Genomic DNA, 70,524 nt, shown 5'->3' with positions numbered 1-70,524 from the left:
AATGTTTAAATTGACCTGGAAAGCCCTTCCCTTTTGCCTTCTCCTCCAATCCAAGTCTGCTCCCTTGAACATTAATCAATAGAAGGAGCATTTGCCCAGTTTTCTCTCCTCCCCATCTCTTTTTATCATCATCATTATCCTCCTCCTCCTCCTCAGCTTTGGTTTGGAAAACTTTCCCAGGCTGGAGGGATCGACTCTCCAAGAAAATGCATCAAGAGTGTCTGTGCTTTGAGTTTCTCTGGAGGGGGCTGAACGTGTCTTTCAGAGAGAGACACCCAGGTGGGGCAGCCAGGTTTTATGCAAAGAATCCAGTCAAACAATGACGCAGAGTGCAGGAAAGATGTGTGAGCATCCAGAAGTGCTAAACCAGGGTGTGGCTTAGCAGACCTGCTTGTTCTCTACCTCCGCAGGCTTTTATTATCTCAGCCGCATCGATGTCCGTCTGAGAGCTGACGCGCTCTGTCTCCTGGAGAAGGCTCAGAACAGCAGGGACCAGGGTTTCATTCTCAAGTTAGCAGCACTTGGAATGTCTGCCTGAAGAACACTTTGGAGCTTAGATGGAAAAAGGCAGGGTGTGACTACTCACCCAGCAGGGAGGGGACCCACCAGGCATGGAATCTAATGGGCAGAGGGTGTCCTTGGGCTCTTGCTGCTGAGGGTGGTGCCAATCCCCAGCCCATGCCAGTCCAGATCCGCTTGGATCACCAAACACACACAGCTGCATGCAAGCGTGGATCAGAAACATCTGTACACAAAACGAGAAATCCACCCAGGAGATGCACAGACATAAGGCTGGAGGGGGCTCAGAGGACTGAGCTGGTCTGGAAAGCAGAGGTAGCCGGGAAGTGCACTCCATTCAGGCCAGTGCAACAAGGGGAAAGGGCAGAGCTAGCCCCACAATAGGGGGCTACCTGAGCTACAGAACAGTTGCCCCCAGCTACTCTTCTAGGGGAAGGCTACTTCCTGTGGTCCCAGAGACCTCAAGAGAGGAAGGAACAAGCAGGGGCCGGCAGCACTGGAGACCAAAGGACATCGCAGCCAGTGACATTGCAGACTGTTAACCAGCTTCCCTGTCACGGTTCTTGCGGTAAAATCTTGCCTTTCTGCCCAGGGCAACCACATACTCCAGGAAGCATCGCCCCCATAGCAGGTCAGGAAGATGCTCACAGCCCAGGTTGTGCAGCAGCCATAGCAACGGTGGCTGGCGCCACTAACATTCATTGGGCACTTTTTGTGTGTCTGGCGTGGTGCTAAGTGTTTTAATGCTTTCTCTCTTCTAATCTATACCTAATGAAGTAGTATAGATGAAGACACAGAAGTTCAGTGGTCTCCTTGGTGGCACAGGGGTTAAAGTCTCAGCACTGTGAAGCTACCACCAGTTGCTGCAGCAAGAGTTTGTTTCCCAGCCAGGGAGTGACCCACATGGCACGGCAGACCTCTCCTCTCTCACTCGTTGCTACCCTCAGCAGTGTATTTCAGTAGATCCGCTTGTTCTGCTCCCCGCTCTGTCTCTGGTGACTCCTCTCGTGCCCTGCCCAGCCCCCTTGCGCACACATACCTCCAGCCTACATCCCAGCTCTTGTATGCATAAATAAATCTTTTTTAAAAAGAAATGGGGTATCCCCGGTGGTGCAAAGGGTTAAAGCTCAGCACTGTGAAGCTATCCACAGCCACTGCAGCACACGTTCAATCTCCAGCCAGGGAGCTGACCCACATGGTGCAGCAGACTTCTTCTGTCTCGCCCACTGCTCCCCTCAGCAGTGTGTTTCAATAGATCTATCTGTTCTGCTCCCTACTCTGTCTCTGGTGAGTCACCCACTGCACTGCTGTCCTGTATCCCATTTCTTGTATGCACAAATACATATATCTTTAAAAAAAACCAAGTTCAGAGAGGTTAAGTAACTTGTGCCAGGACACACAGCAAAGAGAACCTAGAAGACCGTAAGCACACATTTCATGCTAACGTAATTGTCTCAGAGTCACTGTGTTTGTTCAGCATTTAATCGTTTGTTCAGCCTTGTTAATCAAGGCCTTCACGAGTCTCCTCCAAACCTTGGAAAACCCACACAGCCTTGAACACTCACGTCTGCCCAGGTGCAGAGGGCACGGTGCTGGTGCGTGAGGTGAATATGTCTCCAGCTCACTCACATTCACTGGGGTTCACTGGGGGATCCAAGTCTTCAAAATCAGATCAAATCTGATCGCTCTACTTCCCTGCTTGAAAATCTTCTAGGCGCCTAACAGAATCAAAGCCAACTCCTTAGCCGGGACCAGAGCTAAGGGAAACTGCCCCCAAATCCCTTGCTGCCTCTTCCCGCCACCCTGTTACTTTCTGACCACATTCAATTCCTCTTTACTCCTCAAACACAGTGTGAACTTTCAGGCGCTCCACCTCACAGCCCCCTTTTTTTCTGCCTGGAAAGAACGTTGTCCCCCTCTTATTCTTTGAGCAAACGTCTATGCATTTTTCAAAACCCAAATCAGTTTTTATGATTCCTGTGAAACTGGTCTCCAGCGCCAGGACTCCCTATTTCCATGGCAATCAGTGTAAATCACAGAGCTCCAGTTACGTGTCCATACAACTCCCCCACTCGGGCCTCCTTGGAGTTCAAGGCCAGAGCCTACCCTGCTGCCCCCACAGTCACCTAGCAGGGCCTAAATAAATGCCAGTCAAATGAACAGATCTGACTGTAAATTCTCATACCATAATTTTATTGGCAGTAAAATAGCATGTGGGGATATATGTGTATTATTACACCTGCCCTTGTTCCAGCAATACTTTGAAGTAGACATGGATGTGATCACCTTCCTTACTCACAACAGATATAGAATGGAGCTTGGGTGCAGCCTGCAGATCTATATACCTATATCATATGGTAGAGAGAATCAAGGCCTTAGGCAGCACTGAGTTCAAGTCTAACTCTGCCTCAGCCTCAGTTTCCCCATCTGTAAAATGGGAGACAACAATAATTGCTTGTGTGGCAGATATTGTGGGCTGTTGTTCCATTGTTCCTGTTTTCTTCCTTGGTGTCCTGATTTTTTTTTTTTTTTCAGGAGTTCATCCCCTTTTCCCAGGTAGGGGAGAGGGGAATCCTGAGTAGTCAGAAGCGATCTTGATGACCCATTTCCTTTGCTAGTGATTCATTTTGGGATCGATCTGTGATCCACTTCTGGTCAGTGAGATGCAAGCCTGGATCGTTTGGGGGAATGTATGGAGATGTTTTAGGAAACATTTTCTTGCTCTCATAGCATGAAAGAAACAACTTTCCTGCAGCAGGGATGTTATGTCTGGTGTGATGGCTGGGGCCACAGCAGCCATCTTGCTGCTCAGAGAGCCAAGTCAGTTCATTAAAGATGACAGAACAGAAAGCTGGTGGCCCAGCCGAGTAGCTGGGCTACGTGGGCCCAGAGTCACCCACCCTTAGACCTTTTCCAGGCCAATTCCTTTGGCTCAGTGGAGCACCCCCAATCAACCCTGTAGAATGGAGGATGCTGTTACTTGAAGCCAAGAGTTGGTCACAGCTCTACTTCACAAGGTTGTGGCGATGACTCAACAAAGTTTAGAACACACGTAACACAGTGCCATGTGATTAACCAAGATTCCTGGAGACTTTCCTACTGAGACCTTAGAGGTGAATACAGGACTGACCGTAATGAAGGCCCCCTAAAAGCCTCACAGCTGGTGAAGGGTAGAGCCATCGGAGGTGGGTCAGTAGATGACTAGGAAGGTGATGGCGACGATGACATGGACATGATGACCGTGAGCAGCTGGTGGAACTCCCCGAGGCGCCCCCATGGTTCTCCCTTGCCCCTCTCTCCCCCAGGTCAGACCCAAGCATGGGAGAACACAGGCTTTTCTAATTGTGGGTGGCCACACTCGCACAGTCGGGTGGTCCCTGGCCACCTGGGGCGCAGAAGCCCGGATACAGGATAAGGGCCAGAGTGTACTTTGCAGTCCAGGAGGAGCCGAGGTTTGAAAGCAGAACTGACTTTCCCACACAATGCAGGACAGGGCTTGCCGCTGACCAAAACAGGCAGGCTTCTTGCTCCGCTTGAGATGCCCAGAGGCTTCCGCTGCCCAGGAAGGCCTGCCTGGGGGATCTGCATCCCACCTGACTTTGGCCGCTCACGGGTCAAGGATTGTGTTTTCTGCCAGCCGCAGGGTCCCAGAGCCTAGTTCCAGGAGAGCTGCCACGACAGCCTCTGCCAGACACGCGTCCTCCCTGCAGGGGCAGCCTGGAGGGGGCAGGGAAGGGGCAGGGCTTGTGCTCACTTCAGGGGCAAGCAGGAGGGCCCAGAGGCATGAAGGAGCTGAAGCTGCCGGCTCAGGGCAGCCTCAGTCTTTTTTGTCCCATCCCTCATATTCTCCTTTCCGTCTCCCCTCCCTTTGCCTCAGAACCTTGTCAGTGTTTACTAGTGGCCACTGATTTTTAAAAAATACTTCTTATTGGGGCCCTGCCTGGTGGTGCAACAGGTTAAAGCACAGCACTGTGAAGCTATCTGCAGCAGCTTCAGCACAAGTTCGATCCCCAGCCAGGAAGCTGACCCACATGGCGCAGCAGACCTCTCCTGACCCGCCAGTTACTCCCCTCAGCAGTGTATTTCAGTAGGTTCACCTGTTCGGCTGCCCACTCTCTCTCTGGTGAATCATCCCACCCCCCCATACCTCTAGCCTGTACCCCAGTTCTTGTATGCATAAATAAAAAATAAATAAATCTTAAATTTTTTCACATTTTTGAATTCTCTGCTATGTAAATATCTAGTGTTTTTATCATTCTGACTTTTAGGCACTTTATAAAAAGGCCTCTTTCACCTGAAAAGCTTGTTCTAGGTTCAGCCTGGACTTGCTTCCCAGCCCTGACAATCTGTTTTACCCACCAGAGAAATATTGTCTCATTTCTGCTAGTGACAGGGGTGAGATATACAAAGCACAAGACTGGAGTGTCTCCCTGCCTGCGATACCAGAATTTCTCTTAGTCTCAGAACCTTCCCCAGCCCCCACAAAAGCCCAAGTATTTAAGAGAAAAAAGTGAGGCCCCTCTAGTTGACCTGGGGTAGGGTCCTGTCCATTCCAACCAGGCTGACTCCATGGGCAGAATATGCGAAGCCTTGAGCTAGACCAGAGGGGAAACTGAGGCCCAGGAGATGTGAAATAAGCTCTCGAGACACTGCAAGTCAGTGACCCAGCCAGGTTCAAAGTCAGGTGTCTGAGCACGTTGGCACAGTGCCCTGTCTCTATCCTTCTGCCGGCCCTTCCTTGCTTATTCAAAGATCAGCTGGGGAGATAAAGTAAGTCAATAGAGTGCAAGTGCTATAAGGAGTTTTCCCACAGCCTCTGGGCGGGAAAGCCTCCAAGGAAGAGGGGCAGGGGGCTGCCTGTAGGACAGGCTAAGTGGAGGGGACATGAGGCAGGCGGAGCAGGCTGGAGGCAGTTCCCTGGAAAACACGATCCACTAAAGCCTGAAGAAAGACTGACAGCTCAGCCTCTGGGGCTCCAGCCCTGCCTCTGCGGTCACCAACAAAGTGACCTAGGACCGCTGGCCATCTGGCCCAGGGCTTGTTTTTTGCAGATCAGGTGGCGGAGCAGGTGAGCTCGCTGGTCCTCTCCCCTCCCCAGCTGACTCTCTGCGCCCCACCACATCACCAAGGTCACCACCCAGGAGACTCCCCCGTGTGTGCCAGGTATCTGGGATTCACACCAGGAGGAAGTGCCTCTGGGCACCCTGTGAGAACAGCATGGCACTGGTAGGCCCACCCAGAGTCTTGGGCAAAGGGACAAACCGCCAGGAGCAAGGAACCCCTGGGGGAGAACTGGGACAGGACCCCTCCGTTTTTAAGAAGTGTTCTTTCCACCAGTCAGCCCTCTCTGGAGGCCCAGGCCTTTGCTAACACCTACCTCCCCCCATACACACACTTACACACCTGAAAGTGGAAAGAGGCGGTCTTAAGAAGGGGTGATAAGTCACTTAACAACCCCAAACCTCAGTATTTTCATTTTTAGAATAAGACAAATGTTGGGCCTCCCTCATGGCACAGGGGTTGAAGTCTCAGCACCAACAAACGATCACCAGCCACTGTGGCTTGAGTTGGATCCCCAGCCAGAGAGGTGACCCACATGGCGCAGCAGACGTCTCCTGCCTCACCCACTGCTCCCCTCAGCAGTGTATTTCAGTCACCCCAACTGTTCTGCTCCCCATTCTATCTCTGGTGAATCCTCTCACCCCAGCACCTCTGGCTTGCACCCCAGCTCTTGTATGTATACATAAATAAAAGTAAATCTTAAAAATAAAAATGAGACCAATGCAGTCCTACTACAGGACAGCAGCCCAGGCCTCCTGCCGCTAAGGCTGCCCCCCCCCCACCCCCCAGAGGGCACCTCCACACCACAGACTGCCACTTAGCCACAGGGAGAGGAAATGCTGCACTGCAACAAAATGGGCGGAGTTTAAGGGGGCTGTGTGTAATAAAGCAAGTCAGAATAGAAAGCTGCACGGGAGATCTGGTCCAGCAATTACTTATAAGAACTAGCAGACGTTAATAAATACAGTGAGTTTCTGAGGTTAGGAGGAAGTGGGAAAGGGTCAGGAGGATATAAGTGAAGGTCGTGGGGAAAAAGGGGTGCATCATGTCCCACTGGATGGCTTTAGCTTTCGCTACTGACCTAAAACACCAGCACTGCATGTGTGGTAAATGTCACTCTTTCAATGACAATAAAGGCAGGGAGTTGCTGCTGTGGAGGACAGCTATTCTGCCTGATAATTCCTCCAAAGGCAGTTGGGGTGGGGAGCGGGGTGGGGGGCAACGCTTTCATTGGAGAGCTTTGTAAGTTCTGTAGAGGAGTCTGTCACTCGGGTACAGAGCAAAATTTATGAACATCGCGAAATAAATCGGAAAACCTTTCCTAAAATAAATAGAATGATGTAGAACAGTGCCTTAGAATTCTCATTTGTAAAATGGATTATTCCAGTACCTCAGAGGATGACAGGAGCTGGCGCTTGTCACGTGACTGTCACAGTGCCTGTGTAGACACCACCCAGGTAGTGTCAGTTCCCCACATTGTCAGAGGCTTGAGGGGCAGGACTGGAGGGGGGTTGTGTGGAGCGGGGCGACCACGCACTCTGGAGGCTTGGACAGGAACAGTGCACCCATCTAGGTGAGTAGGAGACCTTCTCCATCACAGCGGGGCAGACCTCTGTGCAGGTCACTTGGGGGTTGGGGTCAAGTCCAGTAGGAATAGTGTGTCCACCCCCTGCTGGCTGGGAGCAAAGGTGCAGGGCTGTGGACTCGGGGTAGGGGACTGCGGACGGCCACCTGTGAGCCAGACCTGCTTTACCCAGTAGACAGACCCCTACTCACCGGATGTCACCCACTTGGCAACACTCCAGGCTGGGCAGGATGCAAAATAAATGACAGATAACGTCAGATTTTGGATCCAGCTAATTATGGAGTCAACCAGGCATGGTTTCTAGCTCAGAGACTATCCCAGAAACTGCTGGAAATGGCAGTTCCTTGCATCTTGTATGTAGTGTGTGAAGAGTGCTCGGACAGGGCATAAATGTTGTCTGGGCTTTACTTTCCTCCTCTGTAAAGGGGAGTTTTTGCTACCCTCTCCTCCCCAGACTGGAGGGAAAAGATGCTGGGTGTAGTTCTCCAGGGAACTATTTGAGGGAAGGTGAAAATCATCACCAAGAGTCCTGTCTTCTCAAGGAAGACCTCATCCCTTTGAGCTTGGGCTAGCCCTTGAGGAAGTGGGGGTGTGAGGATGGTGCTCACAAGAAGAGCTCCTCTCAGCATGTACCCCCCACCCCAAGCCTCAGGCCACATCTGGGTATTCCTCCCTGAAATAATGGGACTGCTGAGCCTCACATGTCAGCCTGGATCTCTGCTCTATCCCAGACCCCTGGGCAAATCCGATATTGCTTGGCATGGCCTCAGGGGCTGAGGAAGAGAGGAAAGTGTACTCTCAATGAACTTTTATTAACACCCACCATCGTTACCATAATTTACAAATTTCTATTCCCAGTGGCCTTTACTGCACACATGTTCATGCATATAGATACAGATACAGAGGGTTGGAAACCAATTGATGGTGGAGGAATGTTCTAATACCTGGATCAAGATATAACTTAGGTTAGGTTCATTTTGAGGACACCTTAGGATGTCTGTAGTATCATCTCACACTGAATGTGTGTGCTCTGACATCCAGTCATGCAAAGAAGTGGCCAGACAGTACAGGGAAAATTGCAGTTAAACAACAGAAAACCCAGACATAAGCCCTTGCCCACACTGGGGCTTACATCTGAGGGTGTTTGGGCTGGGAGGTAGGGGGCTGTTGTGTATGTGTACAGTGGTGGCACAGGACAGAAAATAAGTAAGTAAGCAGGGAGAATCAACATGATACTTGAGGGTAATATATGCTGTGGAGAAAACCAAAGCAGAAGAGGGGTTCAAGGACCCAAGGACGGGGAAAATTTTGAACAGTCTTCAGGGAAGATCTCAATAAAAAGGTGACATTTAAGTAAAGATCTGGAAATAAAAAATTAGCACCTATCTCATAAGCAGGACATAACAAAAGCTCTATTTAGAGAAATGTGTTGGGGAAGAGGTTCATCAGGTTAGGCTTCCTGGAGAAGGAGCCTGGCTACTTCCTCTCTTTTCAGGAGAAGAAACAAAAGCTCAAAGACAATAAACAACTTGCCTGAGGTCACACAGCTAGAAACCAACAGAGGAGGGCCTGTTTCCACGCTTAGCCAGGTTGCTGCCTGACAGGCCATACCCGAGAGAGGAGAATGACAGCGGATCATGTGTTCCTGGGACGGCTCGATCTGAGGTCCGAACAGCCTTCCCTTGGTCAGGGTGGAGCACAGGTGTGGGAACCTTGGCACACCTTCCTAATCATCATAGTCATAGTGTGCCAGTTCCTGCACATTGTCTTGCGTCACCCTCATTTTACAGATCAGTAGGCTGAGGCCTGACATGGCTACTGGTCTCACTTGTGAGTGTCAGCTGTTGCTGTAAGACAATCAACTTGAAAAATGAGTGGCTTAAAACAATGTATTGTTGCTCATGATTTTGTGAGTCAAGAATTTGGGCAAGGCTCAGCTGGATGGTTCTTCTGCTTCCTGTGGTGTTAACTGGGGTCACTCAGTTGCATTCAGCTGGTGACTGGATGGGGAGGGCAGGGCCAAGGAGGCTTCATTCACAGCCCTCCTTCTGACTCTCTATGTGGCCAGCCCGGTGACTTCAGGGTAGCTGGATTTCTTAGCAGGCAGCTCACTTCAGGAGAAGTCACCAGTTTCCTTAGGGCAAGGCTGGAGCGGACAGTGTCACTTCCTACCAGTCAAAGCAAGTCACAGTTCAGAGGCAGGACCTGAGGAAACAGGTTTCTCCTCTTGTTCAGACTGGGATTGGAGACGCTTATGGCCACAGGGAGACTGTCACATGCCTCCTCACTGGCACCTTTTTTTTTATGACCTCAACCCAATTCCAGGAAGCTTCCATTTCCAGGGGTTTGCTAAACATCGCTGGGCCCCAACTCGAGGCATACCTGTGGCCTCACTGGCCCTCCTGCCCACTGATGGCTTCTTCATGCTCCATGCCTGGCTTGACAGGGTTTCACAAACAAGGGTTTATCTGATCTAGTTTCCTCAAGGGCAGGCACCATTTCCCCTACTTCCTGGGACCTTATCATCTGAGTCATTCCGGGCATGTCTTGTTCTCAAGACTGTGAAAGGACCTAGCATATGAGTTCCAGGTACTCAACTGCCTGAACAAGACTGGACCTGATTCCTCTTTAGATACCCAGTCCCAGCACCCGGCCCTGCCCCAGAAGGAGAGCTCCATAAACAGGACCTTCTGGCACCAACGTTTAAGAGACTCTTCTTCAGGATCAACATCCTCATCATGACCTGAGAATGTGTTCAGGAACGCAGACCTCCCACCGCCATCGCCAGAGCCAGAACTTGTGTTTGAACAAACGCTGGAGAGATGCATGTGCACACCGAAGTTCGAGAAAATGGAGGGAGAGGTCCACAAAGTGGAGAGACTAGGAAGAGGCAGGAAAGGGTGGCCAGAGGAGCCCACCTGGAATGACAAGGAGGGGTTCCCTGGAATGATAAGGCGGGGTTCCCTGGGATGATAAGGTGGGGTTCCCTGGAATGATAAGGCGGAGTTCCCTGGGATGATAAGGTGGGGTTCCCTGGAATGATAAGGTGGGGTTCCCAGGACCTTGACTGGTAGTTAGAATCACCATAATGCTTAGATCAACTGCATCTAGGTCTCTAGGACTGGGCTCAGGTCGCAGAATTTTCTAAATTTTCCTGGGGTGATTTCCATGTGCAGCCAGGACATGAACCACTGGGTTAGGCATATGTTCTTTTTTTTTTTTTTAATTTAAAGATTTATTTATTTGTGCATACAGAACTGGAGTACAGGCCAGAGGTGCAGGGGCGGTGAGAGGCTTCATCAGAGACAGAGTGGGGAGCAGAACAAGCAGATTGACGAAGTACACTGCTGAGGGGAGCAGCGGGCGGGTCAGGAGAGGTCTGCCACGCCATGTGGTCACCTCCGGGGCAGGCGGAATTGAACTCATGCAGAAGTGGCTTTAGCTTCTTAATGCTGTGCTTTAACCCACTGCGCCACCATGGAGGGCCGGCAGTGATATTTATAAATACTACAAATAAGAAATAAGTAAAAGTAGGAAACAAAAAGAAAATGCCCAGACTTGTACCGCCTGCAGCCAGCGGGAGGCTCCCCTGGCCTCCCTCCCTCCAGAGGCTGCTACCGTGGCAGGGGTCGGCTGCTGGCAGGGTGGGGCCTGTCATCTGGCCTCGGACAGAATTATTGCCTCAAATTACATGGCTGATTATCAATTACTTTTGTCCGCGTGAGAGCATGTGTGCGTGTGTGCATAAGTGTCTTTGCAAATCATTAAGGGTCGTAATTCTGGATTATCATTGATTAACGAGAGGGAGGCCTGGTACCTCCAGCAGCCGAGATGGCAGCCCCGCAATTATGTCCCAGCTGATCAGTAATTGGCGCATCACAAGATGATTTCTCTCTCTCCTGCCCGCCTCCTCCCAGTCTCTCCTGCCGGCTCCACAATTAGTGCTGTTGCTCATTCCCTTCCAGCCGGGGGTTAGGGCAGAGGCCTGCTTTCTGGCAAGTGGATGCAGAGGGACCTGCTTTGAAGACACCGCCCACATGGGGTGGGGGGTGGTGGTGTGGGGTGGTAGCAGTGGTGACACCACGTGGGGGCACGGAGCTGGCATGGGCACTGGCTTGCTGAGAACAGGTGTGCCTGCTCCAGCCTTGTCATCATTCTTACCAGCAAGCCCAGGTGCCATTCTCCAATCTCCTTGCTGCCCTCCGCTGCCCTCCCTATTGCATGGTTAGGGAAACTGAGATCCAGAAAGGAAAGTGGCAAATTGAACAAAAAACCCAAAACCAAGAATTCAGAAGAGCATGGCATCCTCTGGTCTGCCACCGCCACATACACACAGCCAGAGACGGAACAGAGATCTAGAGGAGCCCATCCCCCATCACTTCAGACCTTGGGAAGCGGCAGGGAAACACTGGCTGCCTCAGTTTCCCTGAGCAATGTGAGCTTTCCAGAGCTGTTCCAGAGACGCCAGTAGAGAAGCCAGCCTTCCCTGGCTTGGAGGATGCAAGCGTCACCCACCTGGATGAAGGCCACCCATCCTCACTGTCCACCCCACTTTCACGGGGAGCCCCTAATCTCTACCACGCTGGAAAGAGGCGCTTTGTAACACCGTGCCTTATTTTCCTGAAGGTCCCCTTGCTTCAGCCCCTTGTAATGCCCCATTTCCCCACGAGATAGCTGCGGTCCTCAGTCTCCTTTCTTGCGCCACCCCTGTCCTCCACCCCAGGCAGCCCCTCAGTGCACAGTCCCGTCTCCCTCCACTCCAGTGCCCAATCCGGTCCGCTGCCTCCACCTGGAACCCCTTGCCTCTCCTTCCCACTCCTTTTCATCTGGAATTCACTGGTGGGGAGGCAGTGATCCCAGGCAAGGGGTTCTGCCCTCACTGGGAAGCAGCAGGGTCTTGCAGGGCTTTCCAAGGGTTAGCGAGAGTGGGGAGGCAGGGCTGTTCCAGAAACCTGCCTCCTACAAGACTCTTCCCCAGGCTGCAAGGCCACCAGGCAGCTTGTTTCTGAGCCTCGCAGCTGTCTTGGCCATTTTCATTTTTAACTACTTAGGGTGGTCAGCAGGTCATGGCAAGCGGGAGATGCCATGCTAATGACTCCGGCTCCACGTGGCGACCATTCAGGAAAAAGCTGCAATGTTCTCTCTGCCACATTAATCAGAGAAACACATCAAGAGCTGTTGCGTGGAGACAGCTTTCCTCCCGTACCTGCTCTGCATACTAATCAGCACCCCTCCAGGGTGAGTCAGCTCCATGCCAGGCTGCCGCGAGGGAGGGCCAGAAATGCCAGATCTACCCCACAGGCCAGCAACCAAGGCGGTGGGAGCTGTGCCCCCGCCTCCCAAACACGCTGCTGGCAGCCATCCTGGAGTCCTGGCAGGTAGGGATGGCTAATTCTGGGAAAGCCCATCACAGACAAAGCCTAGGCTACTTCCTCGGCTCGAGGTCTCACCCTCGTGTACCAGAGGAAGCACACCAGAGTCTTATGAAAGCAAGAGGAGCCTTCTTCAGGCCTTTTAATAGCAGCAACACATAGCATACGAGTCTTCACACACCCCCAAGCACTGGGTGCTACTCCCAACGTGGCGATGTACCAGGTGATACACAGAGAGGTGAAATAACCGATCCAAGGTCACACAGTGAGGAACAACAGGCTGGTTTGGAACCTCAGCGGAACAACTACTCAGAACCTACTCAGAACAACTCCCAAGCTACCTCTAGCTCTGTCAGAACGCAGAGTCACCTGAGTCCATGGTAACCATGGCATCTCTGGGCATCTTTGGCAGGTATTCATTGTTCACTCATTCATTCATCCAACAAACAGCAACTATTTGTTGAGCACCTATTGTGTCCAAGCACTATGGAGACACCAGGGAGACAACGGGAAAACACACAGGCAAAGGCGAGAGCCTGGCATCAACCTAATGTTTTCACTCATCTATAGCAATTATATAGCAACTGTATGATGTGATAGACACCAGGAAGGAAATGCACACCGGGTTCCATGAATGCAAATGGGTGCGGGTAGGAGCCTCACCTTTACTGGGAGGTCAAGGAAGGCTTCCTGAGGACATGGATGGGGGAATAGTCAAGACTGTGGTTCTCAAAGTGTGAGCCCTGGGCCAGCAGCATACATATCACCAGGGACTTACTAGAAATGCACATTCTTATGTCTCACCCAAGGACTGCTGAATTGGGAGCTCTGTGGGCGAGGCTTGAGAAACAATTGTGTGAACAAGGAGGTTCCTGATGGTCCTTTGAGAATTAGAGGCATATGCAAAGGTCCAGAGGTGGCCAGAGACAGGCACTCTGGGGTCACTGGAGCCTTGCGGTGGAGGGACACAGCGGCCCAAAATCAGCTAGATGAGGATGGGTTACATTAGACTTGTGGCATCCCAAGCTATGAAGCATCGCCTCTCCCTCCATCACCAGGAAGCCAGCCTGGGGGTGCCCAGTGACCCTCAGGGAGTAGTTTCCAGACTGGCCAAGGGGAAAGGAAGAGAGAAGTTGCATCACGTGGCTTCTGGAGCCCTGGTTACCTTGCCAGCGTGTTTACTTCCAGGAAGCTCTGGTGATCCCAGGAGCTGCCTTGCTGGGAAAGAGCCTTCATCCTCGCGCAGGAAAGGAACCCCAGAGAGAAGCACTTTCTCATCTTCGAGAAGCATTTGCTCATGCAATGATCCTTCAATAAAAATAAATAAGTGTTAAAAAAGCATTTGGGGGGCCTCCTTGGTGGTACGGGGGTTAAGTCTACTGCTATCAAGCTACTGGCAGCCACTGCAACTTGAGTCCAATCTCTTGCCAGGGAGCTGACCCACATGGCGCAGCAGACCTCTCCTATCTCACCTGCTGCTCCCCTCAGCAGTGTATTTCAGATCTGCCTGTTCTGCTCCCCACTCTGTCTCTGGTGAATCCACTCATCTCCACACCTTTGGCCTACACCCATGTTCTTGTATGCATTAAAAAAAAAAAACAAAACAAAACATTTGGATCCTGCAAGCAAGCGAGACTGCATCTGCTGAGCAGAGGGTCACTGGAGCAGTTTCTACTTTCCTCAGGAAGCAGCCGTGGAACACACATGTCAGCAGCTAGGACCCCCACCCCTTCTCCCAGTAGAGAGCCGCTGGGTATTGAGTGTGAGCAGCTGATGCCATGTTCATTGCAAGAAAGGACTGAATGAAGTTCCTTGGCTAAGTCTGGCTGAGCCAGATGTGGTTGTTCCTGCTTGCTGGACATATCAGCCCAAATAACCAAATAGCACCCCTAGCCAAATGGCATTTATGGGGGGCCTGCTATGTGCCAGACACTGCTCGAGGCCCCCTTATATAAGTTAGATCTTGGGGTAAGCGTCTAGGTTGGTAGAACCCCTGCATGGCCTCAGGGGTGGCCTCATCTTCAGGTCTCATTTGCCAACTCATCCACAGCCTAGTGGGGAAGACGGATTAAAATAAATGCTCCAGAAAAGGAGCAATGAGGGTCCTGTGTGTTTGTTTGTTTTATTAGTATTTCTTTAAGGTCCTTAGCACAGAGAGAGAAAACAGTCTACTAGAGATGCTGCCTTGGCTTTGCCCACAGTCACTGCTGGATGTCACTGTAGGAACTGGTGGTGTCTGCACCCATTCGGTGCCCCAGGCCCTTTGCATCTCCCTCACGCATGGCTAGCCTGCTCAGTCGCTGCCACATCCACCCAGGGCTTTTTCACAAGATGCTCAGGGAACCCCACATCTGCCTATAGAAGAGACACCCCCCGCCTCTCCTCCTGGCTTGAAGTCATGTGAGATTGACCATGAGGACTGGCAGCCATGATCTTTTGGGAAAGACAGGGAGCAAAAAGTAGAGCCTTTCGGAAGCCCTGTCCCTGCTATTTCCCTTCTTGGTCTGCACCACCTCCTCAGCTGGCACATGAACTTGTTCTTCCCTTACCCGGCTCTGAGAAAAGCACCATATGGCAGCTTCATCAGGCCCACGGGCTATTTTCCATCCAGCCCACTCTGATTTCCTCCCAGCCGTGGGGCTGCAGAACCATCTCTCCCTCGTGAGGCAGGTGCCAGAGGGACGAGAGACACACTAACAGCGAAGACACACAGGGCGCCGCCCGCTGGTGGCTGCGTCCTGGCCGTGAGTCCGCGTGATGCTGGCAACTGCACAGAAGCTCGTCTCCCATGACCCCCATTTCACAGATGAAGAAACGGAGATGCAGAGATGTTCTGACAGTGTTGAGGACGGGGCTGCTGTGGTGGCGGGGCTGGGTTTGAGCCCCGTTACCGTCAGGCCTCGCTGGTTCCATACCAAGGAAAACTCAGTCATGGCTAAAAGATGCCAGCAAGAAGGGGTGAGAGTTTAGAGGAAGAAGGGATCCCGCCTGTTGGCCAGTACGGGGGGATCCAGGCATAAAGCTCCTAAGTCACTGGCCAGCCCCATTTCCAATAAGTAAGTGAAGCAGGCACTAGCCAGGAATGCACAGGAGACCCGGAACAGCTGCCTTGAAGAGCAGTCAAGGAGCAACCAGGGCCCCTGGGAGCCCCAGAGGCTGGTTTCCCTTTGGGGAGCTCATCCAGTTTGCACCCTACCACCATCTCCCCCATCACAATTATCTCTGCTCTCCAGGAGCAAGGCCCCTGCACGCCCTCCCTGAAGCCTGCCAGCAATGAGGCTGCATGGGGCGCTGTGGGGGTGTGGCGGGCAGGAGCAGGCCTCTGAGCAGGGCACCCCGGGCACGGATCTCCGCTCCTGGTCGGCTTCGTGGCCGTGTGACTGAGCCTCCCACCCCGGGCTGTCAGCCCCATGCAGCGTGGCTCAGTTCAGAGGTGTGAATGAGCTAAGTGTCAAGAACCCAGGTAGGCTCCTGGCACAGAATAGGTGTGTGAGCGATGCGTCCTGCCCTCATTTCCTTCTGGAACAAGGAGGCAGAGGCTCTCAGGACTCTTGGGGCTGGGCCCGCAGCAGGCCCGGCACACACGCTGGTCTCCAGGACAGAAGGGCCCTTGCTTAGAGCAGAGCACTGCCCCTGCCTCAGGAGGAGGTAGGCAGTGCCAAGGAGAGTTAGGGGCCCTACACTGGCACCGGGGCAAGTCCTGCCCTTACCCTCATAGGACATAGTTGCTCTGATTTGGAGGCGCGAGTCGGGGCTGTGGCCTAGTCCCGATGGCCTAAGAGCCCCCCTCCAGTACCCCAGAAGGGTCTGATGTTTCTTGCCCCTTTCCTCCAACAACCTAGGATGAAGTATCAGTGGGCAAGAAGTGTGTGTGGGGTTGCTAAGAAGCTCTACCCTCTGCCCCAATACACAGCATGCCCAGTGGGGGGTACACAACCCCCAGAGGCGGCCCTGTGGGGTCTACCACAGCACAGGACTGCAGGACTCAGAAGTTCAGGGAGGACGCTTGGCTGTTCGGGGCCCCTCCCAAGCGGCTAGGCCGTGGATGTGAGTCCAGGTCATCGCCAGCTCTCCACCTGGGGCACGTCCCTCTAGACAAGAACCTAAGGGCCTCAGTCCAGTGCATGGCGAGAAATGGGAATTTCCGGGAGGCTGTGGTGGCAGAGGCGTTAGGTAAGCAGTTTGCCTTTCTTTCCTTGTTCTAAAACACTAGCTATTAAAAAAACCTAAATTTTTAATAGTTCCATTAACAAAAATTATCACTGCTTTGCCCAGCAGTACACTGTGTTAGCCAGTTGCTGTTTTTGTCCCAGGTGTTTTCTGGGCGTTTACACACACACACACACACACACACACACACACACACACACACACACACGATGTCGGGATCTTGGGTTTTCTTTGCTTTTACATGGGATCATGCTGATCGGAATTTTCCAAGAAGTTCCCCCCTTCACCACATACGTACATCCTGGCACCGTCCACACACACAGCATCCATGTTCTGCAAAACATCCCACGTGGGGCTATAACACGGACGGTGCAACCACTCCCCTTCCACGCACGGCCTCTCTGGGGGTCCCTGTGGACCCCACCTTTCTGGGGAGCACAAATCAAAGCTTTAAGGTTAAGGGGCGTGGCGCTCTGCACAGAACCCGGAGATGAGATGCCTTCACCGGCAGAATGTGGCAGCCCGCCCCTCACCCCCAGCCAGGCCCTGCACCCCAGGGACAGAGAAAGAACAGTGTCAGTGCAAGTGGGTCCAGGCCTTGTGCACAGGTGTGAGCAGCTGTGAGGTGCTGACTCCCCAGGCGGGCAGCAGAGCCGGCTCCTACATGGACAGGCAGGCCACGGTCAGGAGGGCATGTCAGACGTCCCCTTGCATTCATCTGTCACGTGGCTGCTGCCTGGGCCCCGCTTCCAGGAAATCAATTGCAAAGACTGGCGATTGTCAGCAGCTAGCGCACTGGAGGCTGGCCAGGCAGCGGATTAAATTGTAGGAGAAAATTGTACTGGGCTCAAGAGCGCTCGTAATGGAAACCCCTGGGTGACCTTCCTGGAGAAGTTAAAAGAACACAGGCAGACACATTCTCAATCTCCATCACCCACCAACAGTCACTGGCACAGCCTTGTGCCCTTGGAGACGCTACCCCCGTTAGCAGCACCACAGAAAGCGGCCTGGCCCAGAGCCCAGGCTGCCTGTAGGGGCACCAGCTTCCCTGGAGGGTGGGCCCCGCTGGCCTTCGGTGCTTTTATGCTCAAGGCCACAGTGTCCCTCCCCCACACCCTGCTTCCCCAGGGACGCCTTCTGCTAGCCAGGCAGTGACCCACCTCTTACTGTCCACCTGCTCCCTAGACCCAGCCCCTCCGGCTAAGGTGGCCCCTCCCGCCTGTGCCCTCACCGGCCTGCCGCCTGCCTCTGCTCTCCTTGCAGACCCTTGCCCAGCACGCTAGGTGGAGGGGCCTCCTCCAGGGCAGCTAGGGGAAAGGAGGCCCCACGTGGAACAATCCAGTAGGTTCTTAAACCACAAGGGTGAAGGACGTTTCCTTCCCTGGTTTTAGAGCAGAGACGCTGATCAGCCCTCCCCCGCTGACAGTCCTCGGTCTAGGCCTCAGCAACCCACACCAGGAGCACTGGCTTTGAACTTGGGGAAACACACATTCATTTTCCATGCAAAGCTGTCTCCAGGCCATTTCCTAAAAATGATGGGAATAACTCTCGCTCCCATGGGCCAGACGGTGTGCCAAGAGCTTTCCGTCTGTCACCTGACTTAATTTTCACAAACTCTACGAGGTTGGAGCCTCCTTGCTTTATAGGTCAGAAAAAGGAAGCTCAGAGAGGTTAAGTGACTGCATCCAGGTCACCCTGCTGGAAGGTGCTAGAGCCCAGGATGAAAGCCAGAGCCCCATCAGACATCAGCACTTGGGAGCTTGAGCACTCACTTCCTCTTCTGGGCTGTTCCAACGACTAGGTGGTCCATTTTGGGGGGCTGGCCCCAGAACAGGTGGCGTTGCCCCGTCTGCTCTCTGGAGCTGCGTGGGTTCCTGGCACAGGAGAGATGCTCACATCTGCTCCACCCTTCCAGACTCTAGCAGACACGGCTCCCTGAGGGCCAGCAAGACCTGAAAGCTATCTTGTTTGCTGGGGGACTCTGATTAAAGCAGTCACTCACCCCGCTGTCTGCTGGGGTGGGTGCTGGGGACAGTCAGGCAGGCCTGGCCAGCTCAGCCTGAGGCCAGCAGGATCCTGCCACAGCATCCTCCTGGACCCAGGTGGGGGCTGCCAGGCCAGGGCTGCTGGGATAGCAGGCGGCTCCCCCTATTCCGGAGGTGCTTGCTGCCCTCCTGTGGGGGGCATGACTACTGCAGCTCACCCACCCCAAGGAGGGGTGTCTGGGGTAGGGAAGGGAAGAGAAAGCAAGGAAGCTGCAAGGGGAGAGAAGCCAGAGGTGAGTGAGTACGCTGAGGCGGGAGTCCAGCATCAAGACAGCGACAATAGTGCCCCTGTTAAGGCAGCTGCCACATCACCCTTCTTACCACTCCACAGATCCTCTCCTCTGACCCTTACACTCACATCGACGTGCTCAGTACCTCTTATTAGTGTAACAGATGACAGGGCTCGCTATTTGTTCAAATGTCCCAAGGGCTGGGTGACCCAGCCAGGGTGGTATTTGACCCCAGGGCCCTAGCCAGCCCCACTGCCCCAGCTGCAGCTCCCTGCCACTCAGCATGGGCCAGCGCCCTCTGTACCCTGTGGCTCTGCCCAAGTAGTCAAGGTCATCTCAGGTCTTTATTCCAGCACAGCCCAGTGCTGACTGGTCTCAAGCCTTGCAGCTGCCCCAAGTTGGATGCTTGTGCTGAGATCATTTTTTTAATAGATGTATTTATTTATGCAGACAAGAACTGGGGTACAGGCCAGACATGTGGGGTGGTGAGAGGATCATCACAAAGTGGGGAGCAGAATGGATGGATCTACTGAAATCTACTGCTGAGGGAGCTGTGGGCGAGACAGGAGAGGTCTGCTGTGCCACGTGGGTCAGCTCCTGGCTGGGATGGAACTCCTGCTGCAGGGGCTGCGGACATAGTGCTGTGCGTTAACTTAAACCCTTGCACCACCAGGGAGGGCCCTGTGCTCTGATCATTTTTGCTGAGGAGAGCGAGCCTGGGTGCCTGTGAAATTCCCAACACGCAGACCTCACCATGGAGCCAACAGCATCACGGGAGTGAAGCATGTTATCTGTTGGCCTGCAAAGATGTCCCCGAATATTGTTCTATTATAAAGAAGAAGAAAAAAAATGCAGGTTTAAAGCTGTGTTCAGTAAGAGAGCATTTTATTAATGAACAAAAGTATTCTCTTTGTAAGCACTGAACAAGGATATTTGCCAAGATGTGAACAGATGATTTTTGTTGTCTTCTTTTGGCTTATCTGTGTTTTCTCTATTTTTTCAATGAACATCGATCACTCACGTGATTTTTAAAAAGCAATAAAAATAAACCCAGCCAGACTGCTTCTGCCTGTCCTCTCCCAACCCCCAGGAACCGTCCAAAAAAAACAAACAAAAACCCCCTGCAGCTTCACATTCATCCTCCTCCCCCAAGGCTGTTTACCACCTCAGTAGGAGTGGGGTCCTGCCTGGGGGTGGGGGGGAAGCTCCCCTGAGTGAGGGAGGCAGGAAGGCTGCACCCTAAGCCCTGTGCCTCTCTTCAGTGACCAATGACTGCCCGGGTCATTGGAGCACAGGCAAGGGCCGCCTCTCCCAGATGCCCTCCCAGGGGCGGGAATGTCTGCTTTCTAGGGCACTGTCTTGTATGGCTGTGCCAACTTCCTGCCTCAGCCCCCTAGTGCGGCAGAGGGGGCCCCAGGCAGAAGGCTCTACTAAGTGGAGATTATGTCAAAAGGAGTGTGAAGGGCAAGAAATCACCAAAGCTCCTCCTCATCATAAAAGAAAGCCATGCCTTAGGACAGGCAGTGCCGGCCCCTTCCAGAAAGCTCTGAGAAACCTGAGATGGGAATGAGCTTCCTGGGCACCTCCTACATCCACACTTGAACTCTCCAGACACATGCTTGGCCTTCAGGACACCCCTGCCTTTGTTCAGGTGAGGCAGCAGAGGTGGAGACACCTTAGCTTCTTGCATGCCAGGGCTTCCTCCCCAGTCGGGCATCACAACAGGTGAACATAGCAGTAGATAGAGAGATCAGCGGCGGGCAGTCTCCTTCCCACACAAGACACGTCTCAGCCTCCCCAGGGGCCACAACACCTCCTGCTCAGGAGCAGGAGCCAGAACCAAGCCTTCCCCTGAGGCCTGGCTCTCCCAGCACCTTCTCGTGTGTTGGTGAAGGTTGCAAACTCCATGGTTCCTGCCCTAGAAGCAGCCGTGCTCAGAAAGGCAGCCCAGAGACCCCAGAGCACCTCCAGGACAGGGCTTCAAGGAGGCAGCCGGGGCCTCTGGTGTCACCTAGAGCTCCCTTCCACAAACCACAGTCCCTGAGGTGACTGTCCTCTTTGTCCCCACTAAGTCTCTGACACACACCTGCACCTGGCTCACCTAGACTGAGCCACCCCGATGACCAGGGCCCCTCCCCCATCACACAGCGTAGTGATGTAGTGATCAAAGGCTGCAGCTGAAAACAACGCTCAGCCCCCGTGCAACGTCTCCTCTCCAAATGGGAGTCTGTCTAGTCATGAGTTCTTTGCCAAGTATCATCTTGGTTTGGTTGCAAGTAATTAAAGCTGATTGATAGCGACATCTCGTGGAAACAATGAGTAACTGCACCCTCTGGATGGCGGCTACAGGATGATACTTAATTTGCCTCTTGCAAGGGAAGGAATTTATTGCAATTAATCACACTCATAACCTTGCACAGGAACTGTCTTAAGAGTTGGAAAAGAAACCCTCCAAGAACCAGAAAACTCCCTTCCCTTCAACCTCCACTCCACGCAGCCACACTGCCCCAGAGTCTACCCAGATCACCCCATGCCCAGTGGAATCCCTGGAGGCACTAGGAAATCCCCATTCTGGGGCGCAGACTTTCCTCCCAGACTGAACACCCATGTCACCCTCTGTGGCTATGAGAGGCAGGTGGACATGACGCTTTTAGGGCTAGATCCCCAGCTCTGGGGGCCAGGTGTGGTACCTGTGAGCCGGTTCTTAAATCTTACTCTCCTGAAGTGGGGCCAACCTCATCCACAAGGTGTGCAAATTGAGCTTGGGAGGGCCAGCCCTGTAATTGCTAGGTGGCAGGTTCTGACCCAACCTCTTTAGAAAACAGCACACTAAGAAGCCTCAGTCCTGGGATGGAGGTGAAGGCCAAGTCTTCCACCCTGAGGCTTGTGCTCGTTTCAGAGGGAACTGCTGATGTGTTTTGGTCCAGAGGAAAAGGGGATGCCACAGCCAGGGTGCAGAGCCAAAACAAGATCCTGGGACTTGAGGCCCACATCTTCCCACAGAAACTCTTTTAAAAAAATATATTTTTGGGCCCTCCCTGGTGGCACAGCGGGTTGAAGCACAGCACTAGGAGCTAAAGCCACTTCAGCATGAGTTTCATCCCTGCCTGCCTCGGAGATGATCCATATGGTGCGGCAGACCTCTCCTGACCCACCTGCTGCTTCCTTTAGCAGGGTACTTCATCAGTCGGCCTATTCTGCATCTCACTCTGCGTCTGGTGAATACTCTCACCGCCCTGCACCTCTGGCTTGTACCCCAGGTCTGTATACATAAATAATCTTAAAAAATACATATGTATTTGCATATAGGAACTGGGGTACAGGGCAGAGGTGGTGAGAGTAGTCACCAGAGACAGAGTGGGGAGCAGAACAGGCAGATCTACTGAGATACACTGCTGAGGAGAGCAGCGGGTGGGACAGGAGAGGTCTGCTGTGCCTTGTGGGTCAGCTCCCTGGCTGGGGATCGAACTCATGCTACAGTGACTGGTGACAGCCTCATAGTGCTGTCCTTTAACCTCTTCCACCACCAGGGAGGGCCACCACAGATACTCTTGTGCAAAGAACAATGTCCCAGCAGGATAGGAGTCTGGGGCCTCTGCAGAGACCCTGGTCCCTGAACCAGCCTCTGCAGCGCAGGAAGCACAACTCCAAGGCCAGCAGAGGCGTACTGGAGCCTAGTTCCTGCTCTCCCTCCCACTGTTGACACAGGCCCTTGAACGTGGTCCTCTTCCTGTTGCTGCAGGGTGACGTCACCAAGGCTTCTCTTGGGGTCTCAAAGTGCCCTCCTCCTCCTGCCTCAGCAAATGAGCAGTCCCCCTTGATCTTATCTGTCTACTAAGAGGTGCAGCCACATCCATCGTCCCAGCCGCTAAGAGCACCTGGCACGCGGAAGGTGCTTGCTGCAGCGAGTCAGAGGCAGAGCTTACTGTAAGTGTTCTTAGTGCCCATTGCTGGAAACATCTCCAGAGCGATCAGCTGTGGGGCCCGACTATTACAAATGATGTATGAGGACGATGAAGTGTTTCAGGTTTTACTGAGGCTTTGGTATGAGAGGTACCAGTACTGGTTATCCGTGGCTGCACTGCAGAATTACTGCAATACCTAGAAGCTTAGCATAATAGCAAACACTATTCACTGTCCACAGTAAACTGGCTCGACTCCAGGATGAGGTATGGCTAGCTCGAGGTTTCTTAGAAGGTGGCAGGTGGAGCAGTCAGGTGCTGACCAGGGTGGTCATCATCTGAAGGCTTGCCTGGAGCCATGGGTGTCTACTCACAAGGGGGCCAGTTGGCAGCTGCTAGGAGGTTCAGTCCCGGGCCATGGGATCTCCCCGTAGGTCTTCCTCAGTTGCCCCAGGACCTGGCAGCCTGCTTCCCCATAAGTGACTCAGCGAGAACAGGAGGGTCACCATGTCTCAGTGACTTTGCTCTTTTAGGGCTGCCCCATATGGGGTGATTTAAAGCAGTGGCTATTCCTCTCTCACAGCTCTGGAAGCCAGAAGTTTGACATCAAGGTATCAGAGGCATCACACTCATGCTGAGGGCTCAGGGGATTCTGCCTCCTCCTGCCTCTGCTGCCCCACACTCCTTGGCTGGGGCAGCATCACAAACTCTGCACACTTCCCTGGCTGTCTCCCCCGTGGCTGGCTGTTCCCTCTCTCCTTATATGGACACAGTCACTGGGCTTCAGGATCGCTCTAATCCAGCACTGCTCTTGACTACATCTGCAGAGAAGCTGCTCCCAGAGGGCCCCACATTCACAGGTAAGGGAGGGGGAGGTGGGAGAGGAGGGGAAGGGAGAAAGGGGAGAAAAGGGGAAGGGAAGAAGGGGGAAGGGAAGGGAGAAGGGGGAATGGAGAAAGGGGGAGGAGAAGGGAAGGGGGAAGGGAGAAAGGGGGAGGAGAAGGGAAGGGGGAAGGGAGAAAGGGGGAGGGGAAGGGAAAGGAGAGGGGAGGGGAAGTGAAAGGGGGAAGGGAGAAAGGGGGAGGGGAAGGGAAGTGGAAGGGGGGGAGGAGAAGGAGCAGGGGGGAGGGGAAGGTGTCAGGGGGAGGGGAGGGGACGGGGAGGTGGTGGGTCAGGACTTCAGCAAGGGGCTATATTCAGAGCAGCTATATGGGAGGCACTACACAATCCAGTCAATGTGGTGATTGTAGGGAGGGCAGATGAGCGGCAGCCATCTTGGAGTCTGGCTACCACAGCACAGCAGCGCAGGAGACACACTCCAAGAAGCACTAAGTACAAAGGAAACAGTGGTGAACCAGCTTCAGGGCATTTGGGCCCCTCAGCATAAAGGATCAGAATGTGAAAAGTGGGAGGCTGAGGAAGAGAAATCAGAGAGTAAAGCGCTGCTGTGATTTGCACCCCCAGTGGGGTCAGGAACTCTATCACCTTCATCTTAAGCCTTGGAATGGGAGCATTCAGGAGAAGGTATGGATGGCCAAGGAGAGGGCTGCACTGGATTGGGGAAGGGGTTCCCGAAGCCCCCCCCCCCTCATGTTAAGACCTGTAGGCCTCCCACAGGGACCCGAGCTGAGGAAGCTGGCGCTGATAACTGGGCTAAAAGTCACTACCTCGACTGGAGATGAGAACTTCAGGGGACAACCTCAGAGATGCAGCCTTTGAAGACCTCAGGAACCTCCCCAGGAAACAGTGTTTACCATCTGGCCCAGGAGCTGACAGCAGAGGACAAGAAGACTAGCCCCGCCCCCACATCTTCCCTGCCAGCTCTGACCTCCCACTTAGTCTGCAAGCCACCAGCAAATGGGGAGGGGTGAGAACACAGACAGAAGCATAACACACCTCAGTCCCTGTGTTAAGGAGAAGGATGTCCTAAAGGAACTCTGCAGAGTTTTGTGACCTTTTTGTGTGTGTCTGCAGTACGACTGAATTTTAAGCACACGGAGACAGGCAGCCCAGTTCACACTGGGGTGCCCTGTAACCCTTTGGAAGCCTGCAGCCCCTTAACTAGGGCGGAGGAGGAAGCCTCTGAAGGAACACAAAAATGCCATTTCATACCTCTGCCAGGATGCTTTAAATCTCTAGATGGATGGCGGTGTCTGCAGTACAAAAGCACTACACCTGAGCCTGAATAGAAGCAGCTGGTAGCTGGCCCAGGGGAGGGAAAGGCCTCCCTTGCTGAGTGATTCACGGGAGATGGAGGCAGGCAAGATGGACCACATCCCACACTCGGGCAACCCAGAGCAACCAGTTCTCTCAAAGGAGGCTGAGGTATTCCCCACCTACTACAACACCTCCCCCCCCCCCCCCAGGACAGAGCCTGCACCCACAGGCAGCTTCCTGAAGAATATTCCTTCTCAGCTTCTGTTCAGAACTGAAGAATGTTTACTATATATTTTTTCCTTCCTAGCTGTCTGGAAATGACACCAAGAACAACAAAAAGAAAGAAAAAGGACTCCTTGTCCCCATGCAAACATCCACACCCTCTGAACTCTTCACCCAAGAGTCCTGACTTCACCCTGGGGGTGAGGGAAGGTACCTGAGGGGCGCAGACAAGGCCTGGGGGTGAGGGAAGTTACCTGAGGGGCACAGGCCAGGCCTGGAGGTGAGGGAAGGTACCTGAGGGGCACAGGCCAGGCCTGGGGGTGAGAGAAGGTACCTGAGAGGAGCAGGCCTGTCCTGGGGGTGAGGGAAGGTACCTCAGGGCACAGGCCAGGCCTGGGGGTGAGGGAAGGTACCTGAGGGGTGCAGGCTAGGCCAGAACAAAAGCTGTTTCTTCCATCTCCAAAACGAGGGGCACGGAAAAGGAGGTGAATGTTGCTTAAAAACTTGAAATTCCCCAGAGATGTTAGAGCCATTATCTGATCAGTCCCTGATACGTCTTATTTATGATTACTGGGACAAAATGACTCCCTCTAGCTGGCCCCTGTCCTTGTCCTCACAGTGTTTGGGATTAGCTCTGTCCCTTTTTAGGAGTCAGACTTGAAGAGCTGCCCAGGAGAGGCGGCACCAGGACCCGGATGGAGCTGGAGCCTGTGGGTCTGACACCTGCCCCCTCCCCAAAGCTCTTAGCCTGGACCAGCAGAGCCGAGGCTTAGACTGGAGTGCCAGTGGGTATGTGAGTGTGGGAAGCAGAGGCAGTCCACAGTCAGAGCTTCTAGAAAAAACTGTCTTCTCTAGCATAGAGGCTCCAGGGAGTAGAGCCCTCAGTAATAAGAATTTTTAGTGCTCAGGATGACAGTGGTATTCCAAGCCTGAAAAAGCCTAGCTTTTCAGTCTGTCAGAGAACAGGGCTCCCAATACCCTTTAAAGAATGCTAGGCCCTAAATAAATTCCCTGTCACCACCCATGTCTCTCTCCTAGACCTTGGTGCCAAGAAGCCATCACAACCCCCACATGCAGTGACAGCACTCGGGTCACTTTCCCCAAGCGCTTAGTCATGAATGAGTTGCTGTTCCTGTGCCTGAATGATAAACTCAGGTCTTCTCAGTGGAAACGCAGCCCTATCAGGGAGCCTCATGTTTATGCTGGGGAGCAACTCCAGAGCATCTGAGTTCACCTGGGCTCACCTTGTCAACATCAGCACCAAAACACTGGGGCCGGATAATCCTTGCAGTGGGGGCTGCTCTGTGTATTGTAGGATGTGAGGTCCACTCCTGGCCTCCCTCCACAAGACACCAGTGGCACCAGCTCCTCTTCCATCATGACCATCAAACCCCTCCTGACATTTCCAAATGTCCCTGGCAAGCAAAGTCATTCCTGGTGCAGAGGGGTGCCACTCAGTGACTCAAAGGACATCCAGGGCCAGGGCTGGGCACACATCTCTTCACTCCCATAAGAGGCCAAGATGGCTTTGTGTCTGTTAGTGTTCTCTTGCTATACTGCCAGAAAATTCAATTCTGAATAACTTCAGAGGGGTGGGGGAATGAATACCATCTTGCGTAGAAAACCTAAGATTAGCACAGTGCTGGCTCAGGCCTAGCTGGACTATCACCAGGAATTGGTTTTATCAGTATTTCTTGCTTCTGCACTACTTCATATTGTCCTGTTATATAAACAAGATGGCCAGAGCACCAATCCTGTATCTTCCCAGTTTTAGAACTATGGAAGAAAATGTGTGACAGTATTTTGCTTTCTGCAGTTTCAGCCAAAGGCTCCTTGCACTTCCTTCGCGCTGATTTGGTATGGGTCTGTTAATAAGCAAGGTGTCAGAGCCTGGAAAGGGGATGGCCTACTTAGCAAGGCTGCAGTCACATGTCCACCTTTGGACCTGGGAGAGGAGACAGCTCTGTGAGCAGACATGAAGGATTGGAAAAATGGGGGTTCCCAAGAGAAAATCAGTCACAGCTACAGACACAGGTGAAAGTATTCTGAATGATGAAAGGGTGCTGCCACCATCTTTAAACCCAAAAGGGCTTATTGTGAAGTCAATCAGGGTGAGAAGGTGAGCGGCCATAGTGGAAAGATGACTGTCCTGAGTGCAGTGCGAAGCCTGTGCCATGACTGTCCAAATCAGCCTCCAGTTGACAAACATAAGCTCTCGGAGCTGTCTCTAGGGTAAACTCCCAACTGACATGGTTCATTCAAATGGGTTTTTGACATGGAGACAATCAAGAGTTTTACCAAGACTCTTCCTCCCCTTCTTCCACAGGAACAAATTTTTGGTTAGGTCTATGGCTGCCTAGCAGGGGATAGCATTTTCCATCATCCCTTGCAGCTAGCTATGACTATGTGACTTAATTTGTACTTTATAAACAGAAAAGATGACCAGACTTAGGCCTTCGGATCGTGGCATAACACTGACTCATGCACACTCATTTCCCTTCCACTGAACTAGAACATGCACTTGCTTAATCCAAATATTTGACCATCTAAGTGAACATGACACTGTACAGGGTTACAGGGAAATTGTGAAGAATCTGGATCCCTGAATGACATTGTGGAATAGAGCCTTTTGCCAGAAGATCTGTCTTCTAAGCTCTTAAAATACAGCATTTCTTCTAAGGCGAGAATATTTTCACTCTAAAATATCTGAAAACCATGACACTGTGGACCAGGTGGGACTCACAAGGAGCTACCTTTAAGCCAGGTCCCAGGAAAAATATTTTTGTAGGACTGCTATCCAAGTAATTTAAAATTAACCAGGTACAAAATCCATAGGTCCTTCTGCAGGATAGTGATAGATCAATGAAAATTTAGAATGATGCTTATATTTTTGTTTACTGACTAATAAAAGCACCTGACGACTCTTCTTCCTGGTCAAGCACCATCTGTTAAGATTCAGAAACCATCTTGTATAATTTCATGTCACCCACCATGAGAAAACAATAGCAACACATAGTTATGTTGGCTAAGTACTGGACACATAAAATACTATCCTCTTAAAAAATACTGTGCCGGGCTCTCCCTGGTGGCACAGTGGGTTAAAGCACAGCACTAAGAAGTTTAAGCCACTACTGCATGAGTTTGATCCCCACCTGCCCTGGAGGAGATCCACATGGCGTGGCAGACTTCTCCTGACCCGCCCGCTGCTCCCCTCAGCAGTGTACTTCATCAATCTGCCTGTTCTGCTCCCCACTCTGTCCCTGGTGAATCCTCTCACCCTCCGCATCTGAGGCCTGTACCCCATTTCTGTATGCATAAGTAATCTTTAAAAAATAAAATACTGTGCCAGAGTTCTTTTTTCAGTCTTTCATGACTTTGTTGCCTAATATTGATTTATGTTTATTAAGGTTCCATTTCTGTTCTAGAAGTTGCATATTATGTAGAAGTGATGTTGGGATTCATTTGATAGAGATTCTATGTGTTTCCAGTCCCCAACACCCTCGCTGACTAAAGGTAATGTTGAAAGGAGGATTTTGAAACAAGTAACAGAATACTTGGCTTTTTGAACTTGCATAAACTGAGACCATAAAACCCTATTTATATAGTTCCTTAAAGAAGATATAAAATGTGTTGTTGACTTGTTCTCCAGACTATAGGCCAGTCCCAGAGCTGAAGAATTCCATTTTTAGGCCTTGTTCCAGTGTGGGTGTTTACCAACCTTTGGCCAAGTCCTGAGGGGGTGGGAGTACAGGCTGAGACTGTACAGCTGTGGAAGCCCCCGGCAGCCATGCTTTCTCCACACTCTCCTGGGGGCTCTGGGCATGGGAGGCCCGTAGGTCTACATCAGACAGAGGACTAGAGCCCAGATGTGGGGTACCTCGTGGGAGTGGTCCTGACTGCCAGGATGGGAGTCCAGCCTGAGAGGATAGTATTAGGAAGGAAGAAGACAGAAGAGTTTTGGAGGGGTGCAGAGGAACACGGGAGCTAAGCCAGGTGGGGTACCTTGTGGGGTGACAGGAACCTGTCTGCCTGATCCAAGACCTTCATCTTGGGGGCTGCCTCAAGACCACAAACCAGGGGGCAGCGAAGGAGCTAGAGTGGGTAAGCAACAAGCTACCAGTGTGTAGGGACAAGATTCTATAGAAACAGCCAAAGGGACAAGGCTTTGAGTGGGAAATGGAAGATAATGGGACAGGATTTTGTGTCAGCAGAGTCTGTCAAAATCTGAGCAAGGCAAACCTTAAAAAAAAAAGTCAATCTACATACAAATGTAATTTCAATAATCACCCAATATAAGGAGCTCATTTAGGGTTATGGATTTGGTCAGTTTTGGGAGATGGGTGAAAGATTCCAGGATTAAGAGAAGGCTTTGCTGCAGGGAGTTGGGTCTTTGGTGGAGGCCAGTCACACCAAGAAACCTTTTCAGTCCACATCACCACCATTTAGTGACACAGTCCGGGCTTTCCAAGGTGGTGACACAATATAGCGTTGCCTTTTTTTTTCTTTTTAAAGATTTATGTATTTATACAGAACTGGGGTACAAGCGAGAGGTGCAGGAGCAGTGAGAGGCTTCATCAGACAGAGTCAGGAACAGAACAGGCAGATCGACGAAGTACATTGCTGAGGGGAGCAATGAGTAGGTCAGGCGAGGTCTGCTGCGCCATGTGGGTCACCTCTGGGACCAGGGATGGAACTCACACTGAAGCAGCTGTGGTCAACTTGCAGTGCTGCGTCCCAACCTTTTGCACCACCAGGGAACGCCGCACTGCATTTTTTACCATAAATCTTTGTGGCAATGGTAAATGGGTCCCCGGTGGGGGTAGGGGGCCTGCTTTGCCTGTTTTGGGTGATGTTTGTCACTTCTGGAAAGATCAAAACAGTACCAGCTTCAAGACTTGATGCATGTCTATGATGTGAGAAAAACCCCAGAGATTAGAGCAAAACACTCTTTCAGACATGCTGCACCACCAGCGTGCTTACACGAAGGCTAAGGTTGGTGGCTACTGTTGATTCTGAGACGAAAAGTAGCTTGGAGGAGTCAGGCTCTGTGGAGGAGGGTCTGGCGCTCAGGATCACACACGCATTCATGGCCCTTCAGTCTGGTTGAACAGCTGGCCTCGCCAGCCCCGAGTGTCCCCTGCTGGGCCTTATGACAAGGCAACAGAACAGGGTGGGTTCTGTCAGTTCCAGACTTGACATTTATTCCAGAAACACATGACGTGTGGGCAGAGAGCCACCGCCGGGAAAGACCCTGGCTGAGAGAAGGGCGCGTGGCTGAGACTGAGCTGGCGGTGACTTCTTACAGCCTGCGTCAGGGAACAACAGTTCACAAAGCACTTTCCCCTACATTATCTCATCGTGTTCTCACGACCTGAAAGAGGGCAGATGTGATCATGGCTCCATATCAGGGATGAGAAATAGCAGCCTGGAGAGGAAAGGGATTCTCCTGGGGCAGTTGGGCTTGTTACTGACAGCGTGGATTTGACTGAGACCTTCAATGCCGCCCTCAGGGCTCTGTCTGCCATGCAGTTTAGTCTACTTTTAGGGCAATTCCATTTCAATTTTGGTCTTTTCCATTGTCTGGTTGTAAATAGTTGGTTTTGTGTTGGTCGGTCTTGTGGGAGCGGGGCAGGGAGGGGATGATATTTCTTAACAGTGTGCAGAAAAATACTCTTATACAGCAAGAAGCTGGCTTTGAGAAAGCGACGTTAACAGCCTAAAGTTCTGGACTGCAATCGTTGCTCATTTCTCTTAAAATGTCATTGTCACAGGTTGCTTATGATTTGGGAAGCACTTACACATCGTATTCCTGTAACAGGAGGCATTTGTAAGAACCCTCGATCCTGGCTATGGGCTGGAGTTTACAGAACACCACCACTCTCCCCCTTCTTCCTCTACCTCCTCATGTTAGTATTTATCCGCATCAAGTGGCATACTTTCCTTATTTCTTACTGAAGTAGAAGGGTTTGGGTTTTGTTTTGTTTTGTGGGAATTGTTTTGTTTGGGTTCAGAAGCCCTTGGGGAGGAAGAATGTAATGGAAGGAACTGGTGAGTTGTCATGCCCCATGCTGGTCTCAGAGACTCACCTCCAGCCCTAGGGAGGGAAAAGCTAGGGCGATAAACAGAAGGGCAGTCATGACGTCAGCCTTCGAGCAACTGTAGATCCGGCAGTTGGAATTCTGCCTGGTAGGGTGCAGCCCACCCAGGGAAAGCTCCTTTGGCCCCACCAGTCCCCTTCACTTTGGCAAACTGCCGCCTTCCAGGCCCGGGGAAAGAAGGAACGGTTTTGGCTAGGCCCCCTAGTGAAGGGTGGGGAGAAGTGGAGCTCAGCAATAGGCACTATGGCAGCAGAGAGCACATGAGCCGTTGAGGCTGTGAAGCAGACTGAGGAGGACATGGCAGTGGAAAAGCAAGATGGCACTACCCAGACTCCAGGAGACACCACAGGGGCCTCCTTAAACAACACAGGAAGCACTGAAGGGGAGGGGAGGAGAAGAAAGTACCACAGACCTTCAGTGTGAGCTCAGAGCCAAAGCAATTTAGATTTGGATGTCAACATGACCTCACTGGCACCCATGGTGCACCCAAGGGCTGGTGAAATCTGGTGGTAGAATGTGATGAAACACTGTTCCTGGTTCTTCTCTTACACATACCACCCAATTTCAGAAGCCCGGTCTTTAGTGAAGGTGGCATGAGATGCTTCAAGTGTAGTAAACTTGGACAGGCCTCTCTGAAGCTGCCCGCCCCACTTCCCCCCACCCTTCACAGGGGGCCCTAATAGAAACTGTTCCTAGGTCAACAGCTAGAGAAGACTACCTCTAGGGTTTTGAGGTGAGAGGAAAATAAGCAGCTCTTTTCTGATGTTGGAATAGAGCACCAGCTATGATTTGCTAAAGGCTTTGAGTGGCAGGGTTGTTAGGCGAAGATTTATGCTATTTCAACTGAGTTGGAATGAGAAGAAATATGGAATAAATGGTAGCATAAAAGATTTCGATTACAGCAATAAAGGATTTCCCGGCATCAAAGGGAAGTAGATTTTCTGCCCTAGGGTGATTTTAAAAGGTAAACAGTGAGGCTTCCCTTGACTGCCAACCTCTAGTATGGAGTTTAAATGGCTTTCTACATCTTTTTTTTTTTTTTTTTAAGATTTATTTATTTGTGCATACAGAACTGGGGTACAGGCCAGAGGTGCAGGGGCAGTAAGAAGATTCACCAGAGACAGAGTGGGGAGCAGCGGGCAGGTCAGGAGAGGTCTGCCGCGCCATGTGGGTCACCTCTGGGGTGGGGACTGAACACACACTGAAGTGCCTGCAGCTAGCTTGTTGTGCTGCATCCTAACCCACTGTGCCACCAGGGAGGGCCCGGCTTTTGACATATCTTATCCTGAGCTCCTACGCTGAATTCATGGACCTTCTTTGTTCCCATGTCTTTATTATAGCACTTAACCAAAGTGAACTGTAAACTCAGGGTTTAAGGCTGTGGCTCATTCTTTACTGTGTCCTTGACCCACAGCAGGTCCACAGTCCAAGGTAAATACGTGTTGTTTGATGGTAAGTGAAAAGCTGCCTTGAGAGCATAGCGGATGTCAGTGCTTAATGTGGGGAGCACCTCAGTGCCGCTGGAGTGTCCCCATGGAAGGGCCAGTGGGAGTTGTGTGCAAGTGGCTGTGAGCATGAAAGGTGGGTGTGTCGGGAAACCACCTCTACAGTACCCGATGTCCCCCAGTCCCTCCTGTCTTCTCCCCTTCCTTCTGCCTGACTTCTGGTCTGGACGCAAAGGTCAGGTGCTCTGTGTGAAGACTGAAGGGTGGAATGATTTCTGGAGGATGGCAAAAGAGGGACCTCCCTGGTGGCACAACAGGTTAAAGGGCAGCACTGTGAAGCTATCTGCAGCCACTGAAGCAGATCCCTGGCTGGGGGGTGGTGACTCACATGGCGCAGCAGACCTCTCCTGGCCTGCCCACTGCTCCCCTCAGCAGTGTGTTTCAATCTGCCTGTTCTGCTCCCCACTCTGTCTCTGGTGAATCCTCTCACCCTCATAGCTCTGGCCTGTACCCCAGTTCTTGTGTGCATAAATAAATAAATCTTAAAATGAAAAAAAAAAAAAAAGAATGACAAAACAGTTGAGGGAACTAGATGGTGGAGAAAATGAGCAAGGTGTACGCCCTGCCCTGGGTTCTGGGAGGGCAAGCAGGGGAACCCCAGAGTGCCAATAAAGGTGGGAGAGGAACACGCTGTGCCGTGGCAGTGCTGTCCATGGAGTGCGCTTTCCTCTGTGGCTTCCCTTTCATGGGTCTTGCGCCGGGCATGGGACTGTCCCCCGGTGCCACAGGGTCGGTGACTGCACACCAGGCCCTGGACCCTCCCGAGGAGGAAAGGACACCAAACCAACCCAAGACAAGGCAATTCCCGAGAAAGGGGCCGATTGAACCCCATGGCTACCTCTGTGCACCCATGTCTCCCTCATGGGAAAGAAGTTAGTTCCAGGGGTCCAGGACGCCAATGCAAGCTCTGGAACATTCGCAGTCTCTCCTTTAGCGGAGAGAAGCTGATGGCACTGCTGCAAAGGAGACAAAGAAAGGGACTCGAGACGGGAATGTGTGAAGCAGAGAGGGGAGGCTGTGAACGCCTCAGCGCAATTATGCAGAAAGACTGCAGTCCAGGCGCGGGGTGGCACCATCCTCCCCACCACACTAGAGGGCTGTCCTCCACCAGGAGTGGGCTCGGAGCTGCTAATTACTGAGATTCCAATAAGAGCTCTGTCTTAAAAGTGATTTTGAACTGATTGCAGCTTTTTAAACTGATTGCAGCTGCATGCTGTAAAGGCAGGAACCTAAATAAAAGTGAAAAATCCCTTGATCAAACACAAAGGAACCCTTCTATTTTCATTTTACATACACATCAGTTATGTTTCACGAGTGTAAGCAAAGGATTCATAAACCTATTAAACATACATGTTCCCTGAGGCCAGGTACCATGCTTGTTCATCCTTATAACTCCTGACAGTGTCTAGCATAGTTTCTGGCACCTAGAAGATGCTCACTGAATTGAATTTAATGGGAGCAATTACCGTATTAATGATTTGATTAGATAATTGTCATTTTTTACCATAATGGGCTACTATAAGCGGCATATTGGGGTAAAGTGATACAAAAGGCCAATTTACTATCATCAAATCAGGAAAACATACCTATTTTTTTTCAAGCCCCAAAAGAAATATGCAAATACAATCATTCTTGAAAGGCAAGCCAACCACTCTGCATTCCACAACAGAGACCATGTTGATTGCGCTGTGTAGGTTGCTAGGCAACGACTTGGTAATTCCCCATGTAATAGAGGAACCTGTCATCTGCTTTCTTGGCTATATGTGACATGAGGAGACAACAAGTAGAGGACAACCAAGAACACCTGCACCTGGATGACACATTCACTCCTGAAGTGTGATGACACTGGAGAAAACCCTCATGCCCTGTCAGAAAGTGCTAGAGGGAGAATTTCATTAAACTGTTAGCACAAGACATTCGGGTAGATTTTCTTGGATTTACCCTGTGGGTAAATCCTGTGGGCTAGCCTGTATTTCCTGTCCACAAAGCAGGAGACCAAAAGCACTAAGCTCTTGCATGTGGCTGGCTGTCAATTCAATAGGGCTCCAGATCAGCCATCCCACAGCTCCAGCTGGGATGAAATTTCACCAGATAAAAGCAGCCTTTTAAGTCTTAAAAGGGACACTCAATTCTCAAAGAAACCCAAGTTCTTGGGTGAATAAATGGCACTTTTTATACCTGAAGAAAATGCTCTTAGCAATTTCTTTGGATGTGATTTCCCAGACATTTTAGGCAAATGAGCTGCCTTGTAGAGCTGCCGTTCCACTGTAGGTGTTGACATGGTTGTCTTTGAAGTAGACTGAAAACATGATAAAGCCTTGGAGAGTGAATAAGGTCTGTCTCAAAGCTTCTCTGACATTAAGAAGAAGAACTTAAATTTAAATGCCACTTGAAATTTGGGAGGCTAAGCGGACTCATCTTCTTTAGATGACTTTTCAAAAGGACCACTCCCCAAGATCAAAAAAATAGGTGAAAATATGAGTCCTCCCCCCACTCTACTCTTGCAACCATCATATTTAAGTGTTCTTCAGAAATTGGCTGTTTGCGTTTCAGGCTCCTATGTGAGATTTAACTGTGAAGTCTTGGCGTCTGAAATGATGCAATCAGCTGGAGAGAAAGCAGAGTCTGACAAGGTAAAATCAAGCAGGCAGTTTTGATGAACTGGGCAAGGCCTTACCCCAAGACCTGGGTTTAGCTGACCTGTTGTGATGCTGACTAAACAAATCCAGCTGTCCACCACTGGAGGGGGCCTGTCGGAAGCACAGCCTGGCCCAGGGTGCTGGGGTGCCGGGAAGCAGTGCTGGTGTGAAAGTTCCTCGGTCTGTGGCTGCGAAGGAAAGCCACTGCCCAGCATCTCTCAATCACCAGGCTTTAGAAAGTTCCCATGGAACAGAGTCAGCCATGAATCAAATCGTGGAGGAAGTGGGGGTGTTTTGAGCAAAAGCTCAGACCAGAAAAGACCCTCAATGACTGGTCAGTGGGGTGGAAGAGCGGAGTGGGCTCTGGAGGAACAAAGGCAGCTTGGAGTTTCTTCACCAGAATTAACAAGGGTGGAGTGGGACCAGTCAGCAGCTATTTTCACCTTTCTAACATGCCCCAGCCGCAAAAAGTAGTGAGCCAAGGGCCTGGTGGTGGGAAAGAACTGACAGAAGTCAAGATTTCCGGGCTGTCTTGACCAGTTGGCCCGGAAGGCTAGTTTGGAGAGGTTATCTAGGTTGAACTCAGCAAGCTCTGCACCTCTGGGCATCCCTCCCCAACTATCTCTTACAGGTTTGGAGTAAAAGAAAAAGAAGACCAGATGGAGGAGTTTTCTGCAGAGCTTGCCTTTATAGTTCCCAGTCTCCTTTCCTGGCATCCTTTCCCTGTAAGCACATGCATCTAGGGCCTTCTGGCTTCCTTCTCAGCACAGCAGGAAAGGGTGTGGCATTACCATTTCCACGGAAACACGGGAGAAGTCTAGCAGGATAGCTAAAAGCAAGGCCTGCCTGGAATCCAAATCCAGGGCCAAGAACCAGCTGGGCTGGTGGGCGCCTCGTCGCCTGACCGCCAAGGGAAAGGATTGTGTATGCTGCTCTCTCCCACCTCTGCTCTGCCAGGGGGCACCTGCATGTACAGACCCCTGGCTCACTCACAGTCACTTACTAATGCCCGTCTCTAGGACTCCGGGACAGACACATACCTGCCACCCATCAAATTCTCTTAAAGAACTGACTCAGCACTACTGGGCACTGACTGAATCCAGTGAGCTGGGTTCAAACTAGAGGGTAACTATTTTACAGATGGCCACACAAGGTTCAGAATAAAAAATAGATGGTTCTCAAATGCTGCTGCAAGAAACGAGGATCCCAGTCCTTATGGTGATGTGGTCACTGGTCCTCAGAAAAACTAGAAAAATTAAAATGCAACGCAATTTCAAAAAGCAGAAATTATTCCATCTTCTGCTTGTAAGGTTACAACCGATCTTCCTTTCTTGTGTCTGTGTGGGACAGCTTGAAGTGATTGATCCTTCTTTTACAAAGTGATGTTGATGGGAGCTGGGGTTTGAAACTTGATCTTTTGAATACTTTTACTGCTGGTATGCTAACTTTTAAATAATTTTAACTTGAATTATTTTATTCTCATTAAAAAAAAAGAGTTCTTTATGTATGCATACAAGTACTGAGGTACAGGCCAGCAGTGTAGGTGATGAGATCATTCACCAGAGACAGAGCGGGCAGATTTAATGAAATACATGTTGAGGGGAGCAGCAGGTGAGACAGGAGAGGTCTGCTGTGCCCCGTGGGTCAGCTCCCTGGCCGGGGATTAAACTCTGCTCAAGCAGCAGCGGCTGCAGCTAACTTTGTAGTGCTGTGCTTAACCCCTTGCACCACCAGGGAGGCCCTAACTTTAATTATTTTAAATATTTAATGACTTTAATTATAAATTCAACCTTAAAATTAAAAGGATTAAGTAAGTATTAACATTTTAAATCAGATACTATATTGCATACTTTAAAACATCTTCAAATAAAACTCGGACGATGTTAATTCTCATGTGGACAGGGCAGGTGATAAAATGAAGAAGGCTGGGCAGAGGTGCAGTTTATGACCTCCACCTTGTGGCATTCCAAGACCAGAGAGAGGAGAGCACGCCTCTGCACGCCCTTAAGCACAGCATTGCAGGGAGTAGGTCTCCCCCTGCCGGCAGGTGGTGGCAAAATCAGTCTTAAACCAAGACTGGCACTGAAGTCTCAACACGGCAAGGACTCGACATCATGAAGTGTTGCTTAGGAGCCAGCCTCCCTCCCAGAGCTCAGCCTGAACAAGAGTGTGACAACAGAGGTTAAAGAGCCCTCAGCATCAGGCAAGTAGGGAAACGTCAACAGCGATGTTGAGTTACAAACCCTGATGAATGAAGGCTTTTTTTTTTTTACATGCTTGATTAATATAAAAATATTCACGCCCTCCCTGGCGGCACAGTGGGTTAAAGCACAGCACTGAGAAGCGAAAGCCACTTCCGCATGAGTTTGATCCCCGCCTGCCCCGGAGGTGACCACATGGCGTTGCAGACCTCTCCTGACCCGCCCGCTGCTCCCCTCAGCAGTGTACTTCCTCGATCTGCCTGTTCTGTTCCCCACTCTGTCTTTGGTGAAGTCTCTCGCCGCCCTTGAGTCTCTGGCCTGTACCCCAGTTCTGTATGCACAAATAAATAAATCTTTTAAAAAAATATTCAGCATCTATTTTCATGAGTAACATTCTATAAGTCTATCGAGCCATACAGTAGCATAATAAAATTTCTTTTTTTAATAAAAGATTTATATTTTTATGTATTCATACAAGAACTGAGGTGCATGCCAGTGGTGGTACGGTGGGTGAGAGGCTTCACCAGAGACAGAGTGGGGAGCAGAACAGGCAGACTGACTGAAGTATACTACTGAGGGGAGCAGCGGGTGGGTCAGGAGAGGTCTGCCACGCCATGTGGGTCAGCTCCTTGGCTGGGGATTGGACTGAGGTTGCAGTGGCTGAAGCACTGAGACTTAACCCCTGCACCACCAGGGAGGCCCCACTACCAAATTTCTCTTTCCTACAGTATGGTAGTCTTTTAGGGGACTTGGACTCCCGGCACCTCTGCAGGAGCTATGCTTTTGCTGGTTTCATTTATTCACTTTCATCTGCTGTGTATTTTGCTCTCATTTCACTCACTTCATTACTGTGTATCTAACTTTCAGCAGTCCTTAATGCTTTACTTCAAGGTCTCTTCCAATAACAAAACATTAGCTTTTGTCAGAGTTCTCTTAACAAATCCTCATAGTGCCTATTATAGAGTGTGTCTTTATTTCCTATGTGGGATTCTAAGGAAGGCAGACTGTCTTACTGTACCTCAAAAAGAGGCAATGTAGCTTAATGACTACAAGTTAGGATTTATAAAACAGACCTCAGAAATCCAACAGGGAAATGAGGCTGCCAGAGAGGGTGGGGCCCAGCGAACTCCCTGGCATGTCACTGGGCTGTCGCTGGTGGGCAGTGTGGAGGGGTATGAACCTGGCTTGTAAAACAAGTACAGTGCTGTAAACCAACCCTAGCGCAATTAACATTTCTTTTTTCAATCCTGGCTTTAGCAGTTGTGTCATGGGCATGAACTTCAGAGCCCTCGTCCACGTACTGGAAATGATCCTAACACCACCCTCATGAATGTGTCAAGGAATCACAGGAGAGTGCAAAGCTGCATTTATCTTAGTCACTTGATAATTGTTTACTATTGTTCTCCCCCTAAACAAAAGCCTTATATGCTGTAAGTGATGGCAGCGTGGAGTAGACAAATTTAGGATGGAAGGTCTCTCAAGGACAAACACCAGAGGTGGGGGTAGGGATTAACAAATCTTATTAAACAATTCTGTTTCCTGGAATCACTGGCAAGATCAGCAAAGATTATCAGCCAAAGATGGGGGCAGAGAGGAATATGGTCACAGAAGACTAACCTGACCGGACCCCAAGGCTATAAATTCCATCTCAAAAAATCTCAAAGCCCACAAAACCAGAGCACCACTTTGCTGTGGCAAAATCAGCTGTCCAACCACCAGTGCCTGTGCAGGTGCCTGTCTCTTTCCTGTTGATAATAAACTTGCCCATGCAGGTGAAAGGAGCGTCTGCATTCCTGCTCAGAGGTACCCAAGAACTGTCCTCCCATCATCTGACCCCCAACATAGTTTATGCACTGCCATTGCATGTCCAGCAGACTGAGGGGTTAAAGAATGGTTACAGCAATTTCCCAGAGAAATCAGAGGGCAGATTTATTTGTCACACTGGCGGGCTCAGTGGGATCAGTCCCAAAAGGCTGAACCCCGAATAAGAGGAATGGTGAGGTTTTACACAGACTGCAGGAAGAACCTTGTCATCCCATCCATCACAGCGCATGCATTCTTGATTGTTTGGGAAGGGGGTCAAGATAGCCAAAGCTGCTACTGTGGACAAGCAGCACGCTACAGGGACTTTCTTCTCCAGGAAGCGGCAGAATCCCAGGCTCCCAATCAGCTGGCCTGGGAAAGTGGCAGAATCTAAGCAGACTCAGGAAAATTTCAGCTTTAGAATGACCTAGCAGTCCCTGAACCAGAAACCCTCACCCCTGCACCTTGTCAGCGCTGCCCTGACCCTGGCCACTGCTATATATAATCTGCCCTCCAATGAAGAAGCCACCAGCCACATGTGTTTGCTGAGGACTTGAGCTGCGGCCAGCGGCCAGGGTGAGGAATTGGGGGTTTTCCTGTGATTTCATTTTAATTAATTCAATAATCCCTAGAGGTTTGTGGGTCATTCGCCTCCAACCGGCAGCAATCTTTAAAATCACCCTTGTCCTTTTGCTTGTGATGACATTTTTCCTAATCTAGGAACCAACCCAAGATTCTGCAGCCCAATTTCAACCGACTGCAACCCCTTTTCTGCACGGCGGCGCGTGGCACTGTGACACTTCAGCTAGAGCTGGGCTATAAGCAGTAGCCTGAAAACAACCCAGGCCGTGCTGGGCTATAAGCAGTAGCCCAGGTCTCGGACGGCCGCCCGGGGCCACGTGACCGTGCGGACACGAAGGGCACGAAGTGGCTGCAAAATGCAGACAGCGTCCGCGCGCAGCGGCCAAGCGAGGGGGCGGGGCGCAGCCGCCACAGGCGTGGCAGAAACGTGAGCGGCGGCGGCAGACCCGCCTCCACAGGCTGAGGCCGCCGGCTGCGCGCGTGCAAGTCAGCGTGGTCGGTGGCGGTGACAACCTCGCGGTGTCGCGGCGCACACTCAAGCAGCCTGGCTCGCTCACTCGCCAGCCGCTCCCACGGGGGTATGACGCTGGCCCACGGCCGGCCTCTCCAAACCCCTGCTGGAAACAGCGCCCGGTGGCTGCGCCCGGTCCCCGCGCAAAATGGCGGCAAACCTGAGGAACCATAGAGACGAGCGCCTTCCGCGGAGAGCGCAGGCTTCTGAGGGACGTCGCGCTGCCCGGAGAGGCGCGAGCCCCACACGCTTCCGAGGGCTCGTCTAGGAGAACCGCGCGCCGTCTCCATGGTCCGGGGCCTCCGGGCCGGGTCACGTGGCTGGCTGACGCCGTCGCGGAGGCGGGGGGAGGGTAAATGGGCGGAGGCCGGGCGGCGAACGCGGGGGATCGCTCGACACCCGGCGACAACCGGGTTGTCATGGAGCCGCGGGGCCGGGCTCGCGCATGCGCTCCTGGACCTGCGAGTCCGGTTGTGGAGCGGCGATTCCGGCCCTAGGTGAGAAAGGGAGGGCTGGGTGCGAGGGGAGGGGGCTTAGCGCGGAGCTTGGGGAAAGGAAGGGAGAGTAGGGGCGACGGGAAGCGAGGAGGACTGGAGGGAGAACCGAGGGTCTGGGGGGGCAGAGAGCCAAACGGTGGGAGCAGGGGATGGTGCGCCCCCATTTATTTGCTGTGGGCAGCGGGACTGCGTGGGAGAGGGCGTGGGAGAGGGCGTGGGATGAGGAGGGGTGTACGGGAAGGGGGTTGTGAGGAGCCAGTATGTTGAGACCTTTAGGGCTGGTGACCCCTGGGGCTGGTGGGGGTGGGGGAGAGAGGGCAAAGCTTGGCCACAGGGAGGGGCGGGAGGACCAGCCGGGCTGTGAGCAGAGGGGCAGGTAGGTGAGTGGGCTCAGGGACTGGCAACCTGGTGAGAGGCCAGTTTGGGGTCAGTGCCCCATTCTGTACTTCAGTGCACAGGTGTGTTGTCTTCCTGGTATCTGTTGTCACCTACTTTGCTGGTTATTTCACCTTTGTCGCCAGGTTGCCAGGCCTGGTGCCAAGGAGTGGGAAGGTGGGCATGGCTCAGTTAGGAGCTAGTGGATGGGTTGGGGGGGATCTCCGATCCAGGGCACAGGCCACAATGCCAGCCTCCCTGTCATTGCCCAAGTCCTGGCAGCTGGCATTGCCTGGGCGTTTGCCCTGGGAGGCTGGTGGTATGCCAGTCACAGCACTGTCCTAGGGTCTGCCCAGTTCTGCCCTGCTGAGCTGGCAGGCTGGTGGATGCCTGGAGGGTGCTCCTGCTGTCTGGCACAGATGCAGCGTGGGCTGGTGCGAATGGGGAGGTGGGTACTGGTACTGTGAACCCTTTCTCAGAGCAGGGGACGGAGGAAATTCTCTTTCCTTACCCAACTCTTTGAAAGGCAGGGGATGGAGTGAGCCCCACTTGGTTTCAGACAGAGGACACTATGGAATCAGAGTTCACCATCCCTGACATGAATTCCTGGCCAAGTTGCAGAATGGAGGAGATCTGAAAGGGCTATTAGAGACTGAGGTAGATGGAGGCTTACTGGCCTCTGTTGAAATGCACAGATATTCCTCCTGGATGATATCTCCTAATGTGCAGGTCAAGGGAAAGTGCCTTCAGAGAAAACCTAGCATTGTAATTCTAAGTAGGATTACTCAGGGTTCTGGGGTGGTAAAGTCTTCCTTTGATATGGCTTGTTGCCTTACAACAGTGTTTAAGTGTCTGCCTGGGCTTTCACCTCACACCTTTGTCCATGCATGCATGTTATACACGTGACACCTTTTAAAGGGAACTTGAGCTCTCAGGAAAGTTGCCAAGTATCTATAAAAAGAGATCTGAGAGCAGCATTTCAGAATCTTTCCTTGTAAATCCCGGGTCTCCTTTTTATCATAAACCTAAATCTCCAAAGAGGTTGTAGATTACAACAGCCTTTAATTTGGTTGGTGTATTTATCCTTGAGGTTTCATTTTAGAATGAAAGGGTAGATGAGCTGTTTCCTGTAGGAGGCCAGACCTGGAAATTAGATCTGGAGGTGACCATAGTGTTTGGAAATGCAGAGTCCTGACCTTCAAACTGTTCAGGTGTTTTGGTGACAGCTACGCCACTCGCCACTCGGGCTGTCAGCGAGACTCAGCAGGACAGCAGACTTGTTGGCATTTATTATCCTGTGGGGTACTTGACATACTAATTTTGGGGGGCTGAGGTTGCAAAAATGCAAAACTAACCCTTGAGGTTGAGGAACAAGCAGATAATTTGACTCTCACATATAAAAAAAAATGCAAAAGTAGAACAAAGTCTGTAGAACACTTGTCAGAATTTTATCCCTGCCTAGGTAGCCTTCAGTATGGTCTGCTTCACAGCCTGCTATGAGTCGAGTGTATCCTCTCTGAGAACCCTTTGCAGAGTGTGCAGCACTTGAGGGTCAGAAATGTTTGCACAGTAGTGGTAGTGGTTTCCAGTCGGTGCCAGGAAACAGGTAAGAGCTGAGTGACCCATTTTCAACCCCTAGTCAGTTTAGCATCTAACTTTATTGGAAAGTAAAACTGAGGAAAAACATCTCCTTGAGGTTTCAGACTGGGTCTGAGAACACAGGTAGTCAATGCCATGACAACGTCTAGTGCTGGCCACGGAGGGGCCCAGTGGTGCTGAGTATGAGCAGGCAGGCCTGTTCACCACCAGCTGACTCTAAACTCGCCCTCTTCTGGGGGGCTAAGGTGGTTAAGGGGGTTGTAGCCCTTTATTCTCCATGGCACTTAAACCTCCCAGGGACACAAACCGAGGCTTCCTCCTATTTAGAGAGAACTTTACTTAGGACACAGGATTTCATATTTTTAGTCACTTTCATATCCAAAGTAGACAGTTTAGGTTCTAAAGTACATCATGCGTTCTTCATTTCAAACGGCTGCTGGTTCCCCAGGAACGCTCATGTTCGCATCTGTTCTTTTTTTTTTTTTTTTGTTATCCAATTGTCAGCATTTTATTGTTTTGATCCTACACTCATTATTGTCCTGCACATTCTGGATGAGCCAAATGTTTTTCTTGTGTGTCTTTGTAGCTCCCCTGACTACATTTTAACAATAGTAGCAAGACCTTCCTTATAGACGTGTCACAAGGATTGTTGAAGACTAAAGGGGTCATTTTATCTAAAAGAGCCACAAAATAGTACATGTTTAATAAGATTATGTGAAGCTGTCAAGTCCTTAATTAGTTACGACTAACATGAACTACCTTCCTCATCTAAACCCAGCACAGTCAGACTGGAGTGTGATCGCCCATCTACAAGCTACACCCACTTCCATTTTGAAGAACCTCCTCAGATACAGCTTCAGTCAAAGAGAGGAAACAATGCACATTTGCTGGACTTCATACTAAAAGATCCTGATTTAATTAGAGATAGTTTTACATTTTATTTGCTATTTCCAACTGGGCTGGCCATGCTGTCAAACTCCACAGCCATCCAATAAAAGAGACACTGCTGTTGCCCACTGCTAAGCAAGATGTGGCAGTGCCATTATCTGCTCTGCACCTCGTACTAAAAATGACCCTCAGAGTGCTCGGTGTGCCATGACTTGGAGAAGCCAGGCCCCTTAAGTGAGTTAAATGCAGCGCACAATCATTTGACTTGGAGTTGTGTTTAAATTGCGGTATCGTTCAGATCAGGGTGCTCCCTTTAGCCCTTTCCTGCTGTAGGCAAAAAGTATGAGCAAGAGGGTTACTCAGGGACACCCAGCCATCCCTGTCTTCTATTTAAAATTTGGATTCCCTCCTCTGCTTGTGGAGTAGTTGGTGATCTTCACCAGAGCCTGTGTCAGCGGAAGTGTTCAGACTTGGCATTTAGTAGGGTATCCCAAATACAGTTCTCTCCACTCAGGGAAGATGGATGGAGTCAAGAGTAGATTATGACTTAAACATCAGAAGCTTTGCTTACATCTACTGTAACAAAATACTGCAGACCAGGGTCGTTTATAAACTGCAGAAATACGGCTCTAGAGATTGGAAGTGCCAGCACGGCCTGGTGAGGGACCTTCCAAGTCACAGACGGCTCACTGTATCCTCACATGTAGAAGCGGAGAAGGATCTCTCCGGAGTCCCTTTTATAAGGCATTCATCTCTTTCATGAGGGCCCCCACTCCTGATTTTCTCTGGGGGTTAGGATTTTAGTATGTGCGTTGAGACGCACTGAGACAACAGTACCTCCCCAGTGTCATTATTGTTTCCCTCTCCCCTCAGTCCCTGTGTGTTGTAGTCATGTCACCTCTATAACTGCCATTCTTTGCTGACTCGGATGGCCCTGTTAAAATATCTGGAGGGTTCTCAGCCTCTTCTAGCCCTTTAAAGGAGTTGCCTCATTCTTTGCACCAGATCTGTTACAGACTCTGTATGTCATTGGGCACATCTCGGCACCTCACTGGGTTCCTAAGCGTCCGTGTGACACTATACCCAGCATCTCTGCCCAGACGTCCCTGGTCGCTTTGGTCTCCAGACTACACTAGCCTAGTCACCCCACCCAATTCTGCCGGAGCTCTTGTTGGGCCCCTAGCTTAGAACATGATAATACCATCTGACCCCCCAACACATTGTCACCAAGCCTCATCCAGTCAGCCTCCTAAATTTACCTCTAATCTGTTCACGTCTCCCTCTCTCCTGCCACCACCCCAAGCCACCTGGACTACTCTGCTGGTGTGCGACCTGTCTCTTGCCTCTACTTTCATCGCAGTCCAGTATACAAAATGTGTTTGAAAGGCGGGTCTGATCGTGCACTGTTCTAATTAAAATGCTTCCTAGCTTCTCACTGCTCGCTTGCTCTTTTTTTTTTAAATTTTATTTGTTTTTTTTGTTTGTTTGTTTTTTTAAAGATTTATTTATTTGTGTATACAGAACTGGGGTACAGGCCAGAGGCTCAGGGGCGGTGAGAGGCTTCACCAGAGACAGAGTGGGGAGCAGAACAGGCAGATTGACAAAGTACACTGCTGAGGGAAGCAGCAGGCGGGTCAGGAGAGGTCTGGCTCGCCATGTGGTCTCCTCCGGGGCAGGCGGCAGGCGGGAATCGAACTCATGCGGATATGGCTTCAGATTCTCAGTGCTGTGCTTTAACCCGCTGCGCCACTAGGGAGGGCCTAAATTTTATTTGTTTTTTTTTTTTTTTAAAGATTTATTTATTTATTCATACAGAACTGGGGTACAGGCCAGAGATGCGGAGGGTGAGAGGATTCACCAGAGACAGAGTGGGGAGCAGAACAGGCAGATCAACGAAGTACACTGCTGAGGGGAGCAGCGGGCGGGCCAGGAGAGGTCTGCCACGCCATGTGGTCACCTCCGGGGCAGGCGGGGATCGAACTCATGCGGAAGTGGCTTTGACTTCTTAGTGCTGTGCTTTAACCCACTGCGCCACCAGGGAGGGCCCTAAATTTTATTTGTTTTTACATAGAAGAACTGGGGTGTGGGCCAGCAGTGTGGGGGTGAGCGGACACACCAGAAACAGAGTGGGGAGCAGAATAGACAGATTGACTGAAATATACTGCTGAGGGGAGCAGAAGGCAAGACAGAAGTCTACTGTGCCTTGTGGGTCAACGCCCTGGCCGGGGATAGAACTCAGGTCATGGGGTAGTGGTGTGAGACTTAACACCGAGGCCATGCTTGCCACTGCTCTTAACAGCCTTTACGAGTTTCAAGGGTGTGAGACTTAACACCGAGGCCATGCTTGCCACTGCTCTTAACAGCCTTTACGAGTTTCAAGGCCTTGCTCTCTGACTCCCTCTACCCTCTCCACTTACTGTGCTCTGGCCTCCTGCTCTTGAGAGTGTTAAGCTCCTTGCTCCCTGAGGGCCGTCACACTGCTGGGAACCGCCCCTTCCTTCACCCTACCCCATCTCCTCTTCTTGGCTCACTCTACTACATGTCACATGTCTCTAGCTGCATGTCACTTCCTTTGGAAGGCCTTCCCTTCCTTGGTTTCCCCAGACTATGAGCCCCTCCCCAATAGCTGTTATCCAAACAGTAATTAATAAATTGTGTGGTGACTTGACCCATGTTTGTCCCTCTTCTAAACCATGTCTGTTCTGCTCACTCTGCATCTCCAGTCTGACACAATACCTAGTTCACAGCGGGCACTCTATAAATATTTTTAACTGAGCCTCAGCTTCTTCCTCCGTACAAAGGGGAAGCCACCGAGGAGGACCTTGCGAGGCTCGAATGAGAGAACATTAAGGACAACGATAGGGCGGGTTTTTATAGAATCAAAACACCATTGTGTGCAAGCTTATTACAGTGCTTTGGAAAAGCCAGAAAGTAGCATGCACCTGTAAGGAATTGCTTTTACTCTGTTCAGTAGCTTATCCAAGGAGTGAAAAGTGGATTTGAGCAACTGCACTCTGGGAGTGGCAGTAAGCCAGGAGTGGCAAGCGGAGCTGGGAGGCAGGCCTTGCCCGTGGGTGGGCGATTGCCTCCGCTGGGGACCAGGGCCAGCATCCCGTCCAAAAGCCTAATCAAATCTGCCTTTGTTAGCAGTTTACAAAGCTTCCTCTGAGTGTGGTTTGTGTGTCTTGAATTTGTAATGGAATTAGAGGACAGTGACCCTCCTCCCAAACCATTCTGCTGTTTGGTAAACTTGAAGCCTTGAGAGCAAGTGGGCAAGGCCATGTTCTGCCCTTAGTGTACTCAGCTCATGGGTCGCCTGTCATCGCTCCAGGCAGTGACTTCTAATGTAATTGTTTTTCACAGAGCAATCCCAATGAAAAGAGTACTGATGAATCTACTTCCAGCCCAGTAAGTCATGGAGAGGAAAAACCCACCCAGAGAGAGTCCCCGGAGACTCTCGGCCAAACCAGGCAAAGGCACAGACTCGAAGAAAGGCGCTCGGCAACTCGGCCTGGCAGCTGCTGAGTCAGATAAGGATTCTGGATTTTCAGGTTAAAAATACCTTCTCTTTTCGACTTTGTAATGAATGATTTGCCCCAAAAGTCCTCTCTGACAATCGGAAGTGTCATATGCAAGAAAAATAGCTTTCTGACTTCTTAAAATGGCAATTCTGATGCCTCATGCAGGTACCCACCAGAATTGTGGGGCTGGTTCTGAGGAAACAATTTCGTCCTTTTTTAGTTCAGCTTCTCAACTTTAAATCTTACATTTCCAACTACTACAATTATTTACTGAGGGAAAAAATCTAGGTATTCTTAGTTCTGTTTGTCGTCTTGGCTCTTTTTTCATAGGAATAGTTACACTGCACACACACACAAATTCTACTGCATGTTGTCACCATGTCACAAACCAAGAGTGCGGTATAATTCCTTTTTTGCTAAGGAAGTAATGTTGCTGTATTTTAAAGGAAGAACAGTTTCCCTCCTCCCCTCCCTGCCTAAGCCCAACCTGAAAGGACTAGCTGAAGACCTAATGTCTTGTAATGTCATGTGGAGGCCCTCTTTCATTTCTAGGCCTGCTGCTCTGTTGTCAACATATTTGGCCCAGGGTGGGGGTGGGGGTTGGGGGCGGAGGGCAGGGAGAAGGGGTGATGTTAGGGGATTCTGGCTGGGTCAGCATCCTAGACAGGAGGGCCCTCTCCTAGAGGAAAATTTATGTTACTCCTACTCACAGAGACTAATAGTCCATCCTCATTTACAGTGAGAAATGCAGCTGTTAGAAAAATAGACCCTTCTCACCCTTAGGTTGGTGCATTTTTCCCCTGGTCATGCTGCTGAGAAGCTGGATTATAAATAGATTGTTACTCAGAGCAGAGCAGAGCACTGGCAGCCAAGGGATTAGGGTGCGGGCAGTCCAGCCCGTGGAGGGCTAACCAGCTCATGGGGCTTTTCTTCTGTCTCTTCTCATTGTTTCCCAAGCTTGCCTCATCTGAGGTATTTAGATATATGGATGACCAGACCCTGCTCCTGCAGGTGATGATATCAGGGATTTGGGTGAGGGCCTGGGATGTGGGATTTATTTATATATATATATATATATTTATAAGTATCTGATGATTTGGTACTCGGACATGTTTGGGAAACATTACGGGCCTAGTCTCTCCTTTAATCTCTTGTTTTTTTTAAAGGGTAGGTTTTAAGATTTTTGTTTATTTATGCATACAAGACTGGAATGCAGGCCAGAGGTGTGGGGGTTGAGAAGGCTCACCAGAGACAGAGTGGGGAGCAGAATAGGTGGATCTGCTGAAATATACTGCTGAGGAGAGCAGCAGGCAAGACAGGTCTGCTGTGCCATGTAGGTCACCTCCCTAGCCGGGGGTCGAACTCATGCCACAGTGGCTTGCAATAATACTGAGACTTTAACCCCTTTGCCACCAAGGAGACCCCATTTTTCTTTTAAAATCATGTTTATTTTTCCCCGTTTCATGTCATGAATGTTAATACATGTTCATTGTGAAAACTGAAAAATCTGGGCACGTGTGGAGAAGAAAACAGCCTCTCTCTGTCATCCTGCCACTTGGTATCCCCAGCACTGGACAGCCTGATGCTGCTTCCACCGATTTCGACTCCATCAGGCCTGTGGTTCTGAAGTGTGTCCCAGGGTGAAGATTATTTGTTCTGATAGCTTCCTTATTCTCTGTGCAGAGCTACTATAAGAAGTACTGTGTTGTTCAGACACAAGTGATATGAAAAATAACCAGGCTCCTTGTGTCCCAAGCAGGTGGCTGTGATGAGCACCTCCAGCTACTTCTGGGCTGGGCAAGGCACCAGTGGTCACTCAGTGCCTGAGTTAGCATTCTAGTCACCTTCATGTGTGCTAGAAAACCAAAGTAGTTTTCTCCATTTTAGTTCTTTTCCCACCTTGACATTTTGAAAAATTTCAAATCTCCAAAAGTGAGTGAATACTATAGTGCTCTCTCCCTCGGATCCACTGAGTGATATTATTTTGCCAGAATTGCTGTCTCTTCCTGTCCACACACTTGCCATTTCATCCCTGAAGACTTCAGTCTGAGTCTCCTAAAACAGTAGCATTCTTCTACATAGTTACAGTATCATTACCCTACCCAAGGAATTTAACATTGACGAGTCGGTCATTTGCTGCAGTCGGGGTTGCTTTGTTCCAGTGGTGTCTGTATTGCTAAGTCTTCTGTGTGTATGTTTTGGACCCAGGATCCAGCTGAGAACTATATGTTTTGTTTAGCTGACCTGCCTATTTAGTCTTATTTAGTTCAGGACAACCTAATCAGCCTTTTTTTTTTCTCTCTTTTTTTTTGTAACATTGACATATTTAGTTAGGTGTTGTCTTACAGACTGTCGCAAACTAGATTTTTCTGGTAGCTTCCCCATTATTAGAATCAGGATAAACACTCTGATTTTTTGATATTATAGCCCTCTTATTGCAACATATAAGGAGACTCCTAAGATTGTCTTATTTTTGGTGAAATGTCCAATTCACCTGGTTTGATTACTTGATTAAGTTTGATATGTGAGTTCCAGATTTCTCTATTGTAAAAGAGTTCTTTTTATAATTAACAAACAACTTATGAAATGATGCTTTGAGATTGTGTGCCTATCTTTTTTTTTTTTTTAAATAATACAATAGTTTATTTTCACATCATTTTGTGCCTTTTTCCATCTCAGTTGTAATCCCTGTGGGCTTCCCACCACCAAATCACCTGTGTGCCATCACCATAGTCCCGTGCACTTCTCCCCCCCAACCCCTTGCCTATTCTGTTTTTTGTTTTGTTTTGTTTTGTTTTTTAACAAACTCTTGCTGGTGGTTTTAGCATCCATTGAGGAGATTTGCCTGGATCAGTTACTGCCTTCATGGGTTAAAAATGGTGATCAAAACTCATCAGTCCTTGTACATTTTATTAGCCCTTGTACATTTTATTAGCTGGCATTCTTCTATACAGAGGCATGTTCTTTCCTCCATCCCCGTTTTGGAGTAACACTATGGATTTGTGGAATTCTTTTGTAATTCAGTTTGTCAGTCCATCCTCATGATTCTTTTTGATACTCAGATTGTCAGACTAGGGCAGTTTGGCCACTGGAAGTCTCTTCTATGTCACTCCTATGTCTTTCCACCATTTGTATTTGAGCACCTCCTTGCTTTCTGGGGCAGTAAGGTATTCAGGCTCAGCTCATACCTTCCCGCCAGAGACTTGGATCAGCAGCATCTCCAAGGAGCCCTGGCTTTTCTTTGTGCGGTGTGCCCTCCCGAAACCAATATCTAGGCATCAGATACTCACTTTGCTTCCGAGTCCTTTGTTTCTGGCCTAATGTTTCTTAACTAGGGGTGCATAGTTGAATTACTTTCAGTGCTGTGTAAAAATATACCTGCTGGGCACCAAATAAATCAATTCAGTAGATCAAGGGAATGACCCCAAATTCATAATTCCTAAAAAGTGTCACCAGAGATTCTGATTAAATGTAAGTATTGGCAGTTGGATTCATTTAAATTATAGTCACATTCCAGTCCTGTCTCATCCATTTTACTCTGAGATTCTTGATGAGCATTTAGGGTATTCCCAGACTCCTCAATAGCAGGGTTATAGCAGCTTCTTGGTGTACCTCCAGCAGATAGCTAATTAAGTCCTGTTTATATGGATTTCACACGGAGCAACCTTATTGTCTCTGCCTTGGGGATTATCTTCCTATCAGCCATTGTACAGGAGCCTCAGCAGGCACCCCAGCACACATGTAGGGCACCCCAGAGGGGCGTGGGTGGATAACAGAGACTCAGGTTAAACTTCAGCTCCAATGCACAGATCCTAAGTTGTACAAATTAGAAAATTTGGGAGCAACTTTAAATTTATCATGGATATAAGTTTTGAGGTTTACAGGTGGTTTTGTTTTAATTATATCTTCTTGTGCCCAGCTCCCCTAAAAGATTTAATCCTATCCCAGGTCACACACACACTCCCCTCTCCACTCTGCAACACATTCTTGAAAGTAATAAACTAACTTTGAAGGTTCAACCCATTTTCCTGTGGATGGTGATCACTTTTACATGAACCCTGATTGACAGGGATAAGAGAAGGAGGAAATCTGCTGCCCGAGGGCAGTGATTCTTAACATTTTGGGGAGGAGAGGGTTAACTACAGACTCCATTGAGAATCCAGTGAAAGTCAAGACTCTCTTCAGAAGAAGTCACAGAACACAGACATTTCGCTCAATTTCAGGGGCCCATGGATTCCTAGTTTAGACCCCTGGTCTAGAGTGTGCATGGACTGATCATTTTTCTGCCCACCAGATGGGAGCTCAGAATGTCTGAGCTCAGCAGAGCAGATGGAGTCCGAGGACATGCTGAGCGCCTTAGGCTGGAGCCGAGAAGACAGACCAAGGCAGAACTCCAAGCCTGCAAGCAATGTCTTCCCTACACTGTCCCCCATGGTTGTCATGAAGAATGTGCTGGTCAAACAGGTAAAGAGGGTCATTGTCTCTTGACATCGATGCAAATTCAAGTTTCTGGACTTCCTGTGTACAGAGCCTCTACCTCTTAGCCAGGGAGAGAGTTTAGAAGTAGACTACTAGAACCACACCGTGTGAGCTTCTGTCTTGGGGGGCAGCATTTCTTTTTAATTCGTGACCATGTTTTACAAACATGGTCACGAATTAAAAAGATGAGAACATGTGTTCTCATTTTTCAGACAGTATGACTGTTTTATTCCTGTACCCCTAGTATATGTTCAAAATACTTGCATCATGCTTAAAGGCCAAGCATGGATGTTTTGCTTCAGAAGTACATTTTAATATATGGCAGACTTTAGGGTAGAAACAAAAGAATCTGTTTAATTTCAGTTGCCCTGGGAATTTAGATACTGAGGAGGCATTTGTTTGAAAAGTTCTAGGCAGTTTCCATGTACCTCATACCATATTTTGAGCATTTTCTTAGTATTCAGTCAGCATCATGTCACTATTAAGAAAGTCACACTTTGACTGAGGTAAAGCTGTAGCATTAGAGTCCACACAGCATTGCTGAGGAGCTGAAAGTGTTGTTTCAGGCTCCCTCACCTAACAGTGCATATTATGTGACTATTGTCTACATATGAAAGAAGACTTCAATTGGGCTCTGAGCTCAGTCAGCCCTAGTGTTTGAAACAGAATTTAATCACATGAGCTGGGTATAAGATAGAATAGTGAAGTCTGAGGATTTGAAATGATTGTTAGAAGCCAGAGAACATTTAACCTTACCATACTTTGCTCTGTTGAAATAGATGAGTTCCCGAAGTAGTCTGTTGACGTGGCTGCTTGAAGATAGTGAAATCTGATCTTTTGTTGTTGACCTTCCTACCTTAGGTAGACCATGGCTGACAGGAATCTGTGCGTCTTAACTGTTCCCTAGTTATTTTGAGGAACACAAACTGATTTTCAGCAAGGCAGCCTGGTGAGTTTGGGGAAAGAATTTGAAGATTTTTGCTTGGCAAATCACATCTCAGCTGGAAACATTGCTCCACTTATTGAAAGGAAAAGAGAGAATAAAAACATGAAATGGAGCCCAGATGAGATCCTCCAGGTCCCTAGTGCTGCCATGCTTCTCAGGGCTTCCCTCTTCATGGCTCTCTGTCTGCACACCTTCCTCTCTGAATCTCTCGTCGCCCTTTTATACACCTCTGTTGTAGGCGAGGCTGGCAGCTCCAGAGGGCTGAGAACAGCCCACAGTTGTGGGGTGAGTAGGCTTTTCCAGCAAAGCCACATTCTTCATGAGAGACTGCTAGAGGCTGCTGTGCTTGGTCAGGAAATAGGAGGTTTCAGGAACAGGCTGAATAACAGGTCGTTTTTGTTTTTTTTTTTTTTAATTGAGGTAATGTGATTCAGACGCATCACATTCTGCCCAGAAGCATGTCTCCACAGCACCCACCCCCCTCACCCCCCCGCCGAGTCACCCAGCATCCTTCACCATAGTCCACGACGGTGTCCCTCCCCACTTTGTCCTCCCTCCTGCCCTTCTCCGTCTGTAGCCTCAGTTCCACAATCAGATTTCTAGGGTTTGTTATTATTGGTTTAGTTTTGTGTGATCCTTTGTTTTGTTTCTCTGTATTCCACATATGTGTGAAACCATCCAGTATTTATCTTTTGCCTTCTGACTTACTTCACTTAGCGTTGTCCCTTCCAGCTCCATCCATGTTGTTACAAATGGAAAAAGTTCATCTTTTTTTTCAAATCCACTCATCTGTTGTTAGGCACCTGAATTGTTTCCATACCTTGGCTATTGTAAATAGTCCTGCAGTGAACAGAGGAGCACATACGTGTTTTCAGATGAGTATTTTTTGCATCTGGATAGATTTCTAAGAATTGAATTGGTATCTGAATCCTATGGTAGGTCCATTTTTAATGTTTCGCAAAACCTCCATGCTGCTTTCCACAGGGCCTGAGCCAGGCTACGTTCCCCCAGTAGGGGGGCTTCTTTTTCTAGGAGTATTGTTTCTGATTGCATGCGAGTATACAGCACAATCTAAATGATCGACTTTTTAGAATATCTGCAAATTGTGTGATGTCTTGATTATTGTTGCGTGGTTTAAGGTGAGTTTTTGAATGGCTGATTCTAGTTCTGCTGCTGGTGGGCTATGTGATTTTGCATATAATTACTTAACCACCATGAACTTTCATTTCCTCATCTTTAACATGAAGTGTTATGTGCAGTGGTTTTTAGTTCCTATTCAAGTCTAAAATCTTGTTCCCTCAGATGACTTCAACATGAATAATACATTGTAAAGTCTAAGCTCTGTAAGCTCTATATCTACCAGGGTGGTAGGCATAAAGCAGCATTAGGAATCACCTTGAGAGAGCAAAGAATTAGAATTTTTCTGGACCCCTTTGCCTTGTAGGTCAACCCTTAGGGCATGACTGATTTGGGGGACACTCTGGAGTTTGCTTCTGACTGAGCTAGTTTGGGATGACCCTGGTTGTGGATCTCCTCTGACTGCGAAATGTGGTTTCTGGGCCAGCAATGCTTGCTTACCTGCATCCTGGAGTGTATTCGCACACCTGAGGGCTCCAGCGTGGGCTCTCCAGGCCACCTCAGGCTTTGCACAGGGGATGAACTATCTTTGGCCTACTCAGGCATCCAGGAGGCTGAAGTGAGTGCAGAATAGTGTGAAGATAGCTCCCTCACAGAACTCAGGTCCCTCTCAGGAGAAGGTCCGTGTCAGGCCTCCCCTCATCGAGACACATACCTTTGGGGCCAGGTTGGAAGTGGACTGGTGTTTAAACATTGGAGACAAGTTAGCCATACCCTTCTTATTCTGACCTCCATCTGAGTTAGAACTTTAGCTGAAAATAAAGAGGCCCGATTGAGGAGTGATAAAACAAGTGGTGGAGCAGAGTGAGTAGGATGAGTCTGAGTCAGAGGGTGGGTGGGATCCTAGCTGCATCACTTGGTGGCTTGATGATGTAGAGCCCGCAGCTTCCCCTTTCTAAGCTTCAGGCTCCTATTTATGAGAGGAAACAATAATTGTGTCACAGGCTTCTGCTAGCCGGATGACTGAGACAAGCCATGTAGAACACATGCAGTGCTGGCCTGGAGCAGACAGCAACACAGGGCGGCTGTTTCCTTCTCGAGCAGCTTTATGGCTACTGGGTGTTACTGCCTTAGAACAGGCCCAAAGACTTCTGAGAGTGTAACTTTTAAACCAAAAGTTGTCTTCAGATAAACGAGGTCCCAGATGTAATTAAAGGAAGAGTCTTCAGTGCACAGTCACATCCATAGATGTGTACTCACGTTGAGATTAGCACATTTAACGTAAGTCACAATACTGTACTGTGTTTTCTTGCCTCATTTGTGACTGTAGCATTTCTTCACCTACCTGTGACTTCTTTTTCTGAGTGATGGCACTGGAGTAATAAAAGGTATCTCCTCTAGTTAGTTTTCCTTAGGAAAAGTAAAAAAAAAACCCAAAAACCTAAAAAACAAATTGTGGCATTAGCCACTAATGGATCTTTAAGCCATTTCTCCACTCATGTTCTTGAAAGGGGCTGCTTTCAAAAATATGATTGGAAACCAAAGAGCTGAAAACCAAGGAGTTAATTCGTCAGAATCAGGCGACTCAGGTATTTGAAATTGTTATAAATATCTGAGCATCTGCTTTGCCCATTAGGTAGAAGCTTCGAGCATCTGTCCTCTGAGCAGGTAAGGAGGGGTACTCTGTCCTTTCCTTCCGTTTGCAGGGCCGCAGCTCGTCCCAGCTCCAGTCCTGGACGGTCCAGCCCTCCTTTGAAGTGATCGCAGCACAGCCGCAGCTTCTCTTCCTCCACCCGCCGGTACCATCTCCTGTCAGCCCGTGTCACTCTGGCGAGAAAAAGTCGGACTCCAGGAACTACTTGCCCATTCTAAATTCTTACACCAAAATCGCTCCGCACCCAGGCAAAAGGGGCCTTTCCCATGGCCCAGAAGAAAGAGGAGACAGTGTTATGCAGAAGAAAATCTGTACTGAGAGACTCGGGCTGAGCCTGTCTTCCAGGGAGCCAGCCAAGGCGGGCGCTGTGCCATCCAGCCCCCCCACGCCAGGCCCGCCCGGCGCCAAGCTCGCAGAGGACTCCGCTCCGCAGGGGGTGCCGTCCCTGGTGGCAGGTGGAAGTCCACAGACTCTTCAGCCGGTCTCTAGCAGCCACGTGGCTAAAGCTCCCAGCTTGACCTTTGCCTCCCCCGCCAGTCCTGTCTGTGCATCAGACAGCACTCTGCACGGGTTAGAGAGCAACTCCCCACTGTCACCCCTGTCCGCTAACTATAGCTCACCTCTGTGGGCCGCTGAGCACCTCTGCCGCAGCCCCGATGTCTTTTCAGAGCAGCGGCAGAGCAAACACAGGCGCTTTCAGAATACTCTTGTCGTCCTTCACAAATCCGGTTTGCTGGAGATCACTTTGAAAACCAAGGAGTTGATTCGTCAGAATCAGGCGACTCAGGTAGAACTAGACCAGCTGAAGGAGCAGACCCAGCTGCTGATCGAGGCGGCCAAGGGCAGGGCTCCCCAGGCTTGGGCCAAGCTGCAGGCCTCTTTAACGCCTGGCTCTAGTCATCCAGGCAGTGACCTGGAAGCATTCTCGGATCACCCAGACATATAACACAGAAGGCATACTTTCCTGTGACTTGAGTGGTTCTTTGTAACTCTTTTTTTGCTGTTTTCTTACTCCTATTTCCCAAAGCTTATGTCAGAGCTTTTTCTTCTAACTTAAATTGTTTAGCAGTTCCCTTATGATGCCACTTTTGAAGTACTTGGCTACTGTCTTAACCTGTGGGCTTTGCACGTTCCACATATGTCTCTACTCCACAGAGGATTCAGGTTCAGAGTGACCTTGAGTCCCTTCTCCTTAGCCTTTAGGCAGAGTGGGCCATGGGGCAGAGCAGGAGAGGTGACTGTGTGGGGCTCTTCACAGCTGTCACCTCCCACTGTCCCGCTCAGATCACAAGCGCAATGACGTGGGTAAGCATACAGAGCGAACCTGTCAAGCCAGGGAGTAGGTGAAATCATGATCCCTACAGTGTCTTAATCACAGAGAAAACTAAGAGGAGGTGTGAGGATTCCACAAGAACTGGCTGTTTGGGTGAAGCTACATGCTCCAGGCACAGGTTGGGTGCAGCAAACAAGCAGTCACTTAAAAGGCTTTGTTTTCTTAAACTTGAAAGTCAAGGAGTAAAAGTAGCACCATTAGCTCTTACACTTCAACCACAGGCCAGACTTCCCTCAAACTGGTCAGAAAATTACTTCAGATTGTTGTGAATGGATTCATTACCACTTAAAATTAGAGTTGATAATTGCTTTCTTGATTTAGAGTCTGAAGAGAGTAGACATGGCTGGCATCTCTTCACCAGAAGCTGGAAGATTCTGGTTGTTTATATTTTTCCCCCTCTTTGGAATCAGTGACCTATTTTATGTGTGAAAACTTTTAAGACAGCTTCACAGTTCTGAGGGAGTATTCTAAGTTAACCAGACCTCTGCTGCCTTTTTTAATTCTTGTTTTCATAAAAGAGGAAATAAGTGATAATTAAGCTCTATAAACTTTGAATCATAAGCATCCTGAGGTTAGGACATAGAAGTCCATGAAAGGGTGGAAGGGCTTTCTTCTACTACTTGCTCTTCACATTCAGCTTTCACTTGCCCGTGTCCCTGCCGTGGAAGGTTCTGAGGCAGAGTGCTCTGTGCTCCTCGTGCAGTAGGTATTGGCTACCAGCCAGCGGCGGCTTTGCAATGCTGGCTGTGTGAAGTTCATCTGGAAATGGAGGGCACGATGAGAATCACTAGGCGATGGACATTCTTTCCTCTTCATTATGAAGGTTAACTTTCGATTTCTAAGTAGTAAAGTCTCAGACTTTTTATCCTCTATTAAAAATGTCATCTTGAAAATCTCAGTCTGAGTTACCATAAGTTCTGTATGACAGCCTTCCTCTTTCCTACAAGGAAAATGTTCTTGAAATCTTACCAAGAGCAGAAGTTTAGAGTCTTGAAATATCTTTCTCATATGTACTAGGAATTTGTAACTTTAATGTAGTTTTAAAACAAGGTGCTTGGTTGCCGGTACTTTGTTCTCAAATAGATCTGATGTGTATAGGACCAGTTTAGAAATAAGCAACTTGGTGAAGTCTCTAAATTTTCCTGATCAGGGCAGAATTACTATTTGCCAGTTGCTTTCTGAAAGAGTTACAAAAACCAGAGCAAAGGTGGCCTTCAAGCAGACTCAGCTTTTAATATTTTTCTCCTGGCATACTCCCTTGGCCCCCCGAATCTCTGTGGTACTATAGAAGCTCTGCTCTGCGCATCATGCAAGGAAGCTTCCTTTTTGGGAGCATATGTTTGGCAGCAAAGCTGTAGAGACAGGTGCATTCAGAACAGCCTGGGCACCAATCATAAGTCTCCCTGAGTGGCAGAATCTGAATACGCTTGATGAGAACCAAATGCCTTCTGTGTAAAACCTCTCTGTGGAGCTATCAGCCTCTTGGACTCTTCTTCCTAGCTGAAGGTTTGCCTTTTCCTTCCTGCCACAGGAAAAGTGATGAAAGCCATCACTGATCCTCACGGCTGAGTAGCAGGGAGAGGTGACACCACTCCCCCACTCATCTTGGATCTTGTAACTTAGCACTGCAAGTCTCTATGCTGTGAGCATGGGTGTTCTTTCCCCAGCGGAGTGATTCGCAGATGAAGCCAAGTCGAGGAGCTAGATCTTGGAAGGTGAGATCCACTCAGGGCTAGCAGACATTGGGGGCCAGAAGCCAGATCGGCAAGTGGACGGACCTCGGCGCTGACCAGGAAGTGCTCCAGTGTTGCACAGGCTGTAAGTAGTAGCGTGTTAGCGGTGCATGATTTGATCTGGTAGGAAGTGCCGTGGCAAAGCTACAGTTTTCTGAAAGTGAAAAGCCTTTCTTACTCCAACCCCTGAAAGAACTTTTGGCAAATTTTGTTGGCCGTATCGAAACACATCTAGAAAAAGCTGCTGACTGAATTGGTTATGGGAACAGAGTTTAATGACATGTGTGATTTATTACCCTCTCACTGCTTCTAATTGATTATAGTATTGTCTGACTTTATTCTGGTTTCTTCAGCAGAAAGTACTTCTGCATATATTGAAGTGTTTTTCCAGCTATGAATTTAGGGTAGAGATTTATTTACCAAATGTGAATTCTTTTGAGGAAGTATGAAGTTTTGTAGAAATTGACTGTGAAATGTCAGAGAAAAATAAAAGTCACTTACTTGAAAACTATTTGGCCTTTATACTTTATAACTGCTGAAAAATACTAAGTGAAGTCCAGAGAATTGATTGACATTTCAAATGTCTGTGTGCGTGTCGTTTGGGAAATGCAGGCAGATGAACAGCCCGGGGTTCCCTAGAGTCTTGGGGGTGTAGATCGTTCAGCTGGGCAGAGTTACAGGAGAATGTAACCAGAGGAACGCCGCCACCTAATCTGACACCTTCACAAGCCTACTGGGGTCAACTAGCGCCCCATTAATTTCCTACAACAGAGAGGTTGTTCTTAGATGAGCATCTCCAGGCCTTTCCACAGGCTTCTTAGGCGTTGACCCTAAAATGTATGGAGACCTCCCAGCTCCCCAGTCCTACAGTTGTAAGACACCCCAGGCCCCCCCAACGACCCCCACTTATCTTCATTTAAAGGCCTGGGAGTTTGCTATACTCTAATTCCCACAACATTTCTGTTTTCTAATTAATTTTTTCAAAGTATGGCTGTCAGGCCACGAAACTGAAATTGTGAAGTGAGTGGGTGGCTAGAGAAGGCCCCTCCTTAAATAAAGACCAATTCCTACCATGGATTCGTGAAGGCACATGCAAGGGGGTGCTGGAGGCTCAGGAGAGGCCCGCGCCCTCCCCCACTCGTCCGCCTGGGACGCCTCTTCGCAAACAGGTCAGTGTGCGTAGTCCACCTTATCTGTGACATCGCTCAGACTTTAGTGTGGTACAGCGGGTCTGAGGCCTGGTGCACCATCACATCTGTGACTCATTAACGGAGTGGCTCTGGAGAACCCCTGGGCGCCCTTCCTGTCATCTGAATTGTGAAGCGCGGAAATGGTTCTCTTTACAGCGCTGACCGGCGCTGACCTTTTGGTAAGCTCTAGTATGTTACAGCTATAACATTAATAGATTAAAAAAGTTTAAACCTGGCCCTCCCTGGTGGCGCAGCGGGTTAAAGCACAGCACTGAGGAAGCTTAAGCCACTTCTGCATGAGTTCGATTCCCGCCTGCCCCGGAGGTGACCACATGGCGTGGCAGACCTCTCCTGGCCCGCCTGCTGCTCCCCCCAGCAGTGTACTTCCTCGATCTGCCTGTTCTGCTCCCCACTCTGTCTCTGGTGAATCCTCTCACCCTCCGCATCTCTGGCCTGAATGTATGAATAAATTAATTTTTTAAAAAAAAAAAAAAGTTTAAACCTGGGGTGTCTACAAAGCAGGTTCCTGGTACTCTGGCAAGATGGCGTTATGTTACAGCCCGTTGGGATTCTCGACCTACTGAATCTGGGTCTGGGTGAAGCGTTTGGCCAGTCCACACTGGCGTTGCCTTTCTCTACCTGATTGCAGCTGACATGGATTCAGTAGTTGCCACGTAAAAGACTGCCCTCAGAATTATTAGCCCAAAAGGAGAATAATTGGGGGTTAAATCACAGCTTTTCTAGGCTTCATCTGCAAGCAGTCCTTCCGTTTCATCTGAGATGAAGCAGTAACTGGTTTTATATTCCAAGAAGTATGTCTGTAGGCTTTTGTTATCTCCCAGATCCCCCCTCAGCCCATGCCACCCCCACAACCAGGGAGGTTTCTGCATGTGTTAGGAGCCTCGTGGGTAGACTGACCCTTACTTTTAAGGTAAACAGCCACAGACTACAAGGTATGGTGTGACTTTGTGAGGAATGTTCTGGCCTCAGCTCTCTGGATGTCACCTTGTGGCCAGACTGATAAGGATCAGAGCTGGGACCAGCCTGCTGGTGGCACAATGCCATCAGAACCGCTGGGGAGAAAGGCAACAGGAAGCCTTTATCTCTACTATCTCTGTTTCCTGTTCAAGAGGAGGAGAGTAAACCTTGTTGTCCCCGTGACTGAGCCGATGGCGCCTTGGCAGTGTTCTAAAATTGCCCCTCACAGCTAGGTGACCTCCCCACACACCAGCCCAGCGATGGAGTCCGGTGTCCCCGCTGTGGGGCTGTCCTCGCCTGGCATACGTGGCACCATCTCCTACCCATGGCTCAGTTAAAACGAATGGCAAGAGAGCAAATGGGAACCCAGCCTTTGGTTCCCCGGAAGGGGGTGCTCTGGGAGGCAGGGGGTCCTGGCACCACCCCGGTTTCTCCCTTGGAATCCTCGTTTTTAGGACACATGGCTTTCTGCTTTTCTCTCTTATGAGGGGTAGTTATGCAAGACCTTAGACAATTGCTGGAGAGAACACCCTGTATGGTTCCTGCCTGAAATTACAGCAGCTGGAAGAGATGAGCAAGAAAGAGAAAAAAACCTGTGGAGTATGAAGTTAACACAGCAAGTGGGTGGAAGCTGTTAGAAAACGAAGGCGAATGGAAACTGAAAGTGGGATCCCGAGGCCAGCCCGCGTGAGGGCTCCAGTCAGGTCCAATGATTAGTGTTCAGAGCGAGGCCTCCACAGTGACTTGAGAGCATAAGAGTAAAAATAGCTACCTCTCTTTCCCTAAAGACTCACTGTTCTGCAGCCGTGCCAGGCCGGGTCGCTTCAGGCAGCTGGAAAGAGAAGCTTGGAGCCCGTGGCATCAACCCCGCAGGTTAGAGGAGGCAAGCCAGCAGGGAGGCAGCAACCTGGGCCCCCCCGCAAATCCTACACATGCTTCTCTTCTAGCTATTCTCTGATGCTCTCTGCACCCTGCCGTAAGGGTCTGCTGCTGCCTCTGGCCTCTGCTGCCTCCCCCACATGCCCAGTCTCGGCTCATGTGTGCCCTCACGCACGCCCACACCCTACTCCAGGTGCCCCCATCAGGTGGCACAGGTGTCCACTGATGCTGATGGCGGGAAGGTGAAAAAGCCCCACCACTGCCATTTCCTCCACTCACTTCACCTCAGGAATCTTGTTGGCTTCAGAGGAAGAGTGCTTGATAATTCTGGTCATGTCTAGAACAGAGGGAGGCAAGAGCCTCAGTCCTCACAAACCTTTGATGGCTGGGTGGGCAGGTGGGAGTCCTTGACCGGGAGCCCACCCTCCTGTTGCAACTGACAGTGCAGCAGGTCCTGGTTCCTGGCTGAACAGCCAGGGCCTGCGACTACCTGTCAGTGGTAAAGCTGTGATGATGCCCCTACAGATGCCCTTCCAAAGTCAAGGAGGGAGAAGCTTGAAGATGCCCAAACGCCCTGGCCTGCGGCTGGCAAATGCAGGAGCCTGGTTCCGGAGGCCTGGAGCTCCTTCTAGAGCGTGCCTGCTTGCCTCCTCTGTCCTCCAGCCAGGCTCCTGAGCTGCTCCTGCTGGTCACGGAGACTGCCGAGGAAATGCAAATGAGCGTTCCTTTAAGCAAAATATACAGAGGCAGGGCAGTGACCTGTCAAAACAAACAGCTCAGGATGCCCAGGGCTGACAAGGCAAGGACAGGCCTTGTCAATGCGCTTCCATAATGACCTAGCGCACTGGCTGGCCAAGAGGGGCCGAGACAACTTTAAGGTGCAAGTCTTCTCTTAAAGCCGCCAACTCAATGCTTGTCTGGTCAAGGTGTATTTGGGAGTATGTGCTTCTTTCATTCTAGAAGCATCTTCCAAGCCTCAGTTACACTTGCAGCCATTGGCCAGTAAGTTACTATGGTAGCATAGTCAGGGCTGCCGCCTGGCCCCACCAACCACAGGGGTCCAAGAAAGTTAGGAATGGAGAGTTGGAAGTGTTGATATAGGCACATATATTAATTAGGCAATGAGATCATCGACGCCCAAGCACATTAGGAGAGAGTTCTGGGCGGTGATCCTGCTCAGTGTTTCCCGCCCTGCTTAGTGTTTCATCTGCTGATTCCTGAGCTCATCTGCACAGCACCTGCATCTGCATCTGCTTCCCTCAGCCTTCCCAGGCTGCCTCCCGTGGAAGCCTTCATAGCACTCCAAGCATAAACACCTCAGGTTTTGCACTTCATGGCCTCACCCTCCTCTGCTCCTGGTCTGGCTGCATCAAACACTTACTGAGCCCAGGGCCTACAACAGCCACATGTGTGCCTGGCTTTGGAGACCTCACAACTGAGCCAGGTGTGAGTCACCGGGAAAGTCACAAAGTCTTATGCCCAAGGCCAATGACTGGGCAAAAGTGAGGGCTCACTCCAGGGCCTGGAAAACAACTTGGCCTTGGTGGGTCCTACAGCTTATACTAAGAGGAAGGGGGACAGTGGTTTGGCCAAAGGAAAGAGCATGAATGCAGGCCTGGTGGCGAGAAGTATCACAGCTTTGGCCTGGGTCTGCACTCTGTGTGACCATAGCAAGCTATATAAGCCCTCGGGCCTTGTTTCCTTGATTTCTGGGTCACTATCTAAGATGATCGTGCCATAAAGTGGCTGGTACAACCAAGGACAGGGCAGCCTTGCCCACACTACCACACCATGGGGTAAATAGTAACCATGAGATTGCTCCTTTAGGCAAAACATGCTGTTCTAGGAAAAGGTGAGCTGGACTGGGCTGGGTCCAAGGTCAGCCTTTCACTTTGTACTTACAGACAGTGAGCAGCAAACCAGCCTAGCTCGCTGCCTCCTGCACCCTGCTGCACCCAGAACAGAGCCCCTCCTTAGTCCACACCCTGGGGAGTACTTGGCAAGCATATGCTCCCCAGCCTGTCCAGGCCTCACCCTTCTTCAGGGCCATACATCCAGGAGGTGGGGAGCGCAGAGGAATCAGAATACTGATTGTCAGCCCCCCACTGGGAATCCTTAACCTTACACCCGCCCATTCTCCCCGCTGGTCGCTTGGCCTCTGGTCTCCACACGATCCACCCTCCACACCTGTCCCAGGCAAACCTCTTCGACACCCCCTTGTCCACATGATGCGCTCCTCAGCTGTCTCCCCTCAGCCATTCTAGCCTTGGTGCTTAGTGGAAGCCCTGCTGAGCTTTTGCTATCCCCATGCCCAGACCAGTTCTGTCAGAGTCTCTGGGAGGTGAAACCTCCTCTTGCCCCACCCCCATCAGTGATTATGGAAACGCCTCAGGTTGCTACAGGTGTGCAGACAAGGCTGGGTGCTACTGCATCAGCTCCCTTTTGTGGGGCTGGGGTTGGAATGGGGGATAAGGAGGGACTAGCTGCACGGGGCAGTACGTGTGGTCAGCAGCATGGCCCTCCCTGGGCCATAGGCCTGGCCCTGCTACCAAGTCAAGTTCGAGAGGTCTTGGCACCAACAGTTATTCCGTGTAACACCTCCAGGCAAGGTGCCAGGTGTTTTAACACATACCTCATCTCATCCTCACAGCCTCTCAGCTGTAGCACTCTTCCAACATCCACGGAAACACCTGCCATTCATTCAACAAATCCTTACTGAGCACCTCACCCCATGGGTGAGGCTCCAGGCACCCAGCTTCAAAAACAAAATCAAAGGAAAAAGCAACAAGCTCCCCTGCTGGAGAAGAGCTTCCCCAGGGCCCATGGTTGTGGTATGTCATCACTTACCACACCGCTGTGTGTCCTGGAAGCTTCCTTGACCTCTCTGGGTGCCAGTTCCCTCTTCTGTGGTTTTGGGCTGGTCACTCACAGGGCTGTGGCCACCATCAATCAGCTTCTCTAGTCCAACAACTCCAGACGTGGCCTGGGTCTCGCAGGTGCTCAAGTAGAGTCTTTATTGTTACAAATAAAAATACTCTGGCGACAGGAGGTAAGATGGGCCACGTTCAGGGACTTGGGGAGTCCACAGCAGGGTGGGAATGAGATCCTGAGTGCTAAGGGCGCCCCAGGAGGTGATGACAGTGAGGGGCGCCAGGATATAGACTAGGTCACATTTCTTGACCCCCGTCTCCATGGTTCCAACCTGTTCTTTCCACTTTTCTGCCAAGCAGATGGAGTCTCCAGAACATTATCAGTAGCAAGGATCTGGGGCCCGGGTCTCGCCCTGTGCCCCCTAAGCCCCTCTGGGGCTCCCGGAGGCAGGAAGCCCCACCGCCCCCGCCGTCCCGGCCGCCCCGGGATGGGCTGGCCCCGGGAGCTCTCCTGCGGAACGCGGGCGCCCGCAGAGCCGGGACGTGGCTCGGCGGCGCCCCCTTTCGGCGGCGCCGAGCTACCGTAGCTGACGCTGGCGGGAGCCACGGACGCCTGGGTGACGGGGCCGCTCCTCAGCGCCGCTCCGCTCCTCAGCCCTGCGCCGCCTAGGTCGCTCGCGGTCGGGCGTCTGAGGAATCAGTTTAGGGGGTTCGCGTTTCTCGAAGCGCAGCATTGTTTCCCGTAATTTAATTTTCTCCCCCTAAAGCGTTGCTACTTAAATCCTTTCTCTGGCAGGCCGTCGCATCCCCTCCCCTGCTCATGCTTATATTACCCAGCACGTGCCGGGATCCGCGGCCCAGCCGCCGCCGGGCGCGCACAGGTGGACGGCTGCCTGTTCCCGCGCGCCGCCGGCGGCGCCTCCCAGGCGTCCCTCCTCGGCCTCCAGGTTCTCGCTGCCACCGCGATCCTGCCCGCAGGCTGCCTAAATTTAGGTGGGGCCCAGCTGTGGTGACCTCTGCGGGCTTGGAATCCGGTCAAAATTCAAATCCGCATGGTGGCACCTCCCGTCTTTCCATTTCTGACGTAGCCCTCACTGCCTCTTAAGCACTATGCCTGCCCTCCCTTCCTCTGGCTCCAGCGCAATGGCCAGGCAGGGTTGGGAGGTCACGCGGCACCACTGATGCCTAGCTGTGAGGAGAACTCAGCTTAGATCCCAGGGATCACGGAATCAGAAGCTCCAGCCTTCAACGGGGCAGGGGAGGCGTGTGGGTAGCTCTGTTGTGTTGTGTGGTGGAGTGGGGTCTGTGGCAACGTAGAATGAGGCTTTCCCCTTTGAGGGTGGTTCAAACAAAGTGCTCTACTGAGAACCACGAGTGTCCACGAGGCCCGTGTCCCAGAATGCTGGCGACTTCCCAGGGTCACACAGCAGCAGAACCACCGGGCAGCGCCCCTTCTAGGATGCATCTTACTGAATGGGGACTTTCCTGCTGTCCTGCCCTATCAGGGCCTAGTTCCTGCCCTCTGGCCTGCCGGACCCCTACTGCAGAGAGTCATCCAGACTGACACCCCTCCCACCATTTGCAGGACCCCTTCCCCTCAGCGGGCCTCCTGATTTGGATGCTGCTCTCCCCCGCCCCCCTCCTCTCTCCAAAATCACCAATTCAGACCACTTCTAGCCCAACTCTCAGCTAGCTGTCAGGCAGAAAAAGGCCTCTCAAGCAAATCCCTCTCAGAACTTGAAAGGAGGAGTTGGGGGGGGGGGCGGAGGTGGAATGCTATTTTTAAGGAGATATTAATGGTGGGGAGTTCAGGCATCGCAAGAAAGGGGGTGTGTGGGGACAGGCACTCTGGAAGGTGCATAGACAGAATGCCTCCCCTGGGCGACCTCTCAGCACCAGCTCTCCCCTCTGGGCCAGGGCCTTGCTCTCTCCCTGCAGAACTTTGCTTGGACACTATCATTCAGTGGAAGGACTTCAGCCTGTGAGGCCAGTGATGTCAGCTTCCTAGACACCCAAGGGGCCCCTTCAGAGCCTGTTATTCCCCAGATGCTGTAAAGGAGCTTTGGCAGATGTTTTTCCCTTAGAGCCCACTCTATAGGGTCTCTGATGCCTTCCCCTGGTTGGGGGTGTGGGGGGGGGGGTTGGGAGTGAATATGTACTTAGCTGTACTCAGCCTCTGGCAGTGTCTGGTCCCTTCTGCAGGCACCCAGACACTGCTGGGGAGGGCAGCAACCCAAAATAGCTCAGGGCTCTGCCTCTGGCTAGGGTTGTCCTTGAGCCTTGAGGCAGGGTCAACAGCCTGAACTGTCCTCCATGAAAAAGATGTTTCATCCAGTTCAATGTGCCCATAGTCATCCGTCGCAAGGACTGGCCTCTCGTGGGCCTGTGGCCCTGAGCAGCTGGCAGTGAGTTCAGCAGGAAGGGGAGAGGGGGTAGCACCAGGCCTGCTGGAGGACTCAAGGTCCAGAGGGAGCCAGGGCACCTGGGGGCCAACTGCATGGAGTGGCAGGACAGCTGTGTTCTCAGAGAAGGAGGCTGGCTAAGGTCTGCTGGGACCCAAGGTCTGGTTCCCACCTTCAAGTACAGTGGGGGTGGGAGTGGGCTCAGATCTCAGATTGTCCTCTTCCTGAAGTTCCTTTGGTTCCCTATCCCTACCAGGTAGCTGATGTGAGTTCGGGGTCCTTGGGTTCACTCTGGGAAAGTTTTCGCCAGAGCTCCCCTTTGAGCGGCACGCGGCGAGATTCTCCACGAGGCAGAGACTCAGTTATGTTAAACAGTAAGTTTATTAGAAAGAGACAGGCGAGAAAAGACACTTGCATAGGCACAAGCGGGCAGAAAGAGCTGCCCAGAAAGGGACAAGTTTGCAGAGAGAGACCTGCATGGTTGCAGGCGGGTGGTCTTAGGAGAGCGGCCTCCCCTGAGGGAGGCCAGTGCAGAGAAGCCCTGGCATGGCACAGTCACGGGCAGGCAGGAGGCTGCTGCCCTGCAGAGGGAGAGAGTGGGTGGGAAGGACACCTGCATAGGCACAGGTGGGCAGAGGAGAGGCTACCCCGAGCTGGTGGAGAGATGCCCTGATACAGACAGCCTCTCCCTGGGAGGGGTTCACTCCCTGTGAGCCTAGGTTGGTTGACTTTGAATGGAATCTGAAGAGATTTCTGGTGACCTTCATCTCCATGTCCTATCTTTCACCTTTTGGATTTGAGCTTCAGAAACAGCCCCCAACAGTCTGTTACTGCTGGGACCTCCTGCAGATATTCAGGCATCCCGGGGACATCTCCCTGCACGGGTTGACCTTGATGTTACAGTTGTGTCAGTTGCTGCACTGGCCCCTTACCCATCCCCTTTGTGTGACTCAGTCTTGTGAAGCCCCCCCTGCATTCCTTCCTCCATCATTGCCATTCATATTTTTGCCTAATCTGACAAAGGCAGTAGAATCTACCGAAGCAAAGGGCCCACTTATGGATGGGAATACTGAGGCACCAGGAGCTACGTGGCTCATCCTCTCTGACACTGGATGTGAAAGCCAAGTGAACTGCGACCTACCTATTGCCACAGGCAGATGATTTGGGGTATCAGAGAGCTGTGCTGAACCTTTTCCTCCATGCAAGGTTGCAGACTGGTGGTTGGTGATACCTACCGCCCACTGCCAGCCGATGGGCTGGTGACAGAGGAGAGGGTTTGGGGTAGTCCTTAGTCCCAGGGTCATAAGGGAACCTCTGTACTTCCCATCCAGTGCTCTGGATGTCCCATGCTTAGCATTGATCTGGTCATCTGGTCTCAGCCTTCAGGGTTATCTCGAGGCTCTCCCCAGAATCCCTCTCTCCAGTCAGCCTCTACTTCCCAAGTGGCGCTCATACTATCCCATCGCTTCCCTCTCAGCCACTAGTCCCACTCAGCCCTGATACATTACACTCAGACCCCAGCAAATGCCCCTTTACCAGGCCCCTCCTTCTAGTCTAATGCCAAGGCTCCCCTTTTGGAAACTGAGCTCCAATCATGGAGCTCCCTTGCTCAAAACCTTCAAAAGACTCCTGTGATGTCAAATTCCCTGCAGGTTGCTTAGCTTGGCATTCAAGGTCCCCTCTGCTCAAGACCCAACTCTTAAGCTGAGCGCCTCAGCTTCGCTGTGGCATCCTCTGTGCTTCCTGCTCCACCAGCACTGTTCCCCCACCTGGAAACGCCTCCCTATCCATCTCCTCCTGCTGAGATGTCATCTATCCTTCCAGGTCCTGTGTAAACAGAAGCTCCTTGGTCTCCATAGCCAGTCACAGCAGCCCACAGCTGGTCTAAACACTCCCAGGGGCTCCCCCAACAATGGGCCCCTCAACTTCTCACAGTGTGTAAAACACAATGCTGGGCATGTTAGGGGGATAAGAGATGTGGGGTGAGCCAATGAGCCCAAATTCTGTGCATTCAGCCAATCATTTACTGATCATTTATTGTGTGCCTGGCTCCCTGCTAGGCATCAGGGAATGGAAAAGTGAACAAGGCAGGTGTGTCTTCCCCATGGAGTATAGATAACCCATATTCTAGAATGTGCTGAGGATTAGCTTCAGCCATCCCTTTCCCACCTGCTCCAACATCTGAAGGCGTGTTGGCCATTGCTGTGTGTTCAGGGAATGCAGACCCGTGGACAACAGTAGCTGAGCTAAAGGTTCTTCAGTAGACTGAGTAGAATCATCACTCTACGCTGTGTCCTGCATCAGTTCTAGACCTCATGTGTTTAGGATGCACCAGAGATCATGCACACTGACCTGCTCAGGGTCCATCCCTACAGGATTTAACCCCCTCCTGGGTGCCCTCAAGGTGTTCATGGTCTAAGGGGCTGAGAGGGCAGGACGCTGGCTGACTCTCAGGAGCAGTCCGCTCTAGCTGTGGAGGAGGAACTGGTGGACGGCCTTGTCCATTCTCTCCCTGCCTGTCTTCTGGCTCAGGAAGGGATGGGCGAGGAGGAAGAAGAGTTACAGAGGAGGAAAGTCCCCAGGCTGGACATGCCATTCCTGGCCCCGAGGTGATATCCAGTCACTTACCACAACAGCCCAAGTCTGACCCCTCAGGGTGGATACTGGCTGAGGCTGGATCAGTGTCCTGGGGGGTGGGGGTGGGGTCACATCCAGGAGTCTGGCATTCCCCTTTTAATTGATAAATAGTGGGATAAGTCAGGAGTCTCAGAGGAGGATCTGAAGCTGCCGGGGCAGCAAGGGATGTGGTACTGTTGGGGAGTCTGAACAATGGTTCTTCACCTTTGGAACAGAAGTATTTTAATACTTGCCTTAAATATTTCAGCAGCTAGTATGACCGTGTCAGTGCGTGCCAGCTTGCCAGCCCTGCTACCAGCCACAGTGCTCATACAATCACATCAAATCCAATTTAAAACCACATATTTTATTGATGTTCTTCGTCAGTGACACAGAGCCGTGTTGAACAAATGCCGCTCCAGTCCCATATCTGCAAGCTGCCATCTGCCACGAGCTAACCTTGCCTCCCTATGCCCAGCATCAGTGCAGAGCCTCCACAAGGCTCCCAAAGTGAACTATGGAGTCAGGACAGAAGGCCTGGATCGCTCAGGCCTTCGCCAAACTCCCCTTTGGCTACTTATGTGGGGCCAGCTCTGGTGGCGAGATCTCCCCCCATGGCGCCTTCACCTGGGCAACTTGGGCTTCCCTTTCAGTCATCTCTGCTACATCCTTTCTTTCCTCCAAGAGAACCAAGCTGCCGGCCTAGAAGGCCGAGTGACCACCAGGGGGAGTCAGTGCCCGGGGGCTGTGATAAGATTCCTGGAAGGAAGTATCTTTTTGTCTTGCTCACCACAGCATACCAATACCTGGAAGAGACTTAGCACGTAGGTGGCGCTTAAGAAATGTATATGGGATGCATGAGTGAGCAGATACAGAGGGAGAAGT

The 70,524-nt window shown here is 50.7% G+C and overlaps 2 protein-coding genes across 4 annotated transcripts in view; one reads left to right on the top strand and one right to left on the bottom strand.

Annotated features, from left to right (window-relative positions):
• Positions 1-40,998: 40,998 nt before the first annotated feature.
• On the top strand, positions 40,999-59,310 carry CIPC (CLOCK-interacting pacemaker). Its single transcript, XM_004682055.2, has 4 exons — positions 40,999-41,099; positions 47,325-47,512; positions 51,777-51,946; positions 55,691-59,310. Exons 2-4 carry the CDS (start codon positions 47,377-47,379, stop codon positions 56,582-56,584), a joined length of 1,200 nt encoding a protein of 399 aa, XP_004682112.1. The 5' UTR covers positions 40,999-41,099; positions 47,325-47,376; the 3' UTR covers positions 56,585-59,310.
• A 10,681-nt stretch (positions 59,311-69,991) lies between these two features.
• ZDHHC22 (zinc finger, DHHC-type containing 22) overlaps positions 69,992-70,524 on the bottom strand; it is a 9,870-nt gene continuing 9,337 nt past the window's right edge. For all 3 annotated transcript variants that reach the window (XM_012724469.1, XM_004681668.2, XM_012724470.1), the window contains one exon: positions 69,992-70,524. This exon is cut by the window's right edge and continues 1,929 nt beyond it. The gene's annotated coding sequence lies outside the window, so the exon portion shown is untranslated.

The sequence above is a fragment of the Condylura cristata genome, unplaced genomic scaffold (assembly GCF_000260355.1).
Source record: "Condylura cristata isolate star-nosed mole 26May11 unplaced genomic scaffold, ConCri1.0 scaffold00013, whole genome shotgun sequence".
Classification (NCBI taxonomy): domain Eukaryota; kingdom Metazoa; phylum Chordata; class Mammalia; order Eulipotyphla; family Talpidae; genus Condylura; species Condylura cristata.
Note: the sequence above shows the minus strand (reverse complement) of the source record. Positions and strands in the feature narration are given on the sequence as shown.

Excerpts from the sequence above, each read along its gene's own strand:
- CIPC (XM_004682055.2), top strand. The coding sequence starts at position 47,377 with ATGGAGAGGAAAAACCCACCCAGAGAGAGTCCCCGGAGACTCTCGGCC. Across the intron at positions 47,513-51,776 it reads TAAGGATTCTGGATTTTCAG|ATGGGAGCTCAGAATGTCTG; the intron begins GTTAAAAATACC and ends TCTGCCCACCAG. Across the intron at positions 51,947-55,690 it reads AGAATGTGCTGGTCAAACAG|GGCCGCAGCTCGTCCCAGCT; the intron begins GTAAAGAGGGTC and ends TTCCGTTTGCAG.